This window comes from Lissotriton vulgaris, chromosome 12, assembly GCF_964263255.1.
Source record: "Lissotriton vulgaris chromosome 12, aLisVul1.2, whole genome shotgun sequence".
Lineage (NCBI taxonomy): Eukaryota > Metazoa > Chordata > Amphibia > Caudata > Salamandridae > Lissotriton > Lissotriton vulgaris.
The window spans coordinates 93,340,549-93,402,132 of NC_141700.1; the positions used below are offsets into that span (position 1 = coordinate 93,340,549).

The window sequence follows — 61,584 nt, forward strand, 5'->3', positions numbered from 1 at the left end:
ATCATTCTATCCCTATCAAACCCGCTGACAAGTTGGTGGGGTCGTGATATTTGATACTCCAGACTACAATAACAGAATACTTAGTTTACTTAATGTTCCGATGCATTATGAGAAGGTTCAGGAAAGGGAACTTACCCTTTTAGCCAAGAAATGCAGTGATCTTTTAGAAGCCACTAAAGAACAGGATTGGATTAGTGATGAGTAATTCTTCATTGAATGTACAGACTTAGTGCTGAGGAATAATATCTTCCTTTTTTAAAGACCAACTATTTCGCCAAAAGAAGGGTACCAGCAGGGGCGCAACTTGCGCCCCAAGTCCAGCCTGTTTGTACGTTTGAGAAACATCATATTTACGAGCTAGCACCTTTCCATGAGCATGTCAGTGAGTGGCATTGCTTTATTGATGATGTGTTCTTTATATGGACTGGTCCCACTGAACAACTAGTTGAATTACTCAGCTGGTTAAACTTAGGAGAAGACAACATAAGATTCACAGCTCACTAGAATACAGTAAGCGTTGACTATCTAGACATCACTATTGGGGCAAGGGGTGGGAAGCTGGAGGTAGAACTGTATACTAAACCAATGGACAAAAATACTCTGCTCCATTACTCCACCTTCCACCCTAAGTCCCAGAAGGACAATATTCCCTTTAGCCAGTTTCTCCGCTTGAGGAGAAATTGTTCTGAATTAGAGGATTTTTATAAGCATTCAGAGGTTCTTAAAACCAAATTAAAAGACCGAGGTTATCCCAGAAAACTAATATCGCACTCATTTAAAAGAGTGTGATTTTACAATAGAGAAGCGATGTTTGAGGGACCTAGGCAAAAAGAAAAAATTACCAAAATAGCGTTTCTCAGCCAATTCTATGAGATCAGCAACAAAATAAAAAATTTGATAAACTAACATTTGCACATACTCCACAATGATGAGATTGTAAGACTGGAGAGACCCATCTTTGCCTATAAATGCAATACAAATCTCCGGAACCAGTTGGTCCACACATATAGGGAGGAACCAACTCTAAGGCAAAGAACTATTGACAATATAAAAGTAACAGGCAATACCAGATGCGGTAATTGCTCTTTATGTGCACAATGTATTGTGGTGAAGGAATTAAAACACAATGGTAGAACCTTTGTCGCATAAACGTTAAACAACTGCCGGAGCAAGAACATTATATACCTGTTAAAGGGTCCATGTGGACAAGCATATGTAGATGAGACTGGTCGAGAGCTAAGAATACGCCTGTTGGAGCACAGATCTGCTCTTAAGACTAGGAAGATCAACGCACCTTTAGTGGCCCACTTTTTGGAACAGGGACACAAAGAAACAGATTTCCAATGGTACATCTTAGAAAAAGTAACTATGAATAAAAGAGGAGGTAATATGGAGGACAAACGTAAGGCAAGAGAACAATCGTACATCTCCATTCTCAATACTATAAGAGAGGGACTAATCTCACAAGAGGAATTGGAGAAGCTCTTGAAATAGTACTGAGACAATACGGCTTGTTTGGTTAGTATTAGATAAACCAGTTAGTTTAATAACTACGTGGATTCAATCATAACTGAGCTGCTCCCACTGTAAACAGGTATACCTTGTGGGATACTTTTCCATATAGTTGGTCCATATAAAAGAGTAGGCAATTTTAATAACCCTGCGGTCATGATTAGCTTAATATAATCTATAACTATGAATATGATTAGCCTAATATAATCTATAATTAATGACAATGCAGAGATATGGCAACACGAGATGGCCACTTAGAATTATGAGATTGAAAGCATTAACCTTAAACAGCACTTAAATTGTGTATAAATAGGCTAAAAACAGGGTGTTTTTCCCTGGACAACGTATCAGTGCAGTAACAGCATTTATACTTTTTTATGCATGGGGAAACTGTAAATCTAAAAAAAAAAAATTTATTTCGATACATGATGGCAGCCAGCTGGTAAATATTAGAGGTATTTTCTATATAGCCCGATTATATTTATCATTTTAATGCGTGCAAAACTAATTCTATGTCTGGAAGCGGAGGCGAGGATTATGCTAGTCCTTTCTCCATTTCATTGGACAGCACGTTAAAAGTATGAAAGAAACAACCATGAACTACCCTAACCAACATGGCAGTGGTAGTCATGGCAGCACATTAACCAATCGGAGTCCATACAACAGCATAAAGGTATCCCACGTCAGTAGTCCTTCCTCTTTCTCCATTGCTGCCGCCTCAAGATAAGTCCCTGTTTTCTCCTCACTTATTCTGTGGCTTGGCAGTTTGGCAACTTTATTGTTGGCAGCTTGTTTTAGCTAATTTTGTTGTAGCGACTTACGTTAGTTTGCAGGCTGTTAGTTTACACCTCTAACAACGCGGTAGCCTTCTAAGCCCGAGCGGCTCTGTATCGCGCGTGCGCGGTCTGTGGCGTCGTCTCATTAAGATGCTGACCGGCTTTCTCCACAGCGCTTTTTCCGCGCTCGTGGTGAAGACGCGCTGAGGCTTAGCGCTTCTGTTTTATTCATTGTGCCTCATTTCCCCACACTGACGCTGCTTGTTGTGGCAAGACAATTGTAGGTGGCTGAAATTTATTAATATTTGAAACACATTTCTTGTGTCAGTCACATATAAACTCAGGCAATTTACACACTGTTGTTTTTGTGTAGCCTTTTCTGGGTACCTGTGTGGGGGACTCCCCTTTTAATTAGCTTGGGGTGTATTTCGTTGCATGGGTGCCCATTCCTCTGCGGAAATGCAGATTAGTCCAGATCATGATTACGTGGCTAATAATTCTATCCAGCCTTCATAGCCTCTTTTGCGCCCTCCTGCAGAGGTGGACAGACTACTGTCTACGGCTATTGCCCAGGCGCTGCCACCTCTGTAGGACAGTGTCAACAAACTGTCTGCCCACGTGTTCAAAATTGGTACGGGTATTTTGGGGGCCAGTGGGGCTGGGGCCAGTGGGGTACTCTCTGTGCCATCGCGCACGGCCAAAAAGCGTGACGGGGGGCACCTGGAAGGCTTTAGCAGACTTGCAGAGGTCTTCCACAAGAGTGTGCGCACGCTAAGCGCACCCTACCAGGGGGACGACTCACCCGGAGAGATTGGTGGTGGATCCACCCAGGACCTTGACCCGGAGGAAGGGTTTTCCCTAGAGGGAGATGATGATGACGACTATGTTGATGATGATGAGGATGCATCCTCGGAGGATATGACGGATGTTATCAGGTCTTGGCGCCCTAAATCCAATGCCTCAGATTTTGGAGATGGTGATCTGGTTTCTCCAGATATGTTTGACCCTAACACTATTTTCAGACCCCGTTCATCTGAATGGATACCTGAAAAGTCTACGGCGGACTATGTCGCCGCTAAGCTTCGACAACCGCTCTCTCAGGACGTGCGTTTGCGTCTGCGTTCGGAGTGCCCACGCCCTTCTCTTCCCTATAGAGTGGCGGCCACTCCTGAAATAGACCCAAAATTATGCACGTTTTTTGCCAAATACATCAAGGACCCTAAAAAAAGGGATAGACAGATCCTGGAAAGCTTGTCAAGACAAGTTGTTGGACGTTGTAGGTCCCCTTACGAAGATCATTGAACTTGCCCAACGTTCCAAAGAGACCGGTATGCCACTTCCAGTTGATGACGTAGCGGGTTGGGCACAGAGGGCTATGTGTCTCCTTGCCAATGCCAACTGTGCTCTTTCTGCGGAGTGGCGCCGTTCACTCTTACTTAAGATAGATCCCAAACTTGGCGAGTTATCTTCATCAGAGGCAGGTTCAGTGGCGCAAGGTGCCTTGTTTGGAGACCCTTTTGTTAAGGAACTAGGGAAGTTTGTGGCAACTTTTTCTGCCTTAGATAAGGCGCAGGCTTCCATGAAAAATATGTTTCCTAAGGTTTTTGGCGGGGCCGGCAGAGGCAGGGGTCGCTCTCCGGCCGCCAGTTCCAGCAAGGCTCCAATAAGGGTCAGCCCAGAAGGAACAATGGATGGAATGATGGACGGCAGGGTTCCTTCTATCCATCCCGTGGAGGCAGAGGCCAAGGCAGAGGACGTGGAGGCAATCAGTCCAACTCCAAGGGATTCAACGGTAAGCATTTCCCTCATATCTCCGGTACGACTGGGGGGAAGGATTGCTTTGTTTCTTCAGGCCTGGTCGGCTCTAACCTCAGATTCTTGGGTTCTGGAAACTGTTCAAGGGTTTCACAGAGTTTTACGGTTCCCCCGTTCAATTCTCGCGACCTCGTCCACTGGTTTTTTCGCAAGCAGAACAGGAGCTCATAGATTTAGAGGTTCAGGCTATGCTGATAAAAGGCGCTATCATTCCCTCTTCTCTTCATCCAAGCGGTTTTCTCAGCAACATCTTTCTGGTCGAGAAGAAAGACAAAGGGTTCAGACCAGTCATCAACCTTTGTTCCTTCAACGAATGGTTGATTTACAGACATTTCAAGATGGAGGGCATCCATCTTTTGAGAGACCTTCTGCTACAGAACGATTGGTTGGTACGTTTGGACCTGAAGGATGCATATCTTGCGGTTCCTATCTTCCCTCCGCATTGTCGATTCCTCCAGTTTCTCTGGAGGGATCAGGTCTACGAGTTTCGTACCCTCCCCTTTGGTCTTTCCTCAGCACCATGGTGCTTTACCAAACTCCTGCAACCGGTTGTCGAACACCTCCGCACCATGGGAATTCGCCTAATTATTTACTTGGACGATATTCTTTTAATGAATCAATCCAAGGTTCTCCTTGTGCACCATCTTCAGATTACCATCTCTCTTCTTCAGTCTCTGAGGTTCGTCATCAATGCCCAGAAGTCGGACTTAGTTCCTCAACAGGAAATTACTTTCCTTGGGTTTTTGATCAAAACGACGGACGCAACGCTGCATCTCCCTTCTCAAAAGATTTCGAAAATCAAGAAGGAGATTCGCAAGGTCCTTCGTCGGGACCAGATTTCTCTCCGTCAATTGGCCAGGATAGTGGGCTTACTGTCTTCATCGATCCAGGCCATTTTTCCAGGCCCACTTCACTACACGGCTCTCCAGAGACTAAAGGTGTTTCATCTTCGCAAGGGTCTCACGCATTTGGAACTCATTTCTTTGTCCACGGAAGCCAGGTCGGAACTCCTTTGGTGGTTAGATCACATGGATGCTTGGAACGGGAGAGCGATTTTAGGCTCCCGTCCAGATCTTGTGATCGAATCGGATGCCAGTCGCCAGGGTTGGGGAGCCCGGTGCGGCTCCCTCTCGGTGGGAGGCAGATGGACGGAGGAGGAACTTCATCTCCACATCAACTGCTTGGAACTCCTAGCGGGCTCGTTCGCCATCCGCTCGTTCACCACGACCAAAGTCTCTTGTTGTGTCCTTCTACAGATGGACAATACGTCTGCGGTCAGATATATCAATCGGCTGGGCGGCACTCATTCCAAAGTCCTAGCGGATCTTGCAAAGGATTTCTGGAACTATTGCCTTCTAAGTCAGATTTCTGTCATGCCGGAGTATCTCCCCGGCGATCTGAACACGGTGGCGGACTGGCAATCCAGGAATTTTCGGGATGCCAGCGATTGGAAACTGGATCATTCTGTGTTTCAGAGGATTTCGGATCTTTGGGGCCTTCCTGTGTTGGACTTGTTTGCGTCCAGGTGGAACGCCCAACTTCCCCGGTTCAACAGCTGGAAGCCGGACCCGGGCGCGGAAGCAGTAGATGCCTTCCTGCAGGATTGGTCCCGGTTTCCTGCTTATACGTTTCCCCTGTTCCTGTTCATTCAGAGGGTAGCAGCCCAGGTCCGCAGACAGCGAGCCTCTCTGATCTTGATCACTCCGATCTGGAGGGCTCAATGTTGTTTCCCGTCCCTTCTAGAGTTATCAGGGGACAGACCTCTTCGGTTGCCGTCTTTCAACCTCATACTGACGGGTCCATTGGGTCATCCACATCCCCTGGTTCTCCAAGGCCATCTACGTCTCATGGCCTGGAGGATTTCAGGGGACGTTGGTCTAACGACACACTTTTGAGAGACGCTAAACTCATTCAGCGAGCCTGGGCTCCTAGTACCACTAAACGATACTGATCAGCCTGGAACAGATGGGTTCGTTGGTGTGTGGCAAAACACCTGGATCCTGTGGGCTCCTCTGTTACAGAGGTAATTAACTTCCTTGCTGAACTTTTCCACGAGAAACTTGCATACTGTACCATCAATTCTTTCAGATCAGCAATTTCCGCTGGTCATGCCCTTGTGGATGGTTCTCCTGTTGGAGAGCATCCTTGGGTTTGCAAACTCCTCAAGGATATTCGTCTTTCACACCCCCCGGAACCTCGCTATTCCGGTTTATGGGATGTGAATGTGGTTTTGCGTTTCCTTCTTTCCTGGCAGGATAATGAGTACCTTTCACGTAAGGAGCTTTCGGCTAAATTGGCAATTCTCCTCTGTCTCATATCTTGCAAAAGGGCTTCTGATGTTCGTGCCGTTGATATTTCCGCCAGAGTCTTTTCCCCTGAAGGGGTTACTTTTACCGTTTCCAGAAGAACTAAGTGCAATACAAGGTCAGTATCTTATCCAGCTTTTCCGGACTCGCCTAAACTGTGTTGTTTGTTGCCTCAAAACTTATGAAGATGTGACTCTGGAAGTCCGCCTTCCGGGCGAAAGACAATTGCTTATTGAGATTAAGAAACCTTTCAAGGCGGTTTCTTCTCCCACCATAGCCAGATGGGTCAGGTGGATTATGTCTGAAGCTGGTATTAACATTACGAACTTCGGAGCTCACTCCACTAGAGGCGCAATGGCATCGAAGGCCGTCCATGTTGGAGGCAGATTGGAGGACATTATGAATGCAGCGGATTGGTCTTCGGATTCGACTTTCAAAAAGTTTTATTTTAAGCCAATCCATGAGGCTGCTTCTCTGGTGGTGAGTAAGCTTTGAACAAGCATAATCCTCGCCTCCGCTTCCTGACTTAGAATGAGAAATTTCCTAGTTCACACAAAGGAAATTTTCAATTCTATTAAGGACGCCGAGGCGAGGACTATCCCACCCTGGCTTTCTCTAGCCTTCCCTCGCAGGATTGTGGATTTCAGTGATTGTGTTTCTTCTTTTGAGAGAAGTAATTTTCTTTTCCAATTTTTGCTGTATATATTGGAATGATCTGTTTTACATGAAATTTCTTGCCTCTTACTGCAATTATCTTTGCTTATTCCCATTGCAATGTGTTGGAGTGTATTCAACATTGTACTGGACGAGATATTATTATTGTTTCTCTTCCCTAGGCTCCGATCAGAAGACGGACTAGAGGGTAGAGGACTTTTCTAGCAGCAGCAACAAAAGAGAAAGGACTACCGACATGGGATACCTTTATGCTGTTGTATGGACTCTGATTGGTTAATGTGCTGCCATGACTACCGCTTCCATGTTGGTTAGGGTAGTTCATGGTGGTTGTTTTTTCTTTCATACTTTTAACGTGATGTCCAATAAAATGGAGAAAGGACTAGCATAATACTCGCCTCCGCGTCCTTAATAGAATTGAAACTTTCCTAAGTGTGATCTAGGAAATTTCTCATTGTACTGCACTGCAAAGATAAATTGATTTGGTATAGTCGGCAAAACCCGTTTTAAGATGGCGGAGCTCTAAAGCCTGCACAGTCCTCTTTCTATTTTGAGCGAATCCATGTTACGATGGAGTACGGGTGCATTTAAAAGACGTGCATGAATTAGTCGCCCCTGAGATATACGAGAAGGAATCCAGGAGCAAGCCATGAGACGAATCTGTCTGGGTAAGAGAGCCACGCACCATGGGGTTAGGTGAGGGAATCAGGGGGCCATTTCCCAGGTAGTTCAAATGTGACAGCCGGTAATGAGAAACCCTTCAGGGGTTTAGCTTTACGTTAGGTTGACTATACGTGTTACTAAAAAAATCGTTTGTTGGTAGGTGGATGTAAATAACGAGGCTAGCCAACGTGTAGCTGTGCAGTTGGACAAATATTCTGGCATATTAGTATAAAATTGTAAGATTGCCGACATTGGGTAGCAAACAAGCTTCATGCTTTGATAAATGAGCCGCTGATAATGGGGGGAAGCATGGGTGCACCATTTAGCCAGGGAAGGATTCATGCTAGAGGCAAATAATGGCGTTTTTGATCGTTGTCACAATTGTTTTATTTTGAATATATTTTAACACTACCGCACACATGTATTAAGATTTTAGAGATATGGCACCTTGAAGTAACATAGGGGCATACAGATTCTTTGCAGTAGTTAACTCTCCTGCCCTAATGGGATATTGGTGTTTACAGAGCATAGCGTTGCTGTTTTACTTAAAAGCAATGACAAAGCGTGAGAGAGAAATCTGAGCTGATCAGACAATTGTGGTTTTTCTTGCAAAATAGGTGGAATCTGGAAGACCGGATCCTTTTTAAATAGCCTTGACGGTGTGAAGGGCCATAGCTCCGATGGTCAAAACAATTTGGAGCTGTATAACGGGTATAGCAACATTAACATAGGATGGTTTGGTGGCAATGCTAAATTAGAAACTATAATAAGAACCTACAATAGGAATTCTTTATTTAATGTTCCTACTTTCTAGTTTAACCAATGAGGCGGTGGTCCCTGGTTGATGGTTTTCTTGGTGCCGGTCTAAGAATTAAATAGGACTTTTAAAGATGCCATTAAGGTGAAAAAAACTTTTTATATATATTTATTCTGACTTCCTAAGGGCACATGATAACTTCACAAGAGGATGAAGAGTCCTTTTCTGGACATTAAATTATTGCTGCTTTGTTGTAATTTTTATTATGTTTCTTGGGGAGGGCAGTTTGGTCCCCATAATGAATACCTACCTTGCGGTTTACTGAAGGTGACCAGCCTAGTGATGAGAGATATACATCCTCCCATAACTCACCAATTAATGGGTGAGTATTTCTCTCTACCTTGTTGAAGAACGTGTGTAGTATAATCAATGATGTGCGTGAGCTGAGTGAAAAAGTGGCATGTTTGATTCATGGATAGCACCATTTGTGAAACCAAGATTGTAATATGTATATTAATACCCTGTTTATGCCTTGTTTGTCATAAAGCTAGCTATCTCTACTGTGATTGATCACATAATGGAGTGTTCAATGTCATTTGAGCTGTAAATCATGTTATTTTAAAGCACTAGTGAATGAAAATGTTTTTTTTAAAGACTTCTTTTATATTATTGTCTTCTAGGTTCACAATTGGGGAGATTCAATTAAAGCACTTGTTGGCCTGATGAAGGTGGTGAAGCATTAGATACCACCGAAACACGTTGCTTCCGTTTCCAAATGAACACCCTAACAACTGGTCTGAATTAAGCTGGCACGTTTTAATATTTTGAAATAACATCTGGTTTGGACAAAGCAAAAGATATATTATGTATACATCAAATGTGATACATTCGTATTAAACCCTATGCATCTGAAGTGTCCTTAAAGTGCAGCAGGTTGTTGGTATTGGAGCTTAGACAACACTTTGTAGTTCTCCCTTGTCTGTAAATGAATTGTTTTTTATGTGTGTTTTTAATATTGTGTATTGAGTATATATTGGACACTTTTTTTTTAAAGGTGTATAATTTTTGATATACAGCTAATAAAATTACATTCCTTTTCTATATTGCGTTCTGGGTTTCTAATTGGTGCTGGTGAAAGATTTATGATTGGAAGCAGTGTGACTGTGGTGTATGTTTTCAAAAAAAGAGCCCAAAGGGATCATTTTACTTGACCATAGTGTCTACTGTTGGTTTCCTATCCCTTTGGGCGAGTTGGACCCCTCTCTTCTATTTTTGGTAAAAATATTATTTTACACAGAACACAAAATCCTGGCACCGTTCCTGTTTGAACTTCATAGTAAACTATCAGTCTTTCTCAGTCTGTGGTTACACGCAGCTTCTGTTGCTCCCTTACCTGGCACCAAATGGAAGCATCATTGATAAAAGATAGATATATATTGCTTCCCGACAGCCATGAAGGATTCATTGATGACACTAGTATTGGTGTCAGTCACATCTGGCCTCCCTTAAGGCTAACAAAATCATGGAACATTTTCCACATACTTGGAACTGCTTAGATACATGAGCTCTTACTTTCATCAAAAGCCTGATAATGTTGTCCTTTTCATTTTTCTCTTGTTATTTCAGTGTTCTGATAATTATTTTTTGTAACCTTAGAATTCTGTTAGATTTGCTTACGGATCCAATCCACAATCAAATGCAATAGCTGTATGAGGGAGAAGCATTGTGGGAGAGATGTAGCAGAGTGCTGGGCCGCCACGTTAATATGCATTATAACGTTTAATCCATGTTAGCATAGTTGTGATAGCAGACTGAATGACTTGCGTTGTGTGTTCACTTAGCATAAGTGCATTTAGGTCTGAAACTCCGCCTTGAAAATAAATCTGAGTTTTTAATGGAACCACAGATTCTTCACCTTGTGAATACCCACAGGTGTCACACTGGATCCCGAGAATATATACATCAATTCCATTGTGTGCCGTTGGGTGGTGTCGTTTGGGTCTGCATCAGCTCTGTTCCGTCCTGGAAATGACACTGAAGCCCCAATCAGCTGCCCCCCCGTGCTCTGATGTCCGTTCATTTATTTCCTCAACTTTGAAAAGCGTATGTGGAGGTAGCTCTCTCTCGCTTCTTTCAATTGACAAGAATTTTTTCACAAGAAATCTTACAGCAGGCAAAGGCTTATATCTCCTCCAAAAACAAGTTTTAAACTCTGCATGGGCTTCCTCAAATTAATGTCCGTGACACCACGACCCCGTATGTCTCTGGTGTCTTGGCTCGTCACACATCTGTCATGCCTGAACTTCACCAGGATAAATCCAAAAGCGATCCTGGACCTCAAGGCAAGCTCTATGTCAGCAAGTGCTGTTTGATGTGTAAAGGCCAGTCTCGATCAAGGATGCATACCCGTTCTTGTTCTCAAGGATGCTCTTGTGAAAGGTCCTCTTCCCATTCAAAGTCTAAATTTAAGAGAGCACAAAAATAGAAGTGTGACCCTCCTTCCTGCCACTCTGATCAAGTGAAGTAGTGTGGACATCAGGTTGCCTCCGTCTCCTACCGCTGACATGATCTCTCACTTATCCTAATGTAGTCAGAATTTCACAGCCTAGAGGCAATGGTGCAACAACTGGAGCCCTTCAGAGTGGCTATTTTGCTGTACATTGGCACCATTCCAGCTCCCTCCGGCTAGCACCCAGGCCTTAAGGATTGTAGGAGGTCTCCAGTTGGTGGATCCGTTACTGTCTATGCTTGGCCCTGCTGTGTGGTCTGCCCCAACTCCATAGCCAACCCAACTTCAAACTCAGCACTGAGGTCCTCACCGGTCACCCCAGCCCTCCTCAGAGGAATAGGCTAATTTACTGTAGTGGTAGGGAGAATTGTGGCAGTATTGGATCTTTAACTCATCTATCGGTAGTCCAGACCAGTTTCCTGACGAAGGTCTTTCAATCAGGACAGACTTCCACTGAACCTCTTCTCTACTTTTATGAAGCCCTTACTGACACGCTATTGTTCACTTGGGGTGAGGCTGGCTCTTGCCTGCCAATTAACATACAGGTGCCCAGTTGACCCGGAAAACCTAATGGTCCAGGTGTCCAGAAGCAGACTCAACCCAAACTCATATACTACTATGCCCCCTAATGGATAAACCGAACACATGGAACCATTCAGTAAGTTAATGTTCTTGTCAGCCAACGGTCAGTGAACCCTAGTAGCTTCTAGGGAAGCTTACGATGAACGGAATCCTACCCACGATCCTTGAATTCTGTGCCATTCTTACGCTAATTATACAGGGTGGACAAGATGCTGAGAAATAAGTCCTCACTCTGGGCTGGACACACCTGACTGTTTGGCCAGGGCAGACTATCACTGTGGTGCTTTCAAGGCTTTGGATAGGTCCTGGCAGACGGACAATGCCAAGATCTTCCTCCACAACAACGGACCTCTTAAACCTTTCTGTGTCAGGGATCCAAACGAGCATGTCCAGGCCCTAAGAGGCATGTTACTGCTCAGTTCCACACCCCTCCTGCTGCCGCCCCCAAACCTCTTAAGCTTGCCCTCGGTGGTTCAAGGCCATTCTGTTGGCAGCAGGATAAGGTATTACCTCCATGGGTGGCAGTTCATTACAGATAGGTGCTTCAAAATCTTTCAGCAAGAATGTGCTCCGCTATTCATTTCCACCCTGCCGCATATACCCGCTACCCCAGAACACCTGTTGGAGTCATGGCTGCCTTAAATAAGAGAGCCATCAAGAGGATCTGGCAGAAGCAACAGGGACTAACTGTTCTCCCGTAATTTCCAGGTGGCAAAGGAAGATCTTGATCCTATTTTAGACCATTGCCCTCTCAATTTCTTTCTCTAAAGGGAAATATTCCAGATGCTCACCGTGGCCCAAGTTCCATCTGCCCGGGTGTCAGACTAAAAACCGAACCAGACTAAGACACGTTATTTGTACCTTGAAAAGCACAAATGGTTGGCCAACAACGAGAGACAGCTCTGAACCGCTATTGGAACTCAGCGGTCCACGAGCGGAATTCCAAGATGGCCGCCGACATGAGTTGGTGGTCTAGTGGTTGCTAGAAACACAGGTGAGGAGCTCTAGGTGAAGCATGCGAGCCAATACTGCTGCGCACTTCACCAGAGTTTTCCTGGAGGACGAGGGGGTTTGAGAGAGAGTTCCCGGTATCCAAGTTAGTCAGAGAAGCGTCGCGTTTATATTTTTGATGTAGTTAGTTCCCTAGATACCCCCTAGTCAACTCCGAAGTACCAGAGAACCTGCATGCCGAGTGATGCGTGCAAGAGAACAACTCACCTAGTATTTACCGAAGCCAGAGGTCTGAGGCATCTTCAGTAGTTTGAGGAGAATATTGCCGCAGTATTTATACTATTAGAAAGAAGATACAGAAAAGTCAATACAGTAGAGAGATAATTTACGCATTATATCATAAATGTATTAACAGTAATTGAAATTCTAGAAGAGAAGTCTGAGACCATACTTACCCAGAAGCCAAGAAAAGCTATCGGAATACCTGAAAAGACAAAAGAACAATAGTTAAGGTTACAGAATAAAACTACACTTAGTACAATCAGAGAAGAAATAAAAGGAATAGGTACAAGGCCCCAGAGCTCAAGATAGAAGGTAAGGATAGAGAGAAATAAATAGATTGGAAACATTTAAGGTAGAGAACCAAGCACTATCAATATCCACCATTTTACAGATAAAATCTGGAGTAAAGGGCAGAAAAGACCAATCAAATAAGAGGAAGAAGAGTAGCTCGACCCTTGAACTGATAGGTGAGGAAACACATAATAGAGAAATAAAAATTAGAATAGTGAGGGATATTGTGAACCTTTTCTTATTTATATATATATATATATATATATATATATATATATATATATATATATTGAATATTTGCATTAGGACTTCTACGGTTCGTCAGAATATCGACGATTTGGAGAAGTGAGAAGAAAGGATCTGAAAGAAACAGGTTAGTATTAGATTCCTTGCCTTAGAATATCCCCAGGCATCAGACTGGATCCAGAAATTTTTGCGTAGCAGTACCCCTGCGCGTCAGTAGGTGTTGTCTGCGGCTCCGCGCCTGTCGTTGGCACTGGGATGATGTCGCCGGAGTACTTAGACGCCGCCCTCGCGAGCTGACGTCAGTTCTTTTTTCCGCGCCAGCAAGCGCCGATCCGGAAAAAGTACCCGTAATCAATTTTTGACTAAACTTTTTTGATCCTTTTTCGAAGTCTATTGACTCCTACGGTGCCGGTAGGGATACCCGGGTTCAAACCCTGCGCCGACTGTGACCGACTGATGTCGGTTACCGACCCCCATCGCCGGTGTCTTCACTGTCTGGGCCTCGACCACGACGACAAGGCCTGCTCCGACTGCAGGGCCCTGACGTCCAAAGCTAGACGGGAGCGGTCCCGCAAGCAACTCGAGCTCCGGCAGTCGGCCCTGCACCTCCCGAGGTCCCGGTCCACAAGGAGGTCGAGAGACCAGTCGCTGATTCAGAGCCACCATAGCTCCGGGAGTCGTCATCGGGCTCGAAGTCCTCAGGTAGGGGACACAAGAAGTCGAAGAGACGTCATCGCTCTTCCGACTCCCGCCCCCTCCCCCCCTCCCGACGCCTGCGTGATGCGGCCAGGGGTTTCTGGTGACACCGCCCTTGCGGCTCCGCCGGAGTGGCAGGCGTCGCGGCTTGCTTCATACCAGTTGGTCCCTGGGCAGAACGCGACGCCTGAGGAGATCGAGGCCTTCTTCTCAGCCATGAGGTCGCTCACTCCTCCGTCTGGCTCCGCATTTTCGGGCCCAGCTGCTCCGACTGGGGGTCCCAGCGGGTCGGGTGCTTCGGCCCTGACGCCGCCGGCAACTTCGGCCCTGGCGCCGCAGGCCCCCGCAGGATCCGGATCCGGGTCGTCGCCGGTCGACCTTACTACCTCGACGACGCCGGCCCCCAGGGTGTCGCCTCCGGGCGGCGGCGTCCCCGATCCCTCCCTCGATTCGGGTCCGGCGCCGGACCGGCGCTGCTCTCGACGCTGATGGGAGATTTCTATTTCTATGACCCGGCCCCATCCTTAGGCCCTGAGTTTCAGGAGATGGGTCGCGAGGGGGATTGGGAGGGGTCTGAGAACCCTCTAGCACGGAAGTGCCAGTCTTATCAGGACTGGACAGGTGAGCTAGGGGAGGGCAGTGGTCTGGACACCTCGCCAGGCACTGGTTTTGTCTCCCCCCTCTTACCGTGGCTACGGAGGAGGGGGATGCCTATAGTGTGGTGCTGACTCGGGCGGCCAAGGCTTTGGGCCTGGAGCTCCTCGTCGTGGCCGTGAGGACTAACTTCCTCACTGAGGTCCTTAAACCGCAGGCAAGCTCGGCCGAGCCTCTGCTGCCGTTTAATGAGGGCTTGTCTGACGTTCTTCTGGGCACTTTGTCCAAGCCCGCTACAGGTCAGCCTGTAGATAGGAACGTGGCCAGACGCCACCGCCCGGCTCAGTGCGACCCTTGCTTCCTGTCCACCCACCCCACCCCCGAGAGCCTGGTCATCCAGGCCTCTAACTCCCAGACCGCATTTCGACGGCTCTCCCCGATCAGGAATCCAAGAGGTATGAGCAATACAGGAAAAAGGTATTCTCCTCCCTGAGTTTGGGGTTGCGGTCAGTCAACACCGCATGCCTCTTGGGCCGCTACACCCACTCTGTGGGACACGGTCGCGGACGTGCTGCCACAATGTCCGGAGGAGGTCTAAACTCGCCCAAGCCCTTGCGGAGGGTCGAGAGGTGGCACGGTATTCCATCCGGTGTGGGCTGGATACCACAAACTCACTGGGCAGAGCGATGGCAACGACTGTGGTGATTCGTCGCCACGCCTGGTTGAGGTCCGCCAACTTTTCGGCTGATGTCCAAAACACTCTTATGGACATGCCGTTTGATGGCCGTCGCCTCTTTGGCGACAAGGCAGACCATGCGCTTGAGCGCTTTAAGGACTCCAGGGCTACGGCCAAGTCCTTGGGCCTCTCTGCCCCGCGCCAGCAAACAGCTGCTTTTCGCTCCTTTCGTGGACAAGGAAGGGGCGCCCCCACACGTCCTGCCAGCCACGGGCCACAGGCTACCATCCAGCACAGTGGCGGACGTGGAAACCACCGTGGCAGCAGTTGGGGTCAACGGCGAGGCCAGTCTACACCTACCCCTGCAGCATCCGCCTCAAAACCCTCCTTGTCCGTGCATTCAGGCCCATGTGATGCCAGTTGGCGGCAGGGTTCGCCATCACCATCTCCACTGGCGCACTGTCACATCAGACAAGTGGGTGCTGCAAATCGTCCGAAGGGGCTAATCCCTCCCCTTCGAGGCAACCCCTCCAGCTATGCCACCGCGTATCGGGGGATCACTTGAAACTTCTACAAGAGGAAGTTACGGCCCTCTTGGCCAAGGGGCCATCGAGCGCGTTCCTGTGCCAGAAGTAGGGTGTGGTTGTTACTCCTACTTTCTGGTACCCAAGAAGGGCAAAGGGGGCCTACGCCCTATCTTGGACCTGCGGAACGTCAACGGCTTCCTCCGGAAGGAGAAGTTCAAAATGCTGACACTGGCTTAGGTCTTAGCTGCCCTGCACCCAGGAGACTGGATGGTAGCGTTGGACTTATTTTCATATCCCCGTCCTGCCGGCACACCGGCGTTACCTGCGGTTCACGGTAGGACACGAGCACTTTCAGTTTACCGTGCTCCCCTTCGGCCTTACCAGTGCCCCACGGGTGTTCACGAAAGTGATGGTGGTGGTCACAGCTCATCTGTGCAGGTTAGAGGTTTCGGTCTACCCCTACCTCAACGACTGGTTGTTGAAGGCAGGCTCGCCCCAGACAGTAGTCAGCCACCTCCAGACTACGGCCAACCTCCTGCACCTGCTGGGGTTCTCCATCAATGTGCCGAAGTCACACCTGTGCCCCTCTCAGAAGCTCCTCTTCATCGGAGCGGGTCTAGACTCTGCGCAGTTTCGGGTTTATCCTTCTGAACAGCGGGTTCGGGATATTCAGGCTCTGATTCCGATCTTTCAGCTTTTATCCGGGGTCTCAGTCAGGTTGCCGCTGCGGCTTCTGGGGCTGATGGCCTCCTGCATCCTTCTGGTGCATCACGCCAGGTGGCGGATGCGGGCTCTGCAGTGGGACCTGAAGTTTCAGTGGGCCCAGCATCAGGGCAACTTGTCCGACCATGTCTTGATCTCGGAGGGCACTACAAGACAGTTGCAGTAGTGGCTCACGGACCACGATTGGGTCAGCATCAGATCCCTCTCCCTACCCCAACCGTAGCACGTCGTTGTGACTGACGCGTCCCTCCTAGGTTGGGGAGGCCACATGGGAGAGGCTGAGATCAGAGGCCTCTGGTCTCCGGCGGAGTCCCGGCTCCACATAAACCTTCTGGAGCTGCGGGCGATTCGTCTTGCACTGAAGGCATTACTCCTCTCTGTCCGGGGGAGTGCAGTGCAGGTGTTCACGGACAACACCACCGCCACGTGGTACTGCAACAAACAGGGCGGGGTAGGGTCGTGGACCCCATGCCAGGAGGCTCTGCGCCTCTGGCAGTGGCTGGAACATCAGGGCGTGACCCTGGTGGTTCAACACCTAGCAGGCTCTCTGAACGCCAGGGCGGACAAACTCAGCCGACGGTGCATGATGGATCACGAATGGCGTCTGAGCTCGGACGTGGCGCAAGGCCTCTTTCAGTGATGGGGAGAGCCTTGGTTAGATCTGTTCGCCACCGAAGAGAACACGCAATGTCATCAGTTCTGCGCATTGGAATTTCCAAGGTGGCACTCGCTCAGACGCTTCCGTCGCGAGTGGAGTTGCGTTCTGTTGTACGTCTTTCCACCTATGCCACTTCTGCCCAGAGTGCTGAAGAAGATCCAGCGCCACCGGGCCCAAGTTATCCTTGTGGCTCCGGACTGGGCACGAAGATACTGGTATCAGGCGCTACTAGACCCTCTTTCCTGCCCAAGGTAGTCACAGCCTTCCACATCGGGCAGTCCATCACCTTGCCCACCTTCTTTCCGCCTCCGCATCCCTCTAAAGAGGAAGAGCGGCTCCACCGTCTGTACCTAAAATGCGCGCTCTCTTTCTATTTAGATCGCACACGCCAGTTCTGGGTGTATGACCAACTCTTTGTTGGTTACGTGGGTGCTAAGAAGGGACGGGCGGTGCACAAACGGACCATCTCTCGGTGGGTCGTCTTGTGTATCAAGGCATGCTACTCTTTCGCTAAGAAGGAGCCTCCTGTTGGGCTGAGGGCCCATTGCCACGGCTACTACTGCCCTGGGCCCGGGGAGTCCCCTTACAGGACATCTGTCAGGCAGCTACGTGGGCCTCGCTGCACGCGTTCGCAAGACACTACTGCCTGGACAGCCAAGTCCGGAGGGATGGCTTATTTGGCCGTTCCGTCGGCCAGGACTTTCTGGTGTGACCGTGGTTTCGCAGACCCACCACCGGGGTTGGGATTGCTGGGGTATCTATTCTAAGGTAAGGAATCTAATACTAACCTGTTTCTTTCAGATGCACAAATTACTTACCTTGGGTAACGATATATCTGTAAGAAACAGTAGTTAGTATTAGATTCCTTACCGCCCCACCCATCCTCCCTGTTCTGCAAACAGATATCTAGGGTTAAGGTCATCCCCTTTCAGGGCCCTAGTTTCATGGCACCAGTGTTGGTTTTTATCATGGCTCTGTGTTTCGGGTGCGTAAAAGCTGTGTATAAGAACTGACGTCAGCGCACGAGGGCAGCGTCTAAGTACTCCAGCGACGTCATTTTGGCACGGACGCGGAGCTGCAGACGACGCCTACAGACGCGCAGGGGTACTGCTACGCAAAGATTTCCTGATCCAGTCTGACGCCTGGGGATATTCTAAGGTAAGGAATCTAATACTAACTAATGTCTCTTACAGATATATCGTTACCGAAGGTACGTAACTTGTGCATCAAGAGCAGCCTCTTTTTGTTGTTTGTTATTTTATCCAATTCCCCTTTCCCCCTTTGGGGTGCTAGAGAGTCGCGTTTTCAGATAACGGACTCGGAGTATCCAGAAGGCGGAGTTGGGAAAATAGTCATCAATCTGTTCCTGTGCAATCGTGGCAAAGAACACAGTATCCTTTTGACACCGGGATACAGGTGACTGGATGGTGCAGAAGATTTGCAGCACTCCAATTTTCACATCTGCATCCTGCAGTCTCGTAGGTGTTACCTGCGGTTCAAGATGGACTGTAACCATTTTACATTTCCAGTGCTTCCCTTCGGACCGACCAGCACCTCTAGGGTGTTCATCAAAGTAATGGCGGGGTCGCTGCATTTCTTCGAAGGTTGGTAAGACCGGACTCCCCATTCCTTGATGACTGACTTCTGAAGTTGGGCTCGCCACAGTCCACCATAGACCACCCACAGATGACGGAAAATCTCACATCTGTGGGGTTCTCGATCAACATGCCATAGTCACACCTGACTCTTTCCCAGAGGCTCACATTCATTGGAACAGTTCTGCGTACAGTACTCTTTCCATGTGTGCAGCGAGTCCAGGACATTCAGAATGGTTTTGATGTTTCTGACTCTGTCCTGGGTCTTGGTGAGAGCAGCAGTGAGGCTGTTTGGCTTTCCCGTCTCCTGTATCGTTTTTTGAAGAACATGCCAGATAGCATATGCAGGTTCTGCAGTGGGACCTGAAGTCTCATTGGTTCCAAAAGAGACTGCGAAAGACTTGCAGATGTAGCTGCATGACTGCAATCGGACAAGTGCACAACCTCTCCCTATGCCACAAAGAGTCGATGGTCAGGACTGATGCATCATTGCTTGGTTGGGGAGGCTATCTGGGAGAGCTGTCGATATGAGGACTCTGGTGGAGATCTGCCTCCAAATCAGTCTGTTGGAGGTGCAGGAGATTCGCCTGGAACTGAAGGCCTTCCTCCTGTCCATCAGGTGGGGTCTGGTTCAGGTCTTCACACACACACACACACACACACACGCACCACCACCACTATCATGTGGTACTGCAACAAACCTGGCGGAGGGGTTCCTAGGTTCTGTGCTGGGTCCTGCTTCTTTGGAACGGGTTAAATCGACAGAGGATCTCCTGGGTAGCCAACCACCGGACAGGATCTTTAAATGGCGAGAACTCTGGCTGGACCTTTTTGCCACTGTAGAGAATGTGCAGTGTCTCCATGAGCCTTGAGCTTTTACATCAGTCACACAAGGGCCATCAGGTAGACTATCAATTCTTTGAGAGGTTCGCAGGAGCAAAGAAGAGTAAGGCAGTGTAGGAAAGATCAATTTCAAGGTGGATAGTTCTCTGCATCAAAATTTGCTATGCACTGGCGAAGAAGCCGCCTCAGGCCTTGAGATCATATTCCACCAGAGCCGAGACTGCAACCAATTTGCTCGTTTGCAGCACGCCTGTCTTGGACATTTGTCAGGCTGTAAGGTGGGTGTCAGTACACACCTTCACAAAGCACTACTGCTTTGATAGCCAGTTCAGGCAGGAAGGACATTGTGCCCATTCAGTCCAGCAGGGCCTTTTGGCCTGAGCGATTCCACTAACTCGCTACCTTGGGCGATACTGTTTTGGTATCTATTCACCAAGTGAGAAATGCATGGTTAGAAGTATCTATTACAAGACAAGGTACATTTGGTAACACTTTCTGATGGATACTCTCTAAAGGCAGATTCCTCGCCGGCGATCCCATCTCCCACTTCTGTGGAATTAGCACCGTTCTCAGTCTAAAAAGTTCCCAATTTAGAGATCTGCACACTGTCTAATCTGATCAGTCAATAGCTGCGCGTCCCAATGCATTGACCGAGTTCTGAATGAAACTGACAAAAAACACATGTATGGTGGTTATATGTGGATCTGTCATCAAATCCGGGTTGGACATAATTGGCATAGAGCTGAAACAACCTACAGGCAGCGCTAGGGAATTGTTAGAAAATATTCTTCAGATTTAGTCTGGCTCCCAGGGGTAGTCCGAATCCGAGAAGTCTGCAGTTAGAGTATCCGCCAAAGAGCTTATTGAAGCTAAGTAACTTGTTCTTTTTTGACTTATTTCTTGTTGCTATTTTGCACACACAAACATTCCATTAGCTTACATCATCTGTTCTACATTACTTAAGCAAAAGGATAGTTTTCCATTCACTTTCTGCATAATAGCGGTGGATACAACTAAAACTTCTATAGGGTCACCTTGTATCAAGTTTCACCGGCTAACGAGGTGCAAAGGAGTAATAACTAGTATTTCTGCATAGTTTGCAGTGAATTTGATGTTTTCAGCTTGGCTTTGCAAACTTGAGACTTGGCAGGTAAACTCTAATCTGCACCGTAAAAACTCTAAAGAAGGAAAGGTATGTAAAACTATAATGGGAGAGAGAGTGAGAAAAATGTAGAGAAACTCGTTACCTTGAAGCATGCTTTCGTTGTGGGACACTGGTCAAATACTGACCGATAGGAATGTGAGGATATTGCATGGCTTGACAACAGGCAAAATAATAATATAATGTTGAAAGGCTACTAAGGAGTGTTAGACCTACTGGGTAGGAATATGTGGTGAAATAGGTTTGGTCTGCATCTCATGTACACCATAATATTTGAAATCTCTTTAATACAATGGTGATTCTTGCATGATTTGCACAAGAATAGCCCACAGTGAAAACATACTTTTAAAATTCCATGTTTTGTATATGTGTGCTAATTCTGGGGATACAGGGCAGGGTCCCTTCATATTTCCTCTCTAAAAGCAAGAATATATCTGACCGGTCTTTTGGACCCTATGCACTGTTTCATCGCTGTAACATTACTATAGAGTTCCTGTTTTTCTCATCCATGCAGGTCCGATGCTATCTCCTAGTGTCTTTCCGATTACATTTCTCAGCATTTCCAGTGACTAGGTCATATGTCTTCTGAGAAATCTCCATGTCATGTCTGGGATGGAGCATGCTGCTGTGTTCTATGAATCCTATGCCTCCGTGCACCTGAAGGCCATCTTGGGCCGGGAGGCATAGTGGTCTTTGGCTAAGACCAGCAGGATGATGCCAAAGCGACCTAATGTTCTGATAGGCAAGTCTCCTCTCAAGGAATAAACTCCATATAGATGTTCCTCTAAAAAGTGCCATGGGTTGGAGAGGTCTTTTTCCTCAAGGAAACTGTTCTGCTAGTAGCTCCATTCTTAGTCCTGGTGCCAGTTTCCCAAGTCCTACTCTGTCATTATCGGACAAGACTCTGATGTGCATTAAAAAAAAGATGAGACTGGAGTTTCTGGGTCCATTGGCAGACACCACACTACAGGGTATATTGAATGTATTCCGGATGAGCCACTGCACACTGTGGGCTGGTCGGAAGAGGAAACGCATTCCTGCAGGCCTGGCAACTCTGGTGGCACTGATGCCATGAGACCATGGCCTCCAGTGCCCAGGAAAAGGTCTAAGCCTTCAGCACAGATGCTGACTGTGATGCTGCTCTTGTAGCTGTCGGAGTAAACTATCTATGTAATGAGAGGGTTCCTCACTAATAACGCCTTGCAACTGGATTTCAAAAAATTGAGTGGTCCTGCTGTCTGCTCTATTACCCACCAGTGTGTCTTGTAGGCCAATAAGAGCATGCTGTATGGGAACTGGCTAAGCTTAGTGAACAGCTCTCCAGATTACATGAAAAATCACCGTCTGGACCTGGTTGCTGAAGGATTGAGTGTATCCAAATAGATCTTTAATTGTAGCCTGAACTCTGCACAGTATTGTGCAGTTCATTGGCATGGCTGTTGACTTCACCAGCATGCTTGTATGCGTTCCATGTGCTTTTCCGGAGATGTCCAAGCCACACTTATGGTCTGTTCAGAGCAAATCCATACTCCTCCCTAGAGCACTTCAAAAACAAAAGCGCTGTAGCTCGTGCATTGGGGCTAACCTCCCTAATTCTTCAAGTACATCGACAATATAAGACAATGTTGTACAGTTGTGACAAAGACAGCCTTTTCTGCTTTTTTTTTTAGGGCAGAGACGTTTGCAGCAGATACTTTCTTCTTCTTGCCCCGTTGCCTCAAATTCCTGTGATTTACCCCCTCCTCCCCCCGCCTAGTCACCACCCTTCCAATGCGGATTGAGTCTTCCATTTTCCACTAACTGGGAGACGATCGCAGTAGTTTACTGGGTCACCAAGTTAATCTGCAAGGGCCACAAGCTACACTTGTTCCTCCTTTTTTGCCGGCCCTTGTCCCATTAGGCAATGTTAAAGGCAAAGACCTTTCCTTGCTGGACAAAGGGGCCATAGAGGTGGTACCTCTAGGAGAAAGCAGTACTCGGTTCTGTTCCCTTTATTTATTAATCCCCAAGAAGGATGGAAGTCTGAGACCCATCCTGCATATTTATTTCTGAACTTGTTCATTGACAGGACAAGTTCAAGATGCTGTTCCTGAGACAGATCTTAGTGCTGTGATGTTGCCACTTCCCACATGTTACATGAGGCTTGTTGTGTGATCCAAGCGTTTCACTACACGGTCTTGTCATTCAGACTGACAACAGCTCCATGCATCTTTGTGAAGTGGTGGTGGCTTCACTGCGACAATGAGGAATTCATGTATTTCAATACTTAGACAATTAGCTATTGAAAGAGTCCACAGTGCTGTTGAAGAAACACCTTTGGGCAAGGGCTTTCGCCCTGACTTCGACTTCACCCACAACATCCAGTTGATTCATCTTCATTGGAGGCAGTACTGGATACAACGTGCATCTTCTCTGAACATCGCAAATATTCTGCATAGAATTCCAAGGTTTCGGATTCAAAATCTGATCTTGTTTTTTTTAGTCTTGGGTATGCTTGGCCTTCTGCATCCTGTTGTTGCAACACAACAGATGGTGAATGACCGCCCTCCAGTGCCTGAGGAGAAAGTGGCTCCAGCATCCAGGGAGCCTTTCTGCTCAGGGAAAATGTTGTCAGTCAGTTCACCTGGAACTCCACTGGAAGGAGACCCATGCAACCATTGTGTTGCTCTGCGCTCTAACTGGCACTCCCCTGGGTCTGTTTACTGTAGTCATGGACACCTTTTTGCTGGGACGGGGTGCCCATCTCTGTGTGGGGCCTTTGGTCTGCGTCAAAGCAGCACCTGCACATAATTGTGATTGAGCTGTGGGTGGTCTATCTTGCAATATTTAAATTTCTCGATTCCAACTTGAGGAGCAATATTCAGATTATGTTGGGTAACGTAACTACCTACCATCCATTATATAAAAAGACCAACTGGCATGGGGTCATGGACCCTTATTTTGGAGGAGATTCGTCTGTTGTCTTGCCAGCGGAGAAGTGTCCTCTTCGTGGTAGTAGTCCACCTCCCAGGCTTCCTCAGTGTGAAGGTGTTTCCTCTGCCATCTCACTAGAGGACCACCAGTGAGGGATGTGCCATGAAATGAACAAGGTTATCTCCGCATTGGGATTCCCATTTGTGGATCTCTTTGCCACATTACAGAACAAGAAGGGTCCTCCATTTTCTGTCCTACGCTTTCCTCTGAATGGTTCCCTAGGGGATATCTTCAGGTTCTCCTTGCCTCCAGGCAAGCTGTACGCATGTCTGCCAATTCGGCTTCTATCAAAAGTACAGATGGCTAAATTGGATTATTCCAGTGTGGTCTTGGAGACACAACAATCTGTTGGAAGTCAGTATTCGGCTGCCTATTCGGTAGAATAGACAATCTCTCATGACTGGGAGTTCAAATCATCAACCCCAATCGGTATGGCTACACCCCTGGAGATAGTGATACCAGTTAGGAGATACAGCCAATACAACGCAGCTTTTTTCACATAGGGCTTTTACCACTCGGGCATTGCCATGCACACACTGTTGCCATGCATAGCCATCAGCACGCAATTTTTAACAAGGTACATGGGGAAGGCACCTGCTGGTAATGGCACTTGCGTGGTAAAGGCAAGTTCTTTTGACTTCCTCATTAGATTGCACATGCCATTTTTGGAGCCAGGAAGCCTGATGCCAAATCCTTCAAGGCAGGTCATAGAAACAAGTTTATTTTGTGGTGTGAGTAGGAAGGCACCACCCCTTTAAACCTCACCTTACGATACACACCGGCTTGCATTGTCCCTTGTACAGCAAGGTCTTGTGGTGGGGGCTGTGTCTTCCTTCAGGTATGTTCTATATAAACAGTTCCGATTTTGAGAGCATTTTCTTTTTATTAAAGGTTTGCTTACCTGGTTTCCTCCCACTCAGTTTATTGTTCTTCAGTGGGATTTAAATCTTGAGGGTACTTTATTTTATCAACAGTTTAACTGCTGCATAGTCTCTCTGGCCGACGACTTACCCTGAAGACAGTTTTGCTGGTGGCTAAAGCTGCAGCCGGCAGAGTTGAAAAACTTCAGACACTGTTGGTTTGTTCCCTTTCATAGTTTTTACCCAGTTAAGTTGCTCCCATCGTTCTTACACAAGGTGGCTTCTGCATTTTATATGGTTGCCTTCCATCCTTCTTTCTTCCTCTACATGTAACCAGAGGAGCTGTTGCAAGTAACCCTTAGACGTAATGCATTTTATTTTATCGACTGCACTTCAGTGAAGCTAAAAAGACCCAGGGCCTCACAAAGGACAGAAAGAGACTTTTCTTATTCAAAAACGGAGCATGAAAAGTTTGTGGCCTCCAATAACACTCCCAAAAGAGTTGGTGGTGTTACTTTACCAAAATGGGGGCGAACACAGGGTTTACCTTCACCAATCAGAGACCAACTTTCACCAACTCAAATAAAAACAAAGCAAGTGGTGCACCACTTTACAAGTAATATCATACAAATATGAAAACGATATCCAGAGTTGTTCTTTACATTATCCTTTATTATTTTAATTAAACCAACAACTTTTTCAAGTCGATCAGCCAACGCGTTTTGTCCAAAGAGATTGGACTTCAGGGCTGTAGAATAACAAATATATATATATATCCGTACAAAAACATGTAAAAATGTAAAAAACACACTGTATACAATACATACAAGAACATATAGGATATGACAGGACTGACTTTGTGTAAGTACTTACTCTTAGGAATAAGATTTGACATAAAAACCTATTCCACATGAAACCTTCAACAGGGGTGACATAACATCCAATGATAATAATCCACCAGGACAGCACTTCAGGTGAAAAACCGAGAACCTGTCAAAGCACATCAAATTTGACACAGTTATTCAAAATCTGGTTTGCATACATAGTTTATATTGGAGAATATACCCAAACACAATTTATTCTGAAGAAAATAGAAGAGGAACAGAAAACCGAGAAACGCGGAAAAGATAAGAAAAGTAAGAGAAAAAATACAAGTGCAAAGTTTTTGAGAGGAAAGTAAAGTCCATTCCTCAAGGATTGGAGTCATCAGTTCCAATAGCGGGTAAGGATAAGAACAAGTAATTGGAGAATGATTAGAAAGAATGAAAGTAGATTGCACATGAAAGTCCTTCTGATAAGAGGAACCATGTTGTTAGACCATATGTGAAGTCAAAGCGTAGGTTACTAAATTTAACATTAATACTATATTGGTATAAATAGAGTAGACCGCTACGGAGGGGGAGAAAAAAGAAGTCCAAGGAGCTGTTCAGAAAGAGAATACTAAATATTCACCATAGGTGAGGAGCTCCTCGATATATAATGTCAAAGTGTCCGTAAATATGGAAAAAGATCAAACTACGAGTATTGCCGTGGACTGGACAAATGGATTGCCAGTGTTCAGTCTGTATAGATAAAATTTTACAATATGTATCAGATATTCAGAAAAAAACTATTGAAATAATTGACAAGTAAATGAGGGTATCAATAACTTAAACATGATACTCACTTTTGATGAGTACACAATATTAGATCATAGGGGTATGTGTCGGATTTCCAGAATTAAGTCCACATGCACCAAAAACATCTGGTCACACTCAACTTTCACCATATAATGCTAAGCTGTTCAACATCCTTGGAAAAGTCGACTCCCTACCATGCGGAATAAATTGTTCTTGAAGGGCCCTTGTGGAACTGAACATAGTTTGCCAAAACTGAGAGACAGCTCCCTGATGCCAATCCCTGGCCCGGTGAGATAAATGGCTTTTTTGTTGGAGTCAAGAGCCTGTTTCGGAACCAGCATGTCTGAAAGCCTCTTGACCAAGCCTAGTTGGTGTCTGCCCAGTCAATGGGAGCTAGAGGAGACCCAGATCTCTAAAGGGCGGCAGGGGTCACTTGAAGGAGCTAAGCAGAATAGGCGACAAGTAGAAGCTCAGAATGTGGTTTAAACCAGAAAGCACAAGAGGAGCATTTCAGTGGCAACACCCATCGACACTACCTACGTTGTATACAAGGACATTGTTATTTGAAATTAGTGCTGAAGATTTTATGTGTCAGAACTCTGTTTGTACTGCAGGTCCCAAAGTTTGCAAAAAACTCGATTGTGGGGAATAAAAAGACAAGAAACGTTATGTACAACATAGAAAACACAGGCAAAAATGGTTTGCTTTCAGAATGTAAATACACAATTGATAAAATATCATATGATCGTCCTGCAGATGAGTGCTCTCTTAGTCTTTACATTTACTATACTTCCCTGGTATTCGTTTCCAGGTTTTCACAAAGTACATTTAATGAGGGAAGCCACAGCCTCATCACCAGTGGGATTTATTATTTGCATGTATAGCATTGGATATTGATTCATTTATAATGGCGTTGTTACCAATGATGCTGTCCACAACTTTGTTTGATGTGGCATAGGTTTATTTATAGTTGCTCATGGGACTGACTACCTAAGGTGGTATGATTGGGCTACATGACAATTAGCATCTTAATGTACATTCTTGCATCTAACTCTCCTCTTTGCATGGCCTTTCTTCCTGTTACCGATGCCTGGGGGGGGGGGGTCACACCCCCTTGTATTAAGTGCTGGAGGGCAGCTCTCTTTCAAGTGAGTAGACCATGAAGATGACATCGTCCCAAGCTGGCACAGACGGGTGGCCGGGTCGCACAACTTCGAAGCCCATGTAGCTGAAAGCCCGAAGCAGCTCACCTGTGAATGCAAGAATGGAGGCGGATTAGTACTGGCGAAGGCTGGATCCTGAGTATACCTCTATGTACTGGATGGCCTCTGCATGTATACGTGTGAACCTTTCTACGTGGAGCTTTGTGTCGAACATTGCAACCTGGTCTGTCTGACTTTGGACAGACAGACCAGGATCCCTAGTCAACCCAGAAATTGTAGAAGAAAGCGGTTCACTTATCATAGGGACCAGATTCTATAACCCACAGCCCTGCCTTCAATTCAAACTAGGAGTGAGGGAGTGCTTTAGATCCAAAGAAGGCCCTTCAAGATCTTGGTCTTCAGAAAGATGCCCAGTTAAAGACGCAAAATGGTGCTCTGTTTGCTACTGTAGTTTGTGGATTGCCATCATCCTAATGCAGGTCAAAGAAAGTATGTCACACTTCACTCAACTGAGCTCCCTGTGAAGTGTTTATCTTTGAAGTAGCCCAGTCCCAAGCCAGGGTCACTAAATACTTTCATGCAGTCATGATGTGTGGCTAGTGCCATATATGTCCCAGGGTGTTCCCTGACGCCAACTTGTTCAAGGGCACCCAGTGCATAAGAGGCGCTGCAGGGATCGTTTCTTCAATGTTGCCTTTTTCGTTAAACAGGTGTCGGAACTCTGAAACATGTTGTGGAACTATAAAATGGTTCTACTGAGCATGTGTGTTTTAAGATATATTTTCATGCTTCTTTTGAAAATGACCAAAAGGCCACTGTAGTTTAAACACTGTCTTCAAAGCAAGAAATGTGATCAACAGAAAGGACTGCTGTTTGGGAGTTATACAAACCTCCTTAAGGGACACCCTTCTGACACCACATCTCACCAATCCTACACGAGACCTAACCTGCAGTGGAAACCTCTTACCAATAAGTAATCCCGGGATTCAGAATGTGCTGTAATTGTGAATTCACAACAATAACCTGGTTCCTCCACCTGCAGGGTTGGCAGTCCCTTAGATGTCTGACAGATGAACCCGTGTTGAGAAAGAAATAGGAAACCCAACATATCTCCCAGTGGGTCCTTATTGCCCACATAGTCACTATAAAGGATAGGACACAAGAAGGGGGCTTCCTTTCAAGGTTCCTGTAACTCTAGTCTGTTGAGGTACCACTGATGAGAACTCTGATGAAGGGGAGGCCAGAACTTTTTGGTCGCATGACTCTGAAGGTGAGATTTAAGGCATGTATTTATTTCATCAGTGTTAAGATGTAGAACTTCTACCTCACCAGGTCCGGTACACAGTGGAACTGAAGATACTGTAGGTATAAAGTCGGTTAGTTCAATGACACAGTCGCATTTACTGGGGCTGGATTGGCTACTTCCTCTCAAATCATCAGGTTTTGGTTACAGTGCCAGAAACCTTGCCAATGGTGCTGCTCTTAAGTAAACCATGGTGCTTTTGCAGTACCGCATATATTTACTATGTTAGGGGGTAGCCCTCTGGGGCCTGTAAATTTAAAATGTCAGCACATAAAGAAAAATAAATTGAAAGTGTGCGAGGTGGTTTGACTTCAGAGGAACCATATGATACAGGTGAGTCCAATTCCTGTGCACACGTATCAAATGTCAGGTTCCAGTGTTAGAACCCAATGAGTCAATTAAAGATCGTGCAAGAAACATAATGAAGGTCGAAATCCAGGGTTGCGAATAGAATATATTTAGAATTCACACTTGATCAGTACAAATGACAGTAAACCAGCCGACTCGTGTTTCGTCACACCGTGTGGGGGATGCAACTCTTCAGGCCTGAGGGTTTTCAAGGGTAGGCAAAACGGTAACCCAGACTGGTGACCTATCAAAAACCAGCTGCGGAACGGAGTAGTTGCGGACAAAGGTCCGTGTTGAGCAAGGTGTCCTGCCGGTAAAGGGGCTGGCAGGGTAGACAACTTACGGATGGATGTGTACGAGGTTAGGACCGATAACACCAGTACGTTAACTCTTGTAGAAGCGACAAAGGCACGGGTATGTGCTGTTGTGTGTGGACACCTTACTCAACATGGTGTGACGAAACACGTGTCGGCTGCTTTACTTTCATTTGTACTGATCAAGTGTGACATCTAAATATATTCTATTAGCAACCCTGGATTTCGACCTTCATTATGTGTTTTGCACGATCTTTAATTGACTCTGTGGGTTCTAACACTGGAACCTGATATTTGATACGTGTGCACCGGAATTGGACTCATTGTATGGTGTGGGACTTGTCCTTCACCTTTACAGGGGTTGTTTCTTGCCTGGGTTTGTTGCCCCTGACCTGTTGGCACTGTGTATTTGAACGACTTGCCTAACTACAATCGCTTCTGCTGGAGCGCCATATCTGCCTGTCCCTTAAGTCAAACCCAATCTCTTTATTCAAACATATGATACAGGTGATTGGAACGTATGTGTCAGATAAGAGGGAGGTATACTGGACCTGATGCAAATGGATATGCTTAGACCACCACCACACTATCGGGCTGTGTGTTTGTCTATACATGCAGCATGTGATCCTGCCAATAAATTTTAAAACGTAACATTTATTTAGACCTTTTTATCTTGTGCGTGCCAGAAGAGTCGCCTAATGGCCTTTCCTTATTTTAAATTGCTTTGATAGTCCCTTACAAACAAGTTCATCACTCCATCCATGCAGGACATAGGTGCAACTTCTGTGTGGTGTATACGTGTGCAGTACAATTTATATGGACGGAGTGTGCAGCATTAGATTGTGGCAAGCCATGAATGTATTTTGGTCTCCTGAACTAAGAGTTGTGCATAAGGGAGATGCTGGAGAGCGCTTCTCACAGCAATGTAAATTGAGGGCTTCTCCCCAGCATTGCTGAGGTTCTTTATAGTGGACCAAACTATAAGTTGTAGGTGATAGGAGATAGAGCAAACTCCACTACCCTTTCCTGCCCTATTGTTAATTAAAAGTGTGATACACAATCGGGTGAGTGATAGTTCAACTGTTCTAGAGGAAATATTCCGCCCCTTTTAGAGCTTGCGCTATACATTGTCCACTGAAACTGGTACCATTGAATCTTGTTATGTCCAGCAAATACATGATTAGTTTAATACACACCTCCCTGAAGAGAATCAACTATCCAGAACAATTGAAATCAGATGGCTTACCCATGACGGCAGCTTCGAGGAGACAAAATATGAACTCTCCATTCATAATGTGAAAAAGTATTTTTCATCCGATGTAAACTTGGCCCCCAGTAAAACGCAGGTATAATTTTGGGGCGATACTGAAATTACTAAACTTCTAAATTTCGCCTTCTGTTGTGGTGTTTAATGGTCTTGGATACAGTTTATCTTTTTTCGTTAAGGCACAGTGGCATTCGAAAGGAAATTGAGCCATATTGTCACCTAAAGAAAACTATTAACATAGCCATGAGTCTGGATTACTTATTATTGCTCTTCCTCTTCAAATGGCCCTTAAAGCTTTCTATAGTAAGCAACAAGAAACTTGTAAATAAAGTGGTATTCTCCAATCCTCTACTGTGCTTTGGAGGTGAGGTTGTGAACTTGATCATTACTAGGAACAGATTAAAGCTCTTGGATATATTATCACTTTGCTCATCCCATAACAGGCATTCTTCAGAAGGTACCCCAACACATTATTAGCGCCATTACTCAGCCTACCTCGAGGCATACAGGTATTAGGCAAACGATGATTGATTTGGCATCATGGTTAATGCTCCATGTTTTACAGCAGCAGGTGGTAGGCATCATATCAGGCACATGGGAACTCCGGAATGGGTGTAGGAATGTGTGTAGGAGAGGAGAGGTGTTCACATGTTACATCACTCATGAAATCTTAAATCACATTACTGATGACATCTCAAATGACATAATTGATCATGTCACTGATGAGCTTATCCAAGCCACCTCACAGTAAGAAAAGCCTACGGCAAACTCACAATCATTGGTTGATGTCATAAGTGAAGTCATAAGCAGTGCATTGTGGGGGTGCAAGTTATACTTTGGTCAGTTAAGTATACCTGGTGAATTACATGTTTTGTTTAAATGTTAGTTTTTGTATTATTACAAGATCTTTCGAAGGTTTCTTAACGTAAGTTACACTCATAGTGCCTTACATCTGTTTAACTCAGCTTTAACTTTAGTTTTTTTCTAGTGAAAATATTCATAGATGTGTGTGTGTGTGTGTATATGTATGTATGTATGTATATTTATACCTACCTACCTACACAAAGGGAAAGGGATTAAATACAGTATAATACATGACATTTGCTGTTGATTTATTGCCTGGGCCTGCATTTCATAAAATGGGCGCGTGTGCCCGCTTCCTGTGCCCCCGGATGCACTTTGATATTACGGATGTGACCACAGATCATTGTGCTGCCCCTTCTGCAATACAGAGTGATAAAAGGGGCACTACCTTGTTTCCTCATTTGCATAGGAATGAGGCCTTATTCAAAAATAAAAAGGTGGAAACATTCACCAACCAAACATGCTCCTGCAGGTAGGAGCAGTCACTCAAGTGTCCCTGTCTGCAGTGGGATCTCAGACCCTCACTAAAGTGCAGGCCAGGTGCAGCCTGCACTGAAAAAGGCAGATCAGCCAGTCTGCTTTTCACTTACGTGTGCGCATAGGGCTGCGCAAATGCACAGCTCCCAGAGGGCAGCGTAATATTAGTAAGATAACGCACTCTCCCTGTTTTTGCCTAGTTAAAGGTGCCCCCTTCCTGTAATAGGGCACCAAGTGTGTTTTAAGGCAGTTTGTGTAGTGTACTGTGCTTGCTATCAAGCACATATCTCTTTTTATATAGATTTGTGCCCACGATATAGAGCAGAACATACTTTATCGTCAGAAGAAATGATTATTACCATATGTCTGTAGAGAAAGAGTTGAGGACTATTCATTTCACTGTCTGTAGCTGGAACAACAAACTTTTTCCACCTTCAGTAAACTGAACATAACTAAACGTGCCAAAGGAAGACGAACAAACACCTCCTCTAACCTGAGGTAACACTTCCATTCCACACTCTTACCTGCGCCAAGAAGCCAGAGTGTGGTTATGTAGGTGTTTGTGATGCACATAAACCATTTTCATGACAGTGTATAGTGTGGTCTACATTGCTTGTTCAGCAGGAAATCTTTAGAGAAGCCTGCAGTCACCAAAATCAAGTGTGCCTTGGGCCATCTCCCAAAGGTGCAGTCTGGAGCTTGCCAATGCATTGTTGACCTGCCTCCCCAAACCCCCTGAAAGCCAAAATCCTCTGCATGCAGAGGGCGTGCATTGCTTCATCTGGAAGCAGCAGTCAGTGCTGGGACATTCATTGCTGCGCCTCAGTGAAGCATCGGAGAGGGGCTGGATGTGTCTTCTTAACTATTTGAAGTTAAGAAGGTGTCTCTTGCATTCGGGACCGGCTCTAAAGCAGTGCAACCGGTGCAGTCACACCTGCCACTTACCTTGGTGGAGGGGGCTCTGTGTTTAGCATTAACTTATGGTTTTAAAGGCACCTGCTGCAGAGTTCCTTGTGTGTCCTGCTGTTTTCCGGCAGCAATAAAAACATCAAGTCTGGTGATTATTGTTCCTGCTTGAGAGGGATGGAGTTTTGTCTAGTGGTAGTTTTGACACATCACAAAGTAGCGCAGAGGGTTAATTTGCCTGCTGCAAAGTATGCATACCATGCAGATCACAAAACTGAATTTTATGTGGCTAGCTAAGTGGATTTCTGCTTTTGTCATAGAGGTCCTTTTGTTACAGCAGTTCATAAATTACAATCCTAATATAGAACAGTGATATATGAACTGGCATCCAAGAGCTGCATGAAACTGCATAATATAAGTTAGGACGTTCAGGTTTTTTCCCTGATTCTTTCATTATGTAATCCTAATGTTGCTAAAAAGGGTAAGTTAGATATAATGTGGGTAAATATACATACTTATTAGTAAGGCCAACCCCCAACCTGCGTTTCAAAACAAATGAAATACATGTGAGAGAGGAGCTATGAAAAGGTAAGTGACACTTTTGGAGGAGGGTTGTGAGCAGGGCACAAGTCCTAAAAAAAGAAGTGGGGGGACGCTGTCACCGGAAGTGACGTCACGACAGGAAGTGACCTCACGAAAGGTGGCTTGCACCATCGGGCTCATTGCCTCCCCTCACTCACCCCTTAGATGCAATTGGATCTGCGAAGACAGCGCGTGTGCAGCGTCCTGTGAGCTCCGATCTCGTCCAAGCCAAAGAGTGAAGTCCAGCTGTTTGGCAGGGGGGACGGCGTCCACCTGGTAAAATAAGTGGGGGGACGCCATCCACCCGCGTGGTACCTCGACTCGAGCCCTGGTTGTGAGGGAATCCTTGGCGGTCATTGGGAGGGGGCGCCAGAAACGATTGTCGGATCGGGTGCCACCAGCAATAAAGTCGGTCCTGCTAGTATCTATCACCCCTTTCATCTGGCTTGCTCCTGACTCCTAACGCGAGTATCCCCCTGAATGCACTGCCCCTCAAACTTATGAAAATGGAAACCCTGATGTTCTCTCTTAAACCATATCTAGCTACTGCCTATTCCTCCCCGCAAAAACAGATGGGACGACCATTGTACTTACAGCGATCGTGTCTGGTTTTGCCGAAGTTCACAAAGACGAAATTGACATCTGTCATCCCTTCCACAAAATCCAAAGCTGCAGTCAGGCTACAGTGAAATATACAAAAATGTTTATGTTTAGGAGACAGTCAGGGTTCATAAAAACTTTTTAGACAATGGGCCATATGCATGAACACATTTTCCCATAGACACAGAATGGGCAAAAACCCTTTGATGCATCTGGCCCAATGTTCCTTAATCCACAATATTAAATCCACAAACATACTATTACAAGACTCTCCAAGATAAAAATATTAATACATTATTAACAGCTACACAGCTATAAATTATTTATCGCAGGCACGTTTTAAAACCATAAAAAATCTAGCCAAATCTCAGACTACATCCATTATTAGGCATTTGAAGCAAAAATACTTTTTATAATTTTCCAGCGTACATTTCAAAAATGGAAACAATCTAATACAATATGTTGGGTCGTTAAATGCATATTCAGCCCACAAATGCAAAAACCTTCACCCTTTTTTAAAAATGCTATCCCAGCTCCGTGAGATTGCAGCGGGTGCAAATCAATTCTGAACCTCAGAAATACATTAAAGCATTCCCTGATTATGCAGCTTATGCAAATAAGGTAGAGTAACATTAGTTTCCCAGACTTCACAGATATCAACCACAAAAACCTTTTTCCTTAAGTATTCCAAATCTTTTTCCCTCCCAACCCTGTCCCACGTCATTTTTAATTAATTCTTTGTTAGGGTGGTAGAGTAAGCAACACTATAATTGTTTATTTGCAATCTCTCCGCCATATTAACCAAAAGCTTGTTAACCTTTCTAGCCCAACCTAATACACATTTCATGATCTCATCTCCACAAAAAGAGACTACTTTTGGGTGCTCAGATTGCAATAATTTAACCCAGAATCTCAATGAACGAACCAGAGCAGCCATTGACCGCGGTTCTAAACCAGTCTCTATCCTTATCGCCTGGGCCATGGCACATTTTGGTAGGGAGAGCAAATTATATAACCATATCCCCTCCATTTTTGTCCAGAAATCCGCTTAAAGCTGCAGAATATCAGAGGGGCTCCTGAGATGATGGTGTAAATGACATCCAGCCTGCCAGAGGGGAGGAGATGTCACCTGGAGCTGCAATGGAGGCCACAGGACTGCCTTGGTTTTAGTGCTCACCTGGCCTGCAGGGAGAGGAGAGCGGGGGATACCCTGTGCAAGAGGAGGCTGTCCAGAGAGGCCACGCAATCCCACCTGAGAGGATGAGAGCTCCCAGAAGAGCCTGAGACTGAACAGGAGCAGACCTAAGAGCTGGAGTCGGCCGCCCAGACTCTCAAATACTATTTAAACCCAGGAGAGGAAGAAAAGTGTGACCACATCCATGGCCTCCAAAGACTGCGCCCTACACCCAACGTCCTGTGTATCCGCTGCCACTCAGCCGATGATTGGCAAGAGTGACCAGCACCTGGGTGTGCCTCTTTGCTGTTTGGGAGGAAGGCCTCAGCTCTGGGCCGGTTCCTCAGCTACAGCCCCACCCTTGGATGTCCCAGACAATATCAGAGGAAGGAGGGGCTGCCACACCTGCACCCCAGAGAGAGGCCTCAAACTTAGGACCTCACTAGCCCTATTCTCAACTTAACTCCAAAACCCTTGAGCTTTTGCTTCCCAGGCACTGTACTCTTTTCTGGGACAAGCTACGATGGGGTTGCTCTTTACTGCGCGTGGGCCCCCAAAATAAAAGTTTGCATATACTTATGGCAGTGATCCTGTACTCTTCATGAATTCGATAGCAGATGTATACACTGGTTTCTAATGTCAAACTATAAAGATAAAATTGTTCACCATCTTCAAGTCTAGATCTACAACTTTGAATGCTTGTTTTCTTTAATACAGTGTACATAGAGTGGGTTGTGGGGCAGCCCCGTGCTTATGATTGGATGGCTCTCTTGTGTGTCTGCTCCTTATGCAATGGCTTTCTCCCTTTTCTTGTTTATCCCACCCCGTGAGCATTTCCGCTTTACCATGTTTCTGATTGGTTGAAGGGTTACCTCCCAATGGTGACAAGAAAATATAGTTTTTTTTATTCTGCTGGGTAGCCCTTCATCGGAGTGCATTGCTTTCTTCTCCACTGGCATGCTGCCCTTTATTTTTTATTTACATTAAAAAAAAAAAAGAAATGGCGCAAAAACTACACACTTCTACCACTCCACTCACTTTTGATTTTGCCTCCTGACACTCTTAATTTTTTTTATTTCTGTTTTTACTAATTTCTACTTTTTATTTCAATAATGTTTTTGATTGCCCAGCAGCTGAACACTGCTCCAGGATGCTCGCAATTGGGCCTTGCTTCCTGCATTGTCATCTACCTTCCCTGCATCTTCGCCCCTCTACACCAGTTTTTTTAATTGATTTCTGCACCTTTTTACCGAGCTGCTCCCTTCCCCTCTATTGCCCTGCAACACATACATACTTTTATTTTTTTTAATTTATAGTTCTAAGGTGGGCGCCTGTTCTTTTGGAATGGTATATTAATAACCTAAAAGAACAAACACTAGAAGGCTGCTGCGTATGCTTGCAATGGCTTGGCGGCCATCATAAAATGATTTTTCTAAAAACATATAAAAAACCATCCCAAGATGGTTGCCGCCTATGTCAGTGTACAAACAGCCAACTTGGAATAAAATGTATTTTATTTAAAAAAATGAATTCCAGCATACCTGCTGCTATTTCCATCTGTAAACAACAGCTATTTCATTGTTAATTTATTCTTTACCATTCTAAGGTAATGGAAAATTGTGTCAGAATCGTATAAAAACAAGCATTGGCAAAGGCAATATAAATCTTGGGCTTCACATATTTGCTTTGCCAGGACGTGTTGTAAATTGAATTTGATCACTCATAAGGCTAATTCTGCTGTGAATCTCTAGCAACTGACGCTGACTTCATGCAGGGCTGTGTAAGGCAGTGTTGTGCAAAGTGTGTTGCGCTTTAATGCAAATTACTTCGCTGGCTGGCTGTCCTGTGGTGCAGCAGATGTATTTGCTGAGCTACCGCTTTGACTGTGAGTGCTGGTAAAGTTCAACAGGTTTGTCCCTAATCTTCATTAAGTTACTCAGTGTGTGCATCTTCTGGCACTTTTCTTACTTTTATCCCTGTGCCTTATACAGAGTGGGAGAGGATGACAGAGTGATTTTCCAAAGCGCACAGAGTTAGGTCAAGGAGATAAAGCAAGGATTACATCTCTGATACAGCCACCTGAAGCACTGGGCCATGCCTTTTGTAGGGCATCAGCAGACATATGCCCTGTACCTCCTATGATGGGGTAAGACCTATGCTCTAGAAAAGACTGCTGACCTTTTTCAGTCCTGTCTACAGATCTCGCGAGATGGGACTTAGTTCTTGAAACGTGGGCATTATGGCCAAAGACATGGACAAGCCGCTGCGCTTTTCATTCCCCAGTGTCTTGGTAGCTGTGGTCTGAAGACAAAACTATTGACTTTGGAAAGTAAGTCAGAAGACATAATTCCTGTGTCTTTAACTGTGATCCTAAGCAAAGCACCTTATCTCTCCGTACGCCCCACCCACAAGGGTATTCAAGCCCTAGCAAAGCTCTGGCCCACAAACTTACCTTTCTCTGTTACCTTGCTCCAGTACCCTACTGGGAGTTTCTAAGAAGAGTTTCTGGCGACTAAGTGTCCCGTGCCAGTACGCAGTTCCCCGGCTACCGAATTTGAAATGGAAATCCAGCCGCACAGGATCATTGGATAGGGAGGTGTCCCCAAGAACAGTCAGATTACCAGCCTGCAGAGTAACATGAAACAGAGGAGGGGGGCAGATTAATCACTGATCAAAACAAAAAGGTGTTAAATTTGTAACACATAGCGATAGCATGCAAACAGTTTTATGCACCTGCAGAGCACAAAGTGTTTTCATTTCACCCTATATTTCTCTGAGTTAGTTCTTTGTTTTCACATAGGACAGCACGATATGGTGGGCAAGGTTTGCTTCTTTGTATGAAAATTGCAAAATAAATTTGCTTAGAGGCTACTCCGTCGTAGCGGCGGCAGGGTACACTCCGTCAAACTGAAGGCCCACCTGCCTCATTTACAAAAAGGGAGACGTTCAATATGTTAACATGGGGAGATTACTCGGTCTCTACGCAGACATAAACTTCTGACAGCCCAACGGACTACGGGCCGTCAGAGGTTCGTGCATGTGTCTGCCCACCGGATTTAGAGTGGCGCACACATGGCCAGTTTTCAGTGGGAAGTCAAAATTGCAAAATGCTCTCCTCGCCTTGGGAGAAATGGTGAGGAAGGCATTGATTTTTTAATTTTACAAAACAAGGTCCCAATTTGTGTTTTTGATTATAAAAATAAAAAAAGCGTACTTGCAATGCTTCAACAGGAATCTCCGGTCTGGCGGTTCCTGCCAATGCAAGAGATGTCAGCAGTGCTGGAGGACATCTCAGAATCTGTCAGATGGTGACTCCGTCAGGGTGACGGAGTACTTTACTCCATCGCTCTGATGATGTAAATACCCGTCCACCAACATCTATATCAGGCCCTGACTCAGAGGAATATCGGGTTTCAATAAATCTCTTGACGCACTACTGGCGCATTAATCAGGTGATCTGCTCTGTGGTGGATCTGGCATGCAGGAGCACAGATTCTAATCACTCACCGAATGCAATTCTTTTAAGTCCTTCTGCTGTTCATGTTCACTCCCCTCGCCGCTGTGGCGCCGTTGTCGAGCCTCAGGAACGCCAGGGGCAGCACCGAGGCCCGGGCGTCACCTGTTCACGTCCACAATGGGACGGTAACGTGCTGCAAGGCAGAAGAGAAGCATTAAAACACACTGAGTATTAATAGCTAACTGCAACAAGCATGTATTGTATTGTACTTGCATTTATATAGCGCTTACTACTCCTGACGAGGCGTCAAATCGCTTTTTCGGTGAGTAGCACTACTCCTGAACCCAAAAAGGATTAGTGGTGAATTAGTACAGGGAAAAATGTTATGAATTTGAGTGGTGGACATGTTAGTCTGTTATTTGAATTGAAAAGGATAGTGGAGGGATAGAAGAGGGGAGGGCTTGCATTTATATAGCGCGTGCTTCCCCTGATGGGGTGTTTAAGCACTTTTCGTAAGTGAATATACAGAGTAGCAAAAGTTATACAGAGCCATTGGGCAGCATTCCTGATCAACAGGTCCTGGCTTACGCTAAAATGTAACATTTGGTTTTGTCAGCGCAACATTGCACAGCAGTGCTGTGTAGGGTACCTAACAAGTCACCATGCATTTTGTTAACAAAATGCCATAGGGCAGGAGGGTTATAATAAAGCACAAGTCCAAAGTTCCAGTGTTTCATATACGTTACCAGCACCAAAACACAACATTATAGAACCATAATGTAACGTTACCTGTAATACTTTTTATGGAGGTGTTAACGTTAAATGACACAAACAATATAATAATATACAATTAGCTGACTGGGTACTCACACATTTTTTCTGGGCTGGGAACATCTATTTCTGTGTGGTAAGTGTGGGAAGGTAGGATGCTTCTGGCATGGTTACCCCCACTTTTGCCTGTGTTAGTGTGCTTTGGACTAGTCTTACTGGGACTCCAGTCACTGTGCTCTCTCCCTAATTTGGACTATGGTAAGTACTTTGGTACCTTACTAATTAGCTACTTGTGTCCCTAGCATGTGGTACTAAGTTACTTAGGGCATAGGTACACCAGGGGTCTCCCATTGGCTGCAGCGTGTATTATGCCATCCATGAGACTACTCAAACAATTACTACAGTCCTGCCTCTGCAGCCTGTGTGATCTGGTGCTAGAACCCCTCACAACAGATATTTCCTTATATCCGAGGTCACTGCACTTAAAACCTAAAAGTAACCCCTAAGGTAGGTGTTAGACCTGTCAGCCTTAGGGTGGTCTCCCCTATATTTTTGCCCTTTTTGCCTCCCATTTTTACCTTACATTTTGTTGGACTTAGGACTCTGGGCGCCTCACCACTGCTAAACAGTGCTGAGGTGCGGGTGCTGCCCCCTAAAACCTTGTGAGGCTGGCATATCTGCCACAAGCCACTGCTACCGCAGTAAGGCTAATCCTCCATAGGCTAATATTGGGAACCTCCCCTTATGGAATAACTTCTGACAGGGACCTAATAAGTCAGTCATGTTTGGTCTTGTTGGACTCGGGGCGGGGAACCCTTTCCAATGATATATAGGGTTTGGGCATTACTACGCTAGGGACACCACTTTTATAAAGTGGACCTTTTCCTGCCTACACTTAGATTAGGCTCTGCAGACTCCCCCCTCCCCTCTGCATACTGATAGCCTGTCAGGGTTGGGAGGTGGGAGTGGTGATTCACACCTTCTTCCCTGGGATGAGCTGTGATGGGCTGCCCACTGTAGCCTTAACGGCATGTCTCTTGTCACTGTGACAGCTAGGTCAGGGAAGGCAGGGAACATACCAGAACTCCCTGGACTCTTCCAGAGGCCCCTGCCCCCAGACCCTTCCAGAGACTACTACCACTTTCTAGCCCTTAGACTGAAAGATATATAAGGAAGGGTCCTGGCCTCACTTCTTTGTTCGACTGCTAGACGTGGAAGAATCCCTGCTGGAGTGAGGACTGCTGCGCAAGAGGATTATCACTGGGTAGGAGGCTGACTGCTCCAAGGAACTGCTGCCCCACAACCTGCTGAGCTGCCCTACTGTCTGCTGATCCTGCCCTGCATGGCAGACTGCAACATCTCCACCAGAGTGTCTCCACAACATCCCAAAGGAACTACTTTTCTTTGAACCACATTTTAAAGAGTCTTCAACCTTTTAAAGATTGCCTTTTTGGGACTGAATCCTTTTTAAGCTAAATGAAACTACTGGTCCTTGGACCACAGCGTTTTAAAGACTGTCCTTTGGAACAGCAACAACACTCAAGATTGCCCTGCAACGCTGTGCCTGCCCTCAGCACTGCTTGACCCGTGATCCTCCCGAGGGGCTCTGTGATTGCCTCTGCTTCTGGCGCAAGCCGACTGAAACTGGCCCTGAGGTCACCACCACTGGGACCGGAGCGTGCTGTGTAGCGCTGGGAAGCGAAGCGCTGCGTGGCAGGAGGCTCCGTCGTTGCCCCAGACTTGGAGGCACTGTTAAGCGCTGTGCTAATGGAGCGCTGTGTGGCCGTGAGCCCCACCCGTGCAGCGCCTGTTGAGCCCGAGACCCCAAGGGGAGAGGAGCCTCGCACCCGCAACCAACACCCAGGTATGGCCTCAGTGCAACCAGGCTGCTGCGAGGGGGTGGGGTGAGGGTTGGCCGGGTACCTGGAGTGTGAGCTTTGTGCTTGGCTGGGAACCGTCCTTCACTGACCGGCCTACGGGGGCATAATTACTTGGTAATTGACACTGGGGCATTTTTTAGCATTACCAGCAGCGCCTGGGCAGCCGCACTTCCTACGCTGGGAGCATCATTTCTATGAGAGGCACACTTATTACGCTACAAGGGAAATTTGGCCTAAGAACCTTCCCCCAGTGAATTTTGACCATAAGAACCTACCTCAAGTGAACTTTTGCCATCCAAGGACACTGTGAGAAAGACATTACCAGCAGGAGCCCTTGGCACACCTGAGCTTTTGGTGATTTGATCAGGCCTGGGAACTGGATTCATTCTTATTGGTTATTGATCTTGCTTGGAAACGAGAATCCTTTTTATTATTGATCTTGCCTGGAGCTGAATTTACCTGCTTTTGGTTCTCGCATATCTTTTAGATAAAGAAATTCTTATTCTTATACAAAACTGGTGTGGTGTTCCTTTTGTGAGTGTTTTTACTGTGTCATCGCCGTTGTGTGTTGCACAAATACTTTACACATTGCCTCTGAGGTTACGCCTTTGCTGCTCTGCTCCAAGCTACCAGGTCGGAAGCGGTGGTCCCTACTTGGACTAGGGTGCATACCCCTGCCAACTAGAGACCCCGGTTCTAACAGTAGGTCTTTCAATCCTGGAGGCGGACTGCTAGGTTATGAGTGTGAGGGCTCCCCTGCATGAGCAGGACACCCCCCTACAAACACAGAAGTCGATTCTCCAGGCTTTGTAAGTGCGGTCAGCCATTTTATACATATAGTGTGTAGGAGAGTAGGATCTGCTTCCTATGGTTACCTAGCTTGCTTAATCTCCACTATGGCCCCCCGCGGCGGGATGCCTGGCTTTCACCTTGGGGGTGCCCAATACGGGTTAAAAACCAGGACGGGTTCCCAAAGCAAGCGCTTAGAGACCGTTGGTGATAATGCGCTATATAAACATAAATTACATTTACATTTACCCCCACTTTTTGCTGATGTTTCACTGTTTTTCGACTTTAGAGTGGCTGGGGCCCTGCTATCCCGGACCCCAGCCTAGCTGCTTCCTCTGTAAATTGATTCCATGTACTATAGGTACACTCCAGTTTGGTTACTGGGGTACCCTTGTGAGTCCCTAGTATATGGTAAGCTAGGTACTAAGGGCATAGGTACCCCAGAGGCCTGCCAGGGGCTGCAGCATGTATTAAGCCACCCCTGAGACGCCTTCCAAAATGACACCACAGGACTGCTACTGTAGCCTGGGTAGGTGGTGCAAGCACCCCTTACTGAGATATAGGTTACCTATATTTACCTTAAATCACTACACATAGAGACCTATCATTCACCCCTATGGAAGGCCTTATCAATCCTGAAGGCAGGGTGCTTGGTTTCGTGTGAGAGGGTGCCCATGCATGAGCAGGGTCCCTCTGCTGCCTTCAGAACTTAATTCTCAGGGGCTGTTCTGTGATACAGCCTAACCATATACTCTTAAGTGCATTATATCCTCACGGTAAATGCTAACTTTGGGATGGCTGTTGTGTTTGATGTCAAACACTTTGGAATAATCCTACCCCCGTCAGTCCTGGCGGCGGGGGTAGAATCCCACCTTTCTAGAGGGAGAGACATGTACACACTGGTCTACCCGGTAACAGTTCAAAAGAGCCCTGGCATCACAAAATGGATGCTGCAGCCACCGACACAAGTCTGGCCTCCTGCTGCTGACCGAAACTCCGGCAGGGGAGGCCTGGACAATAGGTTTCCTGTCACAGGGAGGTGTAACCACCTCCCAGACAGGCTTTAGTGTATTGGGGCTGGGTGGGAGCACTCTGAAGGAGCTTGTAAGTCTGCACTGGGGGCACATTTGGTGTCCCTGTGCATAGTCCAGTTCAAACCGGTTGCAGGGGCTACCAGCTCTGTTCTGCTGCGAAACTGGACAAAATAAATGGGTGTAGCCACCCCCCTTTCCAAACCCTCCCATAGGTGGGTCCACAGAGTAAGTCCAACCCCTTTCTTAGGTATAAGTAAGGAACCCCTGGTAACGGGACTTTAGATATCTCTGGTCAAAACTCTGCAACTGAATCCTTGAACTTCAAAGCTCTACTCAAGACTAGAGGACTGAAGAATCTCCCTTGGGATCAAGGAGTGACTCCCCTGCTTGGAAGGCACCAACAAAGCATTTGCCAGTCTGCATCTCCGAAGCTCCCGACAGACTCCGAAGTACCTGCAGCCCAGGAGGTGGATTTCCAGACTTCTCAGAGGCCGACCCGAGTCCCCAGCGATGCTGAGACCCGCAGCCCTCGTGAGTGACGTGGAACCGGAACTCCAGGACACCATGCACATTTGCAAGTGCATCAGCTTCTCAACGTTCTTTGAGGCTGTGCTTTGGGTTACTAGTAGACCAAGCCCCGAGCACCATCTGCACTGAAGATTGCTGGCCTACACTCCACGAGTGTACCGTGAGCCAGTTCTAAGTGTGACTGTTTGAGGTCCCTCTGCGATCCCTGGTCTGTCGACTGGTGGGTCCCTGTGAAGGCAACTTTGATTTTCCTTGGGCTTCTCTGGTTGCTCCAGACGTGCCCTGACTCCCCACTGCGTGGTGAGTCCCTCGGACTTTGTTGGTCCACACCGAAGCATCTTTCTCCTTTCTGCGAGGGTTGCTGGTGCCAAGGCGTGTTGGGTCCAATACGGGCACTGACACCGCAGCACTCGACATCCTTTGTGGGACAGCTCGAATCCAGCTCCTGGTCATCATCGACGCCTCCTGGTCCTTGTGGCTGAAGAGTCAAGCTTCACCTCTTTCACCTGAAACACCCGACATCGGTGGGCAGTCGTGCATCGTGCCCCCTGGTCACTGGCTTGTGATCCAAACTCTGTCCCCTCTGCTTTCAGGTTCTTCTCATTTTCGATCCAGGCTTGGTTTCCCCCCGGACTCTATCCACTTCAACGGAAGCAGCACTTTACAGCAGATCGCAATTGAAAACTGCGACAATTCCTGACACCAAAAGACACCTATGCACCCGGATTCCCTGGGTGAGGTAACTCGAGTACTCCGGTGCTCCCGTGGGTGTTGGCTGTAGAACCCCTTAAGTCTAAAGGGGTTTGCTCCAAAGTGTCCATTTTCTTTAAATTTCCAACCGCGACTTTCCCCATTGAAGTTAGCGGCGATCCGGGGCTGTGTTCAGACACTGCACGCGTCCCCTATGGGTCCCCTGTGTCACTACTGTGAGTGGTTCCTTGGGGCCCCAGCACTTCTACAGGCTCTAGGCCTTGTGTCTAACAAAGTCGTGGTTCTTATACCACTTTATTGATATATGGTTTGGTACGTCACTAGGGCTCGACATATATTGTGCTAATTTACTGTTTGCTATTAACCCCTTAAGTGCTGCCTCGGTGCATTGGCCGACGGCAGCACTACCTCCCCAGTGCTGCGCACGACCATTGGACGTCCATTCAGCACTAGTTCCAATGGACAGCGCAGCACTGGGGAGGAATGTTTAATAGCATCTATGAGGTTAAGTGTTATGTATGTGCTTTTACCTCTAGCCTCATAAAGAGACTAGTAGGGTGTGTTTAGAATATATATATATATATATATATATACACACATACACACACCTGGTGTTGTTCTCCTTTCACTTGGTCAGTCACAAGAATATAGGCTGGTAAAACGAGCTGCCTTACATTCCTTCAAGACTTAGCCTGAAGGCTGCTCTCCATAGCTATCACTAGGATAGCTTTCAATAAAGGTTGCCTTTAACCTATCACCTCTAAGGGGGGGTTTGGACTGGTGCAAGGTGCCCACTATCACTAGTGAACAGCATGTACCAGGACAACTTCTCACAGAGTGGACATCAAGTCATTTACTAGATGTCTAACTATATATTAGCTGCACCGAAGCTGGTCATGTTTAGTATCAAACATGTTTGTATCCTACCCCAACACCGATTTCAGTGTTGGATGTAGGATCCAAAGTACTGGGGGGCTCCCCCAGGGACCACAAACACAATTCTGCCCTCCTGCTCCGAGCCAGGCTCGACCAAGGGAAGGTAGAACAATAGCTTTTCTTTCACAGGGAGTTGTAAACACCTCCCAGACCGGACTTAGTGTATTAGGCTGGGGTGGGGGCGCATGCCAGCGCCACCAGACTGCTTTGAAGGGCACATTTGGTGCCTCCTCGCATACTCCAGTAGGAACCAGCTCAGTGAGCTGTTGGCTCCTGCTCTGGCACAAAACTGGACAAAGAACATGGGAGCATCATCCCCTCTGTCCAGCCCCTCCCCTGGGAGGGACCCCTGAATCGTCCCAACCCTTTCCCTACGGTGCTTAAGGGCTTACCTGTGGGTGGCTCTTCTGATTCGTCATGGGAATCTTGATTCAGATCCGAAACCAAGTCTACTTCTACCGTCTGGGCACTATGGCTTTGTTGGACTTTGTCTTGGGAACCGAGACTGCATCTGGGAAGACTCCTGCTGCACCTGGTCTCGTTGTCCTGCCAGTCTTCTGCGCCGTCTGTGCCTGTGCTTCATACAGGCTCTTCTCCAGGCCTGTGAGCATCAAAGGCATCCTAAGGAATCTCTCTTGAAGTGAAGGAGCTACTCCCCTGCATCTGCAGGCACCACAACTAAGCTGACTGGTCTGCTGCTCCTGACGCCCTCCGGACTTTGAAAGGCCCATCAACACAGGTGGTGGTTCTGCAACTCCCTTGAGGCCTACGCTGTCTTCTCACGGAGTTTGAAGCCAGTATCCCTCGTCGGAACCACTGAAACAGCACCCCTGTGCACCACGTCAACTTGTTGTTGCCAAGGCTTGTTGACTCTCTCCTCCAGAGATCTTTGAGCTCCAAGAAGCTCCAGCATCTCTTGCTACCAAGATCTTCGTCCTCATCACATCATCTGCACCGCGGGCCTGCATCCTTGGTGAGCTGCTCGAGGGCCACTCCTGTGCCTTTGCCTTGTGGGTCCTCTTGAGGGTCTTCTTTGGCTCCAGTTAGCTCCCCTGCTTGCACCTTCTTTGTTTTCCTGGTCTGTTGCTGCTGCCAAGGCTTGTTGGTGGTCCCACCAGACACCGACCCTCTGGCTCTCGACTTGGGACAACTCGTTAATGGCTCCTTGTCTTCCATAGCGTTGCCTAGTTCTCACAGCTGCAGCGACAAGGTCACCGTCAACTCTCCACCATCTTCCCTCATCTGTGGTATTGGTCTTCCTTGCCTCCTGGTCACTCCAGAGTGGCATAGACTCTGTCCCCTCTGCTTTGCTTGCAGGTACTCCTCTTCAAGAATCCACCCTTGGATTCCACTGGACTCCTTCACCTTCTTCACTAGCGGCATCTTCACTGAAGTCCTCCATTGTGTTCTACGGCGGTTTCCAATATCACTTTGCACCTATGCACCCGGCTTCCCTGGTGTAGGTATCCTGGTTCCTGGGCTATAAACGGGTGGGGTGACTCTCCAACCTTCCATCTTCCACGGGATTCCTTCATAGTCCTCTGGGAAGGGTCCTTCTTGAAAACTGCAAACTTGATTTCCCCATTGACTTGCATTGAGTATGCAGCTGTGTTTTCACTCCGCACACTGCCTCTGTGGGGTTCCTGGGTACTTACCTTGGTGGTTCCTTGGGTCCTGAGCTCCTATCAGTCTTCTGGGTCAAGTCTTGACTTCAGTCGCTGTACCCATTCCACTTTATTAGTATATGGTTTGGTCTCTCCCTGGACACCACTGTGTATTTGTGCTACTTACCTGTTCTCCTTTTGAAATATTGTGCGTATTGTGTTAATATCTCTGAGTAGGAGATATACCAATGTGTTAGTGAGTGTGTATAATATTACTGTTTTTATAACTACGCTGTGTGGTTCTTTTTCGCTTCACTTACGCTACAGAATTAGTACTGGTAAAACAAACTGTTTAACACTCCTTCTGGACTAAGCCTGAAAGCTGCTCTCCACAGATTTAAGACCACTAAAATCACCACTAGGTTTGTCTGGATTAGTGCAAGGTACTTCACTTAAATATGTTTGCACCATATACTAAGCCAGCCTCCTACAGTAAGGAAGACTGGGTTTTCACACTCTTTCTAAACCTAACATTAAACACACTGATCTTTAATTATTCTTTTATTTCAGCTTTGTTGGCGGGGTCTAAATAAGAAATTCACTAGAGCCTTCTTCTCTACAATTAAGTCATGTGTCTTTTAAAAGAAGTTCTGAAACATTCTGCAGTATAAGAGACAAATTGAGAAATATGTTGTCCCAACACTAACTGCTCGGGATTCTGGTGACATTTACTCACTCAAGATTCATGGTGATTTACGAGGCCACAAGCACTGGTGTCTGGTCCATCAAGACAGGTAGGGTTCTGCCCTTCCCATTTTCTCATCCCTCAACCACTGAGACACATCCTCAGTCCAATTCTTTAGATTCCGAGGACCAAGTTCAAGGAATTGACTGCAGTTTCAGCAGAGTGCATGTTTTGTCTAGTCATAGTGTGTGTTTTCACATCCAAGTGAGAAGGACAACCTTAATTGCTTTGGGCCACATTTTTGCCAATACTCGGTGCACTCCATTGCCTGGAAGCAAGAACTAGATCTGAAAATCAAGAACATTTTGGCATAACTCAACTATATCTATATGTCCAGAACAGGTGCTGCGTTTAAGAAACATTACCAGGGCAGGCATCACTACTAGTGCCTTGCCACCTCAAGATCAAATCTATTGCCTTGTTTTGGTGTTCTTCCATGGCTTCTCCCTACCTTGGATAGAGTACACCTCTGGTACCACTCATTTTGTCTCTCCTTGTATGTTGTGTGTTGACTGTCCTTCGCCATCAATTGTAGAGTTCTCTAAAGACCGGGGGAGGAAGGAAAAACAATACTTGATGCGGCTGTATCCACCCCGGCCACACCGCAGGGTAGGAACGGAAGCGGACTATTCAGCAAAGGCAGACAGTAGCCAAATTTACCATGTCCACCACCATTGGATCTTTCATAGAATCACATACTTGAATTATCCCCGAAATTTAGCCTGAGTAACAATAAAATAGCAGCGTAATGTTAAACATAGCCTAACAGGCTATAAACATTGTCGTTTCAATGACCTACTCATCTAATTGAAAAAGACTCAAACTTTGCTCCGCTTCGCTAACACTCTTGGAATGCTAACCAGATCCATATATCCTCCTGTCGGAAACTGAACTATCTCATCAACACACGATCTACAAACAAAAACCCTGAACTCAAACTCCTCTCCTGACCTCATGGTCATCGCAGAAGACTAGCTAGGTGATGATGCGCCACCAACATTGCATGAGGCCATACCACCAGGATGCATAATCCTGATATTAAACCACCAAAAAGACTGGAGGTGGCTTGCTGTGGTCATCAAAAACACCCTAAACGACAAACTTTCAAGACTTCAACAAAAACAAACGTTTTCATCCGCTGCTCCTCTTCCCTTCCATTCTTTGTAACCTGCATTAATATAAAATCAACGCCCACCAACTGAGCATTTACTGATGCCTTACTTTGATGCCGCCTTGAGCACAAAAAAAACCCACAAATGTGTGTGCATCCTGGGAGATCTAAGCATCTGGTTTGGCCGACCTGACCTCACCAAAATAAAATGAATCAAGAGACATCTAGAGGTCCTTAGTCTCTTTCAACTAGTCTCTGGGCTGACACAAGCAGCTGACCAGACTTTCTACATAACTCTCACTGTGCTGGGACTCACTGTAATAACATGAAATGCCCCACTAGTGAGGAGGGACCATCACCTTGTCTCCTTTCCTGTGATCCTCCTGAGCAGAGTAAAAATGGCAAAATGTATTCCTGAGAAAAGAAGAACCTCAACCTGTCAGCATTCAACTGCATCTATTCACGCCTCCCCCCACAAAGAGGAAAAGTTCTACAGCTGACTCAGCAAAGGCTTTGAGAGACCATTAAGTGAGAAGACATCTACATTCCACAAGCATAGAAAGAGGACTCTGGAAGAACAAAAGGGTAAGGAAGCCAAAAACAAAAGTAGGTGCTGTGCAACCTCAACAGAGAATATCAAATCGTAAAATGGATAACATACTCCTCCAATACCATAATAGGATATAGAAATGATGCATAGAGAATGAAAAAGAATACATTATTCCTTACAGATCCCCAAAGCAAAATGGCCATCAAAATGTCCCTGACCTCTAAAGACTACAGCTTCACACAACCCAGAAAGGCCTGAAGCCTCTAGGAACAAGCTTGAGGCCTGCAACCAGACACATTCCGGACCAGAATATTCAGTAACGCACGTTCCAGAGAGGCATCGGAAACAAGCGGTACCAATGGCAGACGTGAGCATTCCAACAACAGGAACTATTAAAGCGTAGCTGATATTTCAAGCCATGTTATGCAAAGTACCTTCATCCAGTCACTTTGCATGCTGGGATTTGTAGTTTCAGCCTTGCCGTTCTAATCGTGGGCTTCTAATGTGTAGTATATAAAATACTGTTGGCTAAAAAAGCTGAGACATAAGGTGTCACGCATGATATGTGTCCAAGGGCATCAATGGAAGTTGTATACAACTGATATTGGACTGAGATATATCAGGAATATATAGCTCCCCAGTCCTCCCGATATAGCTCTTCTAAAATACCCACAATTTCCTGCATTCCTCATTCAAAGCTTTATTTCGATATAGAAATATCTTAAAAGCACATAACAATAAAAATACAATTCATGTTATTAGTTAAAACACTTAATAAATAATTAAAAAGACGAGATAAAACAGCATTAAACCATTTACAGCTTTGAGTTAATTAAGAAAAAAAACGAGGGATTGCCTAAGAAAAATTCCTGCATACTTACTGCCCCCAGATATACCATTCTCTCGTATCCTTCTATCCACCAATATGCCCTTATTATTTGTATTTTTTTTTTTGCAGATTAATATAGCGCAAACTCGACTCGAAGGTATTGGAGCGCTTTACATGAGCACCAGTTGCATTACACATCGACAGATTCTATTTTTTGGAGGCACGGGGTGATGAAGTGATTTGCCCAGAATAACATGATATTGAGCCGACGACGCCGAGATTCGAACTAAGGTTCCCCGGCTCCAAGGTCGGCAGCCTCCCCTCTCCCTTTCCAGCATCCCCCGGCCTTTCCCCGGGGCCCCTTCCGTCAGCCGCCCTTACCTCTTTCTTTCGGGTGACGACATGGTTCCGGGAGCGCAGAAGGTGTCAGAGGAGAGTCCGTTATTGCTAAGAGCCTAGAGACGAGGGGGTGTTTTCACCATCGAGAACGACTTGGCCTCCGTCTCCCAAGGAGATTTACAGGGAAGGGAACTAAGCGCAGGAGAGCAGAGGCGGCCCACAGCAGTCACATCGCCTCCCCTTGACCGAATAACTGGGCCCAGGGTGGGCCTGCGCCTGACGCCGCCTGCCCTGACCGGGCCATTGTGACACTGCGGCGGGAGGCGTGACACGCGTGACGCCGGTGCGGTGTCACGGGCCGGAGACCACGGAGCCCTCCAGGCGGGCGGAGGGCCCGGGACCTCACGCCGCGCAAGTGTTGAAAGAGGAGGGAAACCGATTCTTTAAAATGGGCGCGGTTTGGACATTATGATGGACAGACGAAGTGAGGACTTCATCAACTGAGATGTAATGGGGGCATGGCACATGTCCTAAACAAGCATTGGGAACGCCAATACGTCTTGCATAGCTGCCAAGGTTTCAGATTGCTTATGTGTGTCGTTTTCATAATTTCAGTGTATTTATAAGTGACATTCAAAAACTATGAGTGACACTTTCTTGCGAGCAAAATCAACCAATGAAGACAGGGGAAACATATAAATATCAGAAATGACACCCATTTGAGCAGCGAGAAGCTCTAAGATCATCTTAAAACTGCTGCAAAGCACCAGGAATGGAAAGGCTGTAACTTCGCAGGAGGGCCTAGTAGTGATACATAAATGCCAAATTGCTGGTTTATTGAAGTAAAAGAGCTTGAAGTGCACCACAGTTGCAGACTACGGACCCTAACTATTGTCTCCAGGGCGTCTGTAGAGTAGGAAGAGCAAACCCTGATATCTCAGGTGTGGAAAGAGATGTCCCTATGGGTTACTTGCACTGGCCCACCTGTCTGTCTGCTGTCACATTCTTCCAAGCTTCTTTTGTGTCACTCCTGTCCATGTGTGTGTTCTCTACAATTAGCAGACTGCTGTACATACACCACTAACAGCAGCGACAAACCACGGACGGGTCAAGTTACATACAAAGGAGCAGAATGGAGGGACGGGAGGAGGAAATACAATGGAAAGAGACGGGGTAAATTAAGAATGAGCGCAGCAAGGAATGGGAGAAAAATATAATAAAGTATATGAAATTAGTGTAATAATGTGCAGAGCTTGAAAAAGGCATCAAATGAAGAGATAAAGGGCAAAAAAACATGAATTAAAAGTCAATTACAGATACATACACCAAGGTTAAGAGATGGAAAAAGATGATGGTGAAGAAAAAACAAAGGGAACAGAGCTAGAGAACAGAAAATAATGGCAAAATGAAACCGCAAAAAGAGATACAAATCACATATATGACAAATACATGAAATGAGAGATTACAGCCATAAGGAAACCATGTTTAAAAGAGAGAAAAGGGAAACGAAAGAACATAGCAAGTGAAAAATATTATAAATCAAACTTGCAGGTTAAAATGCGAGTAGGAAACCACAGTAAGTTTGATGCAAATATTGGAGACTGCTGTAGGCACTAAGTCACCAGTACCTGGACGGATAGTTCATTGGAGGTTATTATAGACTATAGATTTATATCTTGAGAATCACACGTTATAATACTAGCCAGAGTGTTTAGTGGAGTACTTACAACATGTTTTTTGTTTTGCAACTCTAGGATGCAAGGCTGTAGGGCCCGAAAAACACAGGTTTTAATATCAACTAGAGTGCTTAGTGGGGTAATGTACCTAGGACAGAGATCCTGCTCACAGAGGGGTGTCCTGTCAGTCTTGCCCACCGTGCCTGACGCCTAGAGTCTGACTGGGCTCCACTACAACCCCCGGCAGAACCTCAAACCTTGTCACTGATCTTTATTCAGTGTTGTGGTTTGAAGATGCGGACACGTTCACGCAGGTAACACCGCTGCTGCTCGTCGCTTTCTGGTCCTGAAAAGGGCACGGATGTGAATGCAGATATGCATTATTCTCCCTTCTCCCTGGCTCTTACACATTTGTCTACTGTGCCAAGAAGTCAGCTCTACCTGCTTTCTGAACAAGCATAAGAGCAAGCTTAAGTGCTTAGCTAAATCCGGCCCAGACTCCAGTGCCCAGAAAAAGGCAATCCCCAAAGCCAACAGGTGTCACTCCCACTGCAGACTAAAGCTGCAGTGGCAAATACTGACAAACAGATGCACTTTAAACAGGGCAAACCTCAGCCTCACAAGGCACAGTTATTTCACACTGCAGATCCATATCAGGCCACACGCATCGTACTGTTGTTGCTTTCAATAACACTGTGGTCAAAATCCACTTCACAGCAAATAAGTTTATAAACGCCAATTATTTAACCATTAAGCCTTTTTTTAGGATAATATCAGAAACCAGGATTCTGCAATGTAATCACTACCATGCGTGTTGCACTACAAACAAACCAGAGTGATCCGTGAAGCTGACAGGTGACAATCTCACCTGAAATCAATATTTTGTAACAGGAAAGCACAGCTCTGGAATCTCACATCTTGGGACTCGGCCGCCGCAGTTGCCTTAGCGGGGTCGTGGGTCAGAGAATCGATCCTCCGCTTTAAAAGGGACGGACCTCAACTTTTCCAGACTGCAATGAATGCAGTAACTCTAGCTGTGCCAGAGCAATCACCAAGACGGTACCGGGCGGGTCCAACCACGTCGGGCCGGGGGTATTTATTCATTTACGCGCAGGCTGAGGCAGCACTCATCTCACTGTCTCTCTCAGCCTCAAGTCCCCGGTCTTTTCTGACAACCTTACTTCCTGTGTTCCAGGACGTGGTGTCACATGATGCGAATGATCCCCCCCCACCACCACGGCACCGTGGCACAGCCAGTAGCAACCTCTGCTAAGTTGAGGGCAGGCCCCGCCTGGGTCCGTCGAGTCTAATTGGGCAGTGAGTGTCAGTCAGTGATTAACAGCAGCGCCGCGGGCGGGACTGGGAATTAAATGCAGCCAGGGCAGATTGTAACATTTGTCACACTCCCAGCCAGCGCTCAGTAGACAGACCTTTAACTGTTTGTTAACTGTCTGAGCCAGCTGCTGGCAAGTGAGTCTGCAGCGGGGAACAACTGAGCCGGCACACAGCTGTCACAGGCCCTGGCGCGTGCGCTAGCACCCTGGCATGGCGAGTTTCAGAGTAGCATTAAAAATGCGTGACAATGCATTTCAGTGCGGTGATGCGGAACACCACATTGAAATGCGTTAGTGTCACACCTGATGCGTGATACTTGGCAGGACTGGTCTTGCCTTTGGTGCCTTATAAGTATTTAGTTATGCAGCACAATATCCTTCGTGCAACAACATCAACTGTTGCATGGCTAAACACTTATAAGGTCCCAAAGGCGAGACCTATCGGCTATGCAATGCTCTAGTCTCCGGGGTTCTAACCCTAAACCCTGTAAGACCGGAACGTGAGTGAACCTCCACTCATATCCAGCACCGAGACTCGAACCTGGTTCAAGCAACAGGGAAGTGGGAGGGTGAGAGGGTACAGAGCGGGTGGGTGAGAGGGGACGGAGCAAGTGAAAACATGAACACTGATATGGGATGCATAAATCCAAATAAAAAAGTAGCTCCAAAAACAGGAGCAGCGGATGGACACGGGTACTTGGTAAATGTTCTAAGGGAGAAGAGGGGGCAAACACGAGCGGCGTTCAAGCGAACAAATGGCAAGCCTACGAATTGTAAACATGTGTATATATAGAAAAAGTGGTCCTAGACACAATTTTTTAAACAATGCAAATGATATGAGTATTAATTATTCACAATCCACAAAAAGTCAGACTTAATCTGAACAAACAAACACATGGAGATGTATGATTAGCTAATTCAGCTATAAATGCAATGAACCCAACACAACAGTATCAAGACAAGTTATACTGCAGTTTATTTACATATTCATAAAATTTGAACAAAAGGAAAAAAGGAAAGTTGGTGCTCAGGTGATGAGAAGAAAAAGCTGTAAGCAAAGATTTAGGATGGTTCAGTGCAACAAAAGAAAATATTTTTACATTGCACATATAAAGCCTACCCATACACAATGTGTATATACACTATTATACAAGGGGACAGGGAGGGACTGGTATAGGCTTTAAGAAATTAAAAAATGGGGGATCGTCGACGTTTCGACCCTGGCGCAATACTGGAAAATCACGACCTCTGCTGCTGTGAAGGTGTATCAAGGCCAGATCAGTTGGGCGGTACACCTCTAACTCAGAAGTTCAGTTGAGAAACGGTTGGTACAAAACGAGCAGGCGATATCCGGATATGCGAGTCGGGATGTGCCGGGCTGAATCAACAGTTACCAACCTTAAAACTTACGGCTTTCCATCACTAAATACAGGACCTACGAACTAATTTAAGGTTCTCCTGAACTATACCCACTTCTTCCTCGCCTACAATAACCGGTTAAATGTTCACTGCTTTACCGGACTAGGTTAGCACGATTGATATCGCCTGCTCGTTTTGTACCAACCGTTTCTCAACTGAACTTCTGAGTTAGAGGTGTACCGCCCAACTGATCTGGCCTTGATACACCTTCACAGTTTCTTGTGGTGCTTCCCCGTCCCCCATCCCCTAACTGTCCTGAAGAAGACCCGCAGCAGAGGTCGTGATTTTCCAGTATTGCGCCAGGGTCGAAACGTCGACGATCCCCCATTTTTTAATTTCTTAAAGCCTATACCAGTCCCTCCCTGTCCCCTTGTATAATAGTGTATATACACATTGTGTATGGGTAGGCTTTATATGTGCAATGTAAAAATATTTTCTTTTGTTGCACTGAACCATCCTAAATCTTTGCTTACAGCTTTTTCTTCTCATCACCTGAGCACCAACTTTCCTTTTTTCCTTTTGTTCAAATTTTATGAATATGTAAATAAACTGCAGTATAACTTGTCTTGATACTGTTGTGTTGGGTTCATTGCATTTATAGCTGAATTAGCTAATCATGCATCTCCATGTGTTTGTTTGTTCAGATTAAGTCTGACTTTTTGTGGATTGTGAATAATTAATACTCATATCATTTGCATTGTTTAAAAAAATGTGTCTAGGACCACTTTTTCTATATATACACAATTACCCAGGTCCTATTGATTTATTGGGTCTACCCCATTGTTTTCAATGGTACGAATTGTAAACAGCATGTCTCGAAGAGACAGCGCAAGCGCTGCCTAGCCAGGAAAACCACAAGCGTCACAACAGCAAAAATAAAATAAAAAACGTATGAAAAGGGCGAAAGAGATGAAAGTAAACAAGCTGTATATATTAAAGCACTGTGTGTAATCTGCAGGTCACTGGTTACATGACTTGCAGTATTTCAGTGGGATTATATATTACCTGTAGAGACCCACATACAGCTCATGGGTTCCAATCCTAATCGAGAAATTCAGGGAGAGAGAAAGATCAAGAGAGAGAGTGAGAGACAGAGAGAGAGAGAGAAAGAAAGATCAATATAGAGAGAGAGAGATCAAGAAAGAGAGAGAGATCGAGAAAGAGATCAAGGAAGCAAGAGAGAGGAATAGAAAGAGAGACGGAGGGAGACAGAGGGAGAGGGGGTAGAGAGAGATACTGAACCAATAGCGAGAGAGAGAGAGATCAAGAGCGAGAGAGAGAGATTAAGAGCGAGAGAGAGATAGAGAGAGAGAAAGAGAGTTTGTCTTAGTGTGTTAGGGTACCTGTTGCAGAGATTTGTATATAATCTATTGACCACAGAATCCAGTCGGGGGGACTGCAAGCAGTGAGTTAATGCACCTGCTGCAGTGATTCGACTGCAAGGTGTATGTTACGGGTTGCAGTATTCATGATATAGCCCCATCTCAAGATGTGTTGTGGCTTTGGGCCTGCTAAAATAGCTCTTTAATAATTTGCAATGATAGCCTTTTTGATCCCTGGGCTCGCCCCTTGAAAGGTTTTGATTCAGAATTCAAGCTTGATTTAGTTCATATGTCAGTGCACATGAGAAACTACATTTCAAGTGGGATTTTTGAGTTGCAATATGAAAAAAGTCGAGGAGCTTGGTGGAAGAAGCGTTCACGAGTCGGCCATCTTGAAAAGTGACCTTAAGAAGCCATCTTGAGAAGGATAGTTGAGTTATTGGAAAATACTATCATTAAATCAATTGTACAAGCTATGAGTTATTTAGTGAAAACTCAAGACAGACACAGGTTCAGAAGCTTTTTAAAGGATTTAACTTTGATGAACAGTAATAATGTATTGTATATTCCTGTTGTGTTGTGCATAGTAAGTAATTAATGTATTGTTTCAATTGGTACAATAAGCAATATGCAATAGATTAAAACATGTATACATTATGATTTAATAGCAACAATAAGGTCAAACGTAATTTTATTTTATTTTTATTTTAAAGGTTTTATATAGCGCTGACGAGACCCGGAGGTATCAGAGCGCTTTACATGAGCATCAGATCATAGTTACAGGTTACATCGTTACAAAGGTTACACAGTTATTAGAGAATAACAACATAGTTACTGGTAAGGTCGCGATAAACAATAAGCACAAATACGAAGGAAAAAAGCAGCTCATGTCTCATATCGTGTGCTAATCCCACCCTGCTCCCTTTAAATACCCCTGCACCCCATAATCATAACCCTCCCTTACTCCTTAAAATACCCCAACACCCTTAAACACTAACCCATCTTAACCCTATAAATATACCCTGTACCCCAAAACCCAAACCTATCCCTAAACCCTAGAAATACCCCTGTACCCCAAAACCCAAACCTAGCCCTGAACCCTAAAAATACCCCTGTACCCCAAAACCCAAACCTAGCCCTGAACCCTAAAAAAAACCACTGTACCCCAAAACCTAAACCTACCCCTGAACCCTAAAATACCCCTGTGCCCCAAAACCCAAACCTAGCCCTGAACCCTTAAAATACCCCTGTACCCCAAAACCAGAACCTACCCCTGAACCCTAAAAATGCCCCTGTACCCCAAAACCCAAACCTACCCCTGAACCCTAAAAATAACCCTGTACCCGAAAACTCAAACCTGCCCCTGAACCCTAAAATACCCCTGTACCCTAAAACCCAAACCTAGCCCTGAACCCTTAAAATACCCCTGCACTCCTATACCCCAAAACCCAAACCTAACCCTGAACCCTAAAAATACCCCTGTACCCCTAAACCCATACCTATCCCTAAACCTACCCCTGTACCCCATAACCCAAAACTATATCTGAACCCTTAAACTACCCAAACACCCTAAAACATATACCACAGTACCCCAAAACATATACCCCTATACCCATGTTTACCTTATCCAAACATAAAAAAACATGCTTTTGCCATTCATGCATTTATAACGAATTTCGTTGTAAATGTATGCGTGGTAAAAGCATATAAAATGTAATGCCATGAGTTATAATGGCATTGCAGAGTCATGGTACTTTCATAATGAAAGTATGCGGAGTGATGGTATGCGGAAAGAAAGTTGCGGAATAATGGGTGTTTACCCTCCCTCGGTAAGTACATTGATGGCACGGCGGCCCACATCTCCAGCAGCATACTCATATTTTTTCACTGCCCATTTGAAAAATGCACAGGTCTCTCTCATTGATGGCCAGCACCGACATACACTTTTAGACACACCTCCCGCCACAAGTTCTAGAATTGCAAACTTTAGAGCTGGGGAGCTACGTTCGAATCTCGGCATCAGCTTAACATCCTGTGATTCCAGGCAAATCGCTTTGTCTCCCCGTGCCTTCCACAAATGAAAGTGTTCTTCTGTAATGTAAATTGTGCTCATGCCATGTTGTCGAGTTTGCGCTATATAATATTGCAAGGAAAAAGAAAATAGGGAAAATAGAGTTCACACACTACTGAACGCGCACTCTTAAGTGCATCAGCAGTGCACTGGGAATCGGAGAGTTTCACAGGCCTGTCACAGATAAGAAATGCTATCAAAACGAAATCCTACAAAACAATATACTACTGGCCGGCAGTGATTCATATCCGGACAACGTCGGGATGGGCTGCTAGTAGTATTCAATTGCACTGGCTGTGTGTTTTTGCATGCGTATTTTATTGGAATTTTGTTGCTATTATGTTTGCTGTGGGACTCCCGCTTCGACGACGGGGAGTGTTCGGGCATGTGAATCCATGAAAGACACCAATACTGGAGAACCACCTGTTTACATGTAAGTAACATATGTTCATAGGCCTTGGAGTCTCAGAGACCCCTCTGAGAGAGTCCACTGCGTAAAGGGAGCCTTCTGCAACAGAGATAGGGAAGTGATACCACTTCCCCTGGGATCACTGCTCACTGGACATTGAACGTTGCTTTGACTCGTCTACCGGTTGTGGACCCGTCGCCCTTCCCCTCCTCTTTTCATGCGGTGTCCTTCACCCTCCCCATCTCTTTCCCGCCTTCATTACCTGTCTACTTCCCCCGCTCCTTCCCCCTCCCCTGAATCTTTCCCCCTGCCTGCATTTTTGTACTGATTACTTCCATCATAGAACTGTCCAGAAGCGTCTAAAGAAGGCTTTCAACATGAAGATTAGTAGACCTGTGTCAGCAGGCCCAAGTCCAGCCTGTGCCTACTCTCTTTCACCAACTGACACTACTGTTAAACTCTCTAGACCAGGGGTCTCCAAACCGGTCCTGGAGGGCCGGATCCATGCCAGATTTTTTAAATTACTACATGTATCTCAATGGGGATATCCCAAAAATCTGGAACGGATCCGGCCCTCCAGGACCGGTTTGGAGACCCCTGCTCTAGACATTGGTTACTTATTGGTTACTTTCAGCAGGCAACCAATGTGTCCTGAAGTCTGCATTTCACAGAACAATCTCTTCCACTCTCATTAGACATAGAGTTCTCCATACCAGTCCATTCCTTATTCTCAGGAAAGCACTGGAAACTAAGATCAGGCCTTGCAAAAAGATTCAAACTGACCCACAGTGCAGGAAGAGTGACTGGAATGGGTCATGATGCTCTGAAAGTTCCCCTTTGTCTGCAACTCACTGGGAAAATGGCAGAGTGGCCGGTTTGGCCCGGTGTACCATCATCAATCTCCACTATGTCAGGCACCGCTCCACCCTTTGTCTGCTGTTGCTGCTCCACCACCTGTCAAAGGCAACTGCTGAGTGTTCCTCACTGGGTTTGGTGTCCAAAGTTAGGCAATCGCTCCAGATATTGCTGTCTTCTGGCTGCTTCCTTTGTCTGCTTAGTTGCTGGGCCACAAATTCAGCCTCTTCTCATATGTTGCACCTCTGCTCTGAGAATCTGCCTTCTGCTTGCAGATATTGAGGCCTCGGAAAGTGTCCTCCATAGGGCTAGAATGCAAGTCTTTATGTTTTTAAACCACAAATATCCAGAGCAACATCAGTACCTCAACTAACATCTGTCCTACCAGACCGTGAAATCAGATCTTCACACATGCTGATCACATCAGATCTTCACACGTCCTCAACTGTGTGGCAGCCATCTTATAAGAAGCTCCTGGTCCTCCTTGTCAGCCTTCTGGCCCTGGTCTTCTTGGATACTAGTCTTGGTATTTTTGCTATGGTCTTTCTGATCTGGTTCTTACTGTCCTCCTGGTCCTAGTTCTCCTGGTGGTACTGAACCTATTGGAGATCTTTTTTTATATAAACATATTTTTATTGATTTTATGAAGATCAATACAAGATTACAGTACGACACAGGACATACGAATAATGGCATTTGTGAGTAAACGGAAGTGGCATTCCACTGCATATCCAGTATCGAAGGAAGACGTACTTTGAACAAAAACAACATCATCAACCGCATCGTACCAAGCAAGAATCTGCGCATATTTCCGTGACCATGTCTCATGGTAAGATGTGCCCCTATAGCGGGTGTAAAGTAGCCTTGAATTGGGACAGTATTAGCTATGTGCACCCGTTTCTGGAAGTGATAAGGGACCCCCGTAGATTGTGTCTCAAAGGGTATAGGGATGTATGCGGCCCACAGCTTCCAGATTTTGGTGTGTTTGTGGGGACAGCCCAGGCAGTAAACACCGGCCGTTTGAGTTCCATGGCATAGTCCAAGCCCCCTTCCAAGTTGATAGGTGAGGGGGATTTTTGGCTTTCCAGTGTTGTACAATGTCCCTTTTGGCTAGTATCATGCCCAGAAATAAAAGATGCCTTTTGTAGCTATCGCCACCAATTTCATCTGTGCGATGCAGAAGTGTGAGCTTGGGGGATCGTGGGATATTCCAATGTAATATGTCTGATAAACATTGTATAACCCCCCGACAAAATCTGTCCAGGGTGGGGTAAGTCCAGACTGTATGCAGGAAGGTGCCCTCATCTATGTGGTTGCAAAGACAGGGGAGAGGCGATCAACCCCGCCCGACATAATCTATGTTGAGTGTAGTACACTCTGTGTAGGTATTTAAATTGTATGTAACGAGATGGGGGGGATAGCGGCACACCGCGGTGATTGGAGCGCTTTGGACCAATCGTCATTGTCAATGGGCCCTATATCTTTGTCCCGTGAGGCCCATAAGGATGTTTGGGTGGTAGGGCTGTGTGTAACTAGTGTTTGGTAAATTTTAGAAATTCTATTGTCCCCTAAGTCCCCCATCAGGAGCTTGCCCTCTAGTGGACTGATGAACTCTGGCAAGGTTGACAGGCCTCTAATGTAGGGCTGTAAAGCATGGCACAGCTGTAAGTATTTATAAAATTGAGAATGGGGCATAGAGAATGTCTCTTGGAGATCTCGAAAGGACTTCATGGTGGGACCCCGAATGACATCACCCATGGTTGAGATACCAATAGTGTCCCAGCTGCTAAACCCCTGCTAGTCTGCGACCTGAGGAAGTAGGCGGTTCTGTCACAATGGGGTCTTCTGAGTGAGGCGTCCCCACCAAACCATATGCTGTGATGCCTGCCATTGGGACAGAAGGACCACCGATGTGGCAGGAGGAAGTA

At 46.1% G+C, this 61,584-nt stretch overlaps 1 protein-coding gene across 1 annotated transcript; it reads right to left on the reverse strand.

Moving 5' to 3' along the window:
• Positions 1–27,407: 27,407 nt before the first annotated feature.
• OAZ3 (ornithine decarboxylase antizyme 3) lies at positions 27,408–46,568 on the reverse strand. The gene is made up of 5 exons (XM_086945511.1): positions 46,348–46,568; positions 38,794–38,845; positions 37,739–37,911; positions 34,107–34,192; positions 27,408–27,538 (listed from the first exon to the last, which is right to left on the reverse strand). The coding sequence occupies exons 1-5, from the start codon at positions 46,566–46,568 to the stop codon at positions 27,408–27,410; spliced, it is 663 nt and encodes a 220-aa protein (XP_086801637.1).
• Positions 46,569–61,584: the final 15,016 nt, after the last annotated feature.

Bases quoted from the DNA above. Each gene is read 5' to 3' on its own strand.
- OAZ3 (XM_086945511.1), bottom strand. From the start codon at position 46,568: ATGGAAGACAAGGAGCCATTAACGAGTTGTCCCAAGTCGAGAGCCAGA. The intron at 37,912-38,793 runs GTGAGTGATTAG...GTTACTCTGCAG, and splicing joins ACTTAAAAGAATTGCATTCG to GCTGGTAATCTGACTGTTCT. The intron at 34,193-37,738 runs GTAAGTTTGTGG...ATTTCACTGTAG, and splicing joins GAGCAAGGTAACAGAGAAAG to CCTGACTGCAGCTTTGGATT.